The sequence below is a fragment of the Sinohyriopsis cumingii genome, chromosome 12 (assembly GCF_028554795.1).
Source record: "Sinohyriopsis cumingii isolate HCF-2022 chromosome 12, ASM2855479v2, whole genome shotgun sequence".
NCBI lineage: Eukaryota > Metazoa > Mollusca > Bivalvia > Unionida > Unionidae > Sinohyriopsis > Sinohyriopsis cumingii.
Genome location: NC_142972.1, coordinates 44,005,997 through 44,078,085, shown reverse-complemented (window position 1 = coordinate 44,078,085; position 72,089 = coordinate 44,005,997). Strand labels below are relative to the sequence as shown.

General features: G+C 36.4%; 1 protein-coding gene and 1 long non-coding RNA gene across 2 annotated transcripts in view; both read right to left on the bottom strand.

Moving 5' to 3' along the window:
• The window catches only part of LOC149786355 (uncharacterized), a 44,493-nt gene extending 43,249 nt beyond the window's left edge, over positions 1-1,244 (bottom strand). The window contains exon 1 of the long non-coding RNA XR_016425199.1: positions 1,164-1,244. This is a non-coding gene — a long non-coding RNA (uncharacterized LOC149786355). The remainder of the gene's footprint in view (positions 1-1,163) is intronic.
• A 17,221-nt stretch (positions 1,245-18,465) lies between these two features.
• LOC149786354 (chloride intracellular channel Clic-like) lies at positions 18,466-53,749 on the bottom strand. Its single transcript, XM_089976764.1, has 4 exons — positions 53,556-53,749; positions 36,812-37,159; positions 32,568-32,738; positions 18,466-24,434 (listed from the first exon to the last, which is right to left on the bottom strand). The coding sequence occupies exons 1-4, from the start codon at positions 53,640-53,642 to the stop codon at positions 24,159-24,161; spliced, it is 882 nt and encodes a 293-aa protein (XP_089832890.1). The 5' UTR covers positions 53,643-53,749; the 3' UTR covers positions 18,466-24,158.
• Between the last annotated feature and the right edge of the window lie 18,340 nt (positions 53,750-72,089).

Genomic DNA, 72,089 nt, shown 5'->3' with positions numbered 1-72,089 from the left:
TAAGGATAGAAACATCACCATATGCAGCCAATTTTGCAAATATGTGTATAAACACTACAAAATTTGTACCACCGTATACTGTCTGAATTATAGATAGCAGTTATATTGTGGTCTGACAACATTAACCATAACTTACATACATATTATCCAAACTTGATAAATTCCGGTATTTATTTTTCAAACTTGGGGCGAAGTTATACGTAGTCGTGAAAACACCATTGTCAAGAAGGCGGGGATGATTCAGAACTATCGTATATCATTTAGTAACGGTATGGGGAGTGTAAATAATTAGGAACTTTAAATGTAACTTTAGGAAAGATTCTGATTGTTTCGCGTTCATTTTTAGGTGTCGGTGAGTGGGGGTGGGGTGGGGTGGGTGGAAGGCCCAGGTCCTTCTGTACACTATCGATATGTTGTGTTGACGATACCACATACTGTCAAGTATCCCGGACAATTAAAACGCCAACATGATATATGACGTACAGAGTATTATCCTTATCTGATATGTACAGCCAGTAACATTAATATCATCGTCAATCTTACTTTGTCTGACCTTTTCATGGACCGACATTTTAATATTCTCTCTATCCGTGTGTGTGTGTGTGTGTGTGTGTGTGTGTGTTGAAGGTGGAAACTATATATTTTTTAAAAGAAATTCTCCGGCCCACTAATAGCTGGAAAAAATACTCAGACTACGATTTACGAAAAAAAAAAAAGAATTATTACATCATTTATACATTAGCTGAAGCAAATAATATATCGATATAAAAGTGAAGAAAACTATCCCGCCTCCAACCCCTCCCCTCCCCCCAACTCCCAGCCACCCCCCCCCCCATAAAATTAAATACTGGGTCTCTTATGTGGGTCTTAAGACAAACGATTGAACATCTGCAAGGATGGAATTCTACGATTTGGAGGTTCGTAGGAAATCACACATTCATCACAAACACGTTGTATCTTTGCAAACATAGGGACTGCTCTCTCTTTTGCAGTAAAGAAAGAAAGAAAAAAAAAATGAATGAATGAATGACAAGTAAATAAAAAGGTAAATATACAAAGTGATTTTTGTAGACAAGAAATAATTAAACCAAAATATTGTCAGATATGAATTTGTAACGGAAGTCGAAATAAGTATCAGAGTAACTAAGACATTGATTCCATACCTTGTTTTGAACCTGTGAGAATTAAACAAAATCAGGCATGTTTGTGTAGGATGATTTTCCAGGATGGCGGCTGTATGGGAGTTAATGAATACTACAAGTTTAAAACCTAAATATTGGAATGAAGAGCTCGCTACATGGAATTTATACGTTCAGTGCTCTTTGAACTCACCTTACCATGCTGACGTTCGGCTTTCAAGGCCATATTTGTGTTTGTTATTGTTTTGTTTCTGGTCTTTTTGCTTTTTTGTTCTTAATTTATATGTTTGTTCTAGTGAATTTCCTGTAATTTGATATCAAATTCGAATGTGGATCTCACGTCACATGATAAGACACGCATATTCATCTACATTTAGCACAGTCTACATTTCAATTTTTCATTTTATAGGAGCGTGACGTTACATCGTGATATACCATTTCACTGGCTTTTGATAAGACACACGCTAATCCAGTTTCACTAGACAGTATAAAATTGGTTATTAACGACCGGTCACCTATGCTGGGATTTCCAGTCGCCGAAAACATGTAATGTGATTTGTGATTTGGATTTTTTAACGTAGCTTTAACAATTTTTCAGTCATATCGCTACGATGTCTGCAATATGGCAGTTTATAGTGATGTCTAGCACTGGGGCATCATGCCGCAGACATTTAGCATGATGTCCCACCCAGTCACATTATCCTGACACCGGGCCGACCAGTCCTAACACTAACCTCTTAATGCTGAGCGCCAAGCGAGGCAGCTGTTAGTACCGTTTTTGTAAGTCTTTGGTATGACTCGGCCGGGGATCGAACCCACGACCTCCCGCATCCGAGGCGGACGTTCTAACCACTAGGCCACCGGAGCGGTTAACATGTAATGTAAACATTCTTTTGGGCTACATAATATAACATACGCAAGTATTTCACTGTTTGAAAACATATACAATTTTTCATGTGCGAAGTGGATACTAGCAATTCTTTGACCTGCGCTTGCATGAAAACCAGTCAACATAGCTATGGCCTATCTCTAAGTATGTTAATAGATTCTTTATCGTACCATATAGGTTAAACTCCAGACATGTTTATCTGAATACGGTGTTGTTTAGTATGTTTTGGAGCAGAAGACAGTCTCTCTGCGCAGTCGTTGTAGATCGTGTGTCATTTCAGCATTCTTGTCTTGTATCTAGTTTAAAAGAACGAATCTCTTAGGGACCAACCATTTTATTTGTTGAGGTGGTGGTGGGCAGTTATAGACCAAATTTAAGACCCTCATTTAGTTTGAAAATAAAATATTGCTCTGTTTTATTTTTAAAAAAAAGTGTTTATGTCAATCTTTTTTCAGTTGAAAACAGTACATTCTCTTTATGGCTAGTCCCTTATTATAACTGTCTCAACCTAACCTAATTAAGGTGACACGTTTGGTGTTATTATCACGTTATGAATCACGACGATGTCCTGTTTATGATTCTCTTTACGACAGCTATAGAAATTCTCTCAAGCTTGCATGTGCATTAATCCATATCGAACATTGAAAGGATGAATGGGCGCTTGATTTGGTAATTTCTTCAGTATACAAGTCAACTGCAAACTGCACAGACCCAGATCTGCTGTTGCATAATGCGCCGGCAGATCAGGGTCTGTGCAGTTTGTGAGGTGTGATCAGTAGAACAAACATGCACATTATGCGACGGCAGATCAGAATCTTTGTTCTTTGCAGTTTTGCTCTATTTTTACGGTATTACATAATTATTACATAATTACAGCCGGGCTATAAGTTTGATGCATTGTTTGTCCACTTATCTCTGAATCCTTGATGACTGTTAGTATACAACATATTCTAGCGTAAATGTGTGTTATTTGGATTTTTCACGTAGCTTTAACAATTCTTTAGTCATATCGCTACGATGTCTGCAGTGTGGCAGTTTATAGTGATGTCAAGCACTGGGACATCATGTCGCAGACATGTATCATGATGTCCCACCCAGTCACATTATCCTGACACCAGGGCGACCAGTCCATACACTAACCTCTTAATGCTGCGCGCCAAGCGAGGCAGCTGTTAGTACCATTTTTGTAAATCTTTGGTATGACTCGGCCGGGGATCGAACCCACGACCTCTCGCATCCGAGACGGACGCTCTAACCACAGGCCACCGGAGCGGTCTCTAGCGGAAATGGTTATAGCTTAAAAACTTTTACATCTAATTTTCGTGAAATGTTTTAGCATTTAATGAAAATTCCAATAAGTTTCAATACATAAATTGTTAAGCCAATGAATGAACGGGTGGCGCGATCTATGCGCTGACGATGCGTCAATTTCTGACTCGCGTGGCCAGCATTTTAGAACGACTTGAAGAACGTGGAATGGGTTCCAAAGACTGATGATGGAAACAAATTTGTCTGACTCGACCCCTCCTCCCAAAAAAGGAAACCAAAAAAGGCACACACCCCAAGAAAACCAACACAAAAAACAACAACCCAAAACAACCCCCCTCACCCTACCCCCCCCCCCCCCAATAATCAGTAGAACATACAATGTAGACCCTAATCTTCAGGTACATTCTGTTACAGCAGATCAGGATCTTCATTGTTTGCAGTCTCACTCATCTTATAAGAGAGTAAGACTGTATTTTCGGGAGTTTTAACTACTATATCTTAAACAGTTTGGAAGCTGAGATATAATTCGGTATCGCACATTAACATAAATGATGGTTAGTTTCGTGTCGATACGTCATCCGATCAGACTGGATAAATATAGCGAATCGGCAAATAGTACAAAACGTTTACCATTTTTTGCCCATTTGACAGACAAGCGACAGTCTATTCTTGATTGACATCATTGACACAAGTCTTCTACGAGTGAACATGAACTCTAAAGTAGCATCGACGAAAACGTTTATGTCTCACAACGAACTCAGTACACAGTCCTATGGCTTTAATCGAGAATGTGCATACATGCACACTTGCTTGCATGATGTAGTACACCTCCTAAACCTCATTTTTACGACAAATTTTAAGCAAGAATATAACGGATGTGTTCTGTACAGCTGCAGCAATTGTTTGAAATCTTTGATATGTTTCTTTGAGGTCATGGCTTTAGGTGTGAAGGTGCGACAGGGTGGATTGGAATTAAGGTAATTTGGATTAAATTTGCACAATATGTGAAGCGCACGATGACTCCAAAACTATTTTGATTTATGCCCTCATCAATATGATGAAGGATATCCTGATAACAAACATACAGTAAGAATGTTGCATTTGGCGGTTAGAGGATGTTAATGGATTTATTGTGTCAAATATAATAATAGATTTCTTGTGTCAAATATACGTTGCACTATCCCATGAAACAGTTTTAAACGTCCCTAATTTCTCAGTTGAAAGAAAAACCGACCATGAAATTCAAAGCATTGTACCGAAAACTAGCTAATATGCAATAAATTTTACAAAGAAATTCTGTTTGGGGTGTGTGTGCGTGCGCGCGCGTGTGTGTGTGAATGTGTGTGAATTACTTTGCAGCAGTTTTATTGTATTCGATTCACTACCTCAGATTTAGTTATGTGTTGTATTGAGGGTTTGCACTAAGTTGCTACATTTTATCTCTATAATTTTAGAAACAAAGAAACAAAACTTGCATTTTTGCTTGTAAAGCAACGACTAAATTTGTCACAACATTCATTAGTAATCACAATATATAAATATATGTACGAGCTTCATGCCATAAACACACACACACACACACGCACGCACGCACGCACACGCACACACATTCTGCTTCTAATTTCAGCATCTAGGTAGATGCCCTAGTTTTTATTTAGCTAATTAGTACTTCCGTGATCCGTTTATTAAAAGATGAAGTTGAGAGTTTCGCCGTGTCAAACCTCAGATTTACAGCTGTTTTAATTTGCAACAGACACCAGCTTTAGTTTCCTTTAAAGAGATTTAAAAAATATAACACTCATAGCACCAATATGATCCTCTTAAGCTCCTATTAAATCACTTTAAAACTTGAATAACAAACTAGGCACACGAGTTCTTTGTAATCGTCAAATGAAGCTGCAAGTGTGCAGAAAGAGAGAGAATATCAATAAATAAATCAACCAATCAATCAACCAAATCAATCAATCAATCAATCAATCAATCAATCAATCAATCAATCAATCAATCAATCAATCAATCAACCAATCAATTAATCAATAAATATTATTACACCCATACTAAATTACATGGGATATCAGAATTCATGATGCTTTTTCATTCAAAGCATTATTTCATTTGCTTCGATACATCTGTCAAAGTATCGATTGCATCGTTCAAAAATATTGTTCTAAGCAAACATTTCAACAACCCGTTTTCATATTGACGGTCAAAAGAATAATGACAGTATATAAATAGACAACGATTATTATTCCAGTGAACAAATTTAGAAGGATGTTGTTTCGGAATAAATGGAATATAAACAAGAGTTTTTAAGCTGTGTTAACATCTCTGGCTTTCCAACGTTTCTGTAAATTCCTTGGACCACCCCGAAGCTATGCCAGGAACAACGAATCCCTTGAAGGAACTGACGTTCTAAGGCCCCAATGAATTTCACAGGAATTCAAGATAAGACAATTTCTTCTTTTAAACTGGTAAACGTTGAAACCATCTCTCATATTCTTGAGTTCTATTTTCAAATTAGGTGCTTTGGTGACCATATAGGATGAAAGATCGTCACCATTTTCACTTTGGACCAACAAGACAGAATTAAGATTTTTTTTTTAGTTATAAAAGTCCCATGCCAATATGGCCAGACTCAGAAGGAGTAGCGATAAAACGATTTTAAAAATAGCCATCGTACCGGCCATATTTTATAGAAGATTGGCACCAATGGATTTAGGATCAGCTTCATGTCGTAAGAAGAGTATCGACAAGATTTTCAAGATTGAGATCATATTTGGGATCAGACCGGTACAATTTTCATTTAGGACCATTTAGAGTACCAAAGCACACGAGTGATCATTATAGGTCCAAATCCAGAAACCATGAGTGTTGCCACATAAATGAAGTACTTATGAGACGTTTTCATGTCCCCGAGAAGTTCCGAATCGACAGGTAATCGTGAATCAGCCGTAGCGAGATTATTTTACAAGCATCGCCTGCGGATCTGACAGCTAGCGATGCACCCCCAACAATAAATCCGATACGCTCCGTCTGCTAAGGAATTTAACTGCTTCTCGAAACATGGCTAATGTTTCTTGTCTGTACGTACAGGATTGGGTGGGATTTCAGCTTATGTCTGTCTTTCAACAACAGCTTTCCAGGGGTGGTGGTGAAAGTTATGCTTGTATTTCTGCAGCAACCTCTTGGGGTGGGGAAAATAGTATCAGTGGATGTTCGTCCAAGGGTCTGAGTGGACGTGTGCGACGTCATCTTGTGGTTTTTCCTCCTCTTCTCGTCTCATAAAATCATCAAACGTTGCGTTGCTTTGGTCATTGTCTCCCGCGTGGGACCTATCACATATTTTATTATTATCTTGCAACAACTTGCCAGTGTCTTGTATGCGCCCGGTCATCTCCCTGAATACCAACTTGATCCATCCATCATATATATATATGTTGGTTTCTCCAGTATATATATATATATATATATATATATATATATATATATATATATATATATATATATATATATATATATATATATATATATATATATATATATATATATATATATATATGCGGACTCTATACGGCTGTATATGAATAATGACTGTGTTGTGGTAATTCGAAATTGTGAATGGGATAGAATTTCCGTCCAGTCGGTTTTTGTGCAAACGAAATCAATCATACGATCTAACAGTAAGTTTTATACCTACTCGAACACGGTCAGACTTGGCATGAATGTATCCAGCCATGTCAAACGTGGCGGAGTGCTTGTAAAGATTTCAGAGTATTTCTTCCATCAGACTTGGAATTAGCTTCAGAGAATTTCTCCAATTGTTTGTGTTGATTCCCTTATGCAACCTAGTAATGCATTTCTTAATAAAAGGCGAGTGTTGATGCCATTGTTATGTTATAATGCTGAAATCATCTCTCTCATTAATTTTCTCATTAGTGTCTTCGCTTGCTTATTTCTATCTTAATGTTTTCTTTGCTAGGCAGGCTCACGGGCGACGCGGCTAACGTCAGCAACTTGTACCATATCATACAATGACTTTTCTGGTGCTTTGTGTTCAAATATTGACCTTGCTTATATTGTCGTTCTTCCAATTAAATCATTAACTTGATTACTTGATCAAGTGCTCTGGATACGTATTTAAAAAATCACACATCTTTTGAGCCTCTTTGACAAATCTGTGTTACGCATTTAAGCGAAAAAGTGATTTAATCTTTTCTGTGACGTTACAAACACTCCATAGTTCGGATGCGCTAATAAACTCTTGGAATACTATGTGCATCAATGAAGATTTTGCCATTATATTACAACATAAAACGTGGTAAAAGCCTAGTATAAAACTCTAACACAATCTCTGTAAAATACATTTTATAACAAATATAGAAAAAATCGATATAAGAAATTCTCTTGCAGAATATTTTATATACATTATATACATTACACATTATACAAAATATACATTTACATTAAAGTCGTTATCAATAAACCTACTCCTGATGTAGTGTTTTGGTCTCGCACAAAATGCATTTCCACATATGTAGTATAGTCATAATTAATAATATTGACCTCACTGAGGCGCGTAATAAGAACTTCACTTATGAGGCAACACTCGTATGGTTTCAGGATTTGGGATCATAACCATCGCTTGTATCGTTTTGTAATTGAGTACTTTGATAGTAACGGTTTGTCTGGTTAATGATCAAGTTAAAATCTTCTATCCCACATGACTTTCATCTCGTAGGGTCGTCTAGTGACAACTTTGCTTGGCGTGCTCGCGTGTGATATGAAGAGAAAGTCATGGGGTGTTAAAGGCTTTAGCTTAGATCCGTAACAAAAATCCCTTACCTCTATTATCATACTGCTCTCATTATCTTCATCAATATTTGTTGGTACTTCATCATTTTTTTTATCACATAATGGAAAGACTTTATTGCATGATGCTTCATGCAAACGTTGGTCAAATTCTATTGAATAAAAATAAGCACAACAAAATACAGTTTTATTATTTATAAGTCTAGTAAAGCAGCTATATTTAATGGCGACAACATCTGTATAAATTTGAGAATGCCTTCATGGCATAATGCTAACTGTTGAATATGATTACATTTTGTTCTATGGCTATTTAGATTTTCTTATCATTAACTGAGGTTATCTTGGATGTTTGATAAGTGGCCTTTCGAGAAACACCAGAATCGCAGCTGTTTGCTGACATACTACGCAAAATCACCAATGTTTACCATTTTATTTTCTGTTTAGTCTTTAATGCTGCGTTCTTTTTAACGCAATAAACACTCATTACTGTAGACAAATCTCAACGAAAACCCAAAGGAAAAAATATCAACGATTTTCTTAGCGACCGTATCATGATGCGTTACTGTGTGTGATTTGAATGATTTAGATTTTTATGTAGTTTTAACATTTTTCTGCCATATTGCTACGATATCTGCAGTGTGGTAAATTATAGTGATATCTGACACGGGGACATCATGTCGCAGATATGTAGCATGATGTCCCACCCGGTCACATTATCCTGACACCAGGCTGACCAGTACTAAGACTAACTACTTAATGCTGAGCGCCAAGCGAGGCAGATGCTACTACCATTTTTATAAGTATTTGGTATGACTCAGTCTGGGTTCGAACCCGCGACCACCCGCATCCGAGGCGAACACAGTAACCACTTAGGCCACCTGATCATGATGCAATACTAGCTGACTGGCCAAATTTAAGACGCGATACCTAGAACGAATGACAAAAGTTGGACAGATTTAATAAATATATTTTCCTGTATCAGTGGTAATATACGCTGCTTGGGGCAAATATGGGCTTCCAGATCTTAAAAGGGTACGTTGATTAAAGGGCAAAACAATAATTTCACATGGTGAAGGATTCAAAGCCCAAGCAAGAATTTAATATCGATGGTAAATGAATCCAGAGAAATGTAAAATAAATGGTCTGGACTATAAATAGTATTGAAATTCCGAAACTGTATCAAATTTTTACGAGACTGAAAAATATCCCGAAACATTAAAAAGAAATTGTTGGCGTACACTAAAAGTAATACTAAATTTTTAAACTCAAAAGGACTTTAGCATAGACTGAAAAAAGTCCGAAAACATTTTAAAATATGGTTGAAATTAAAAGTAATACTAACATTTCAAAACGAATACGGAATGTGTCAAAGATTAAGACATAAACTTTCCATAATATATAAAAAATATATTGCAAATTGTAAAAATAAAGATAAAAATAATAATTTAAAAGTGGAATATTTAGAAATGAACATGTTTACAAATAATGGAAATAAGCAAAGTATACGGATCATACAATTGGACGTTTTGTTCTGGAAATTGTTAAAAAAGGCAATGAGTGTGAAACATAAGAACTTACAAATATTATGCCATTTTAAGTGACCCAATTCCCAAACTTTGCTCAACAAGAAAATCTCACAACGCAGGAGAGGACGTAAAGAAAAACAACCCTCGTAGAAAAAATTCAAAGATCGACAAAAAGCCTGTGAAACTACGTCCAAAATACATTTTTTTCCTACAAAACGAGCCAGCCATTATTCTTCACAATCAACGTCTTTCCTTGAGCCAGCTCCGCTTATTTAATTTAAGCATCTACACTGCCAGTGAAAATGAAGGATTAGGGTTAGTCCCTATCTCTTTATGTAAAAATACCAAAACCATTAAACATAAACGTATTTAAAAGGTTGAGAATGTTGTGGAGGCAGACTAGACTTGCAATGCTCTAATACAGTTTAATTGGGCCATGGATTCGGACTACGTTTATGAACTATAGAAAATATAAAACCATAATGTTTAGAGAACTACCTTTCTATTTCAACATCGTTTCTAAAGAGCATATTGTTACTTGTATCTTTATAAAGAATGAAGCATAACTACCAAGTTTGGTTGCATTTGTTGCCAGTTTAGTTCTTCTAACAGGTCTGTGTGATAAACCAAATGTTAGGCCATTTAAGGAAGTGAGGCCCAAACAAATCGCGGTTATCATACTCATCAATAAATGAAGGTTCCATATCTGAGATATTTATGACAATATGTTTGCAAATAGGCCATGACTTCATTTAAAAACAAAAATATTTATTGAAGTTTGGTTTATTTTTCAAAAATAAACTTTAGTTTTTAAATGCCTGTTCTTTAAAGTGAAAATCATTGATGCTCTACTGGGCGAAACAATAAATAAAAATAAGACCAGGTTTTCTTTTTAATTGTGGTGTGTTAAAACCATCGATGGTATTTTTCAGTGATAACAAGACAAGTTAGCTGTTGTGGTGGGCATACTGGATTTCAGGATTGACATTATTTTCGTTTATGACCAAGCAGACATCATTAGAAGTGTTAGGACCATCTAGAATTCTAGACCATGCGATAAATGTGTGTGTGTAAAGTTTCAAGGCAACCTTCAAAAATGTTTATGAGTATCGATAACAAACTTTTGCTAATGTCGGGATGGGATAAGACAGACGAAAATCCATCTATCCCATGACCTATTCTGGTCTATGACCAGTAGAGCTAAAAATGGTTGCATTTAAATAAAATGACTGGGCATTTTTGTGCAAGTGAACATTCTAAAACCAACCAAATAACACTTTTGCTGTGTTGTTATACGCAAATGCTGAGAGGTTTAATTTAATAAATATTTTATTTTCTTCTTAGATTTTAATGCTGCTATCTATTTATTACAAGTGTAGTTGTTCACTGGTCAGCAAATTTCAATGAAAAATCGGAGAAAAAAGTATGACTTTATTCGGGTCTACAAAAGAATGCGATAGGACAGAGGTTTCAAATCTGTTTCCACACTTTACATTTTGCCACCCTACAAAAAATAATTATGGCGACCCTTCAGAACGTCCTCGCGACCCTGATTTAAGTCGCTACCTTGGAGCTGGGAACCATTGTAATAACAACTGATTTCCGAATTAGTGTAGTGATACCTTTAAACCCTTTTTGTCCAACTTTGTCAAATTCTATGCAGCAGTTTTCAGCAAGCTGTTTGTCATATTTTGTTCAGGTATCTGAAAGTTACTTAAAGTTTTATCTGTATTAGTAACGGCGGCCACGTTGGATGGCAAAGTAACATAAGTCTTAGAAACATAAAAGCCCTCTATGCCAGGATGCTTCTATTAAATTCTGCTGTATATTGTAACAAATTGTTGAATGGTTCTTGTAGGTTTTAGTAATAATGGCTGTATCTGAAAGCGGACAGACATCAGTTGTAAACATAATTATTTCAAAGGGACTGATGATCTACAGGCCGAAACGAATTTCCAGGAATCCGAGATAAGACGTTTTCTTCATTTATCTTTAATTTTACATTCCTTAAACATAGTTTTTACAACTTCACCTTGCAACATTTTACTATGTCAAGGTCACGGTCATGTATCGAAAGGAATACATTTGTTGGGTCGAACAAACTACAGTCAGGTCTAATTATGGATAATTTGCATTCATGTCGAAAGGTTCTATATCACTCATGAGTGATCCCGACAATACAATTCCTTTTAAAATGTTAAGTGGCAAAGGAGCTTCTCAGAGTATTTTATTATCAGGTAATTTGCCTTTTTCTGAGAAGTCTTCTTTTAAAAAGTGTATTCTTATTCAGAAAGGAGAGTGCAGGTTTGTTAATGTTCCTCTCTATTGTGTAAATTTTTCCTCTGACTTAGTCTCAGTATGCGTGAGTCGGAACAATGCCGTCTTTATCCATCGAGAGTATTCATTTATTACTAGGCAATAACCTAACTGGAGACAAAATTAATCCACTTGTAACTGACTATCATTGTTTGGATCGGAAGGTCGATCCTATTGAAATATAAATCCCTGATGTATACCCAGCTTGTAAGGTTACTAGAGCTATAGCACAGAAAGCTCTCGACAACGCTGTTGATCAGGAAATTATTCCTTTAGCTAGCACATGTATTGGTCGGGCTTTTGATGCCACCTTTGCTCTTCGTTTGGATCAGTCAAAACGTATTAATCAAAATACTCCTCCTTTTACTACTGATTCTCTTTATTCTAAGCAGGGTGACAGACCGCAATCACTTTTCGTCGAACAGGAAAATATCCCGAGATCTATTTCTTTCAGTATGCTATTAGCGAAACTAAAACCACAGAAGTACCTATTTTGTTTGTATAGACAGGAAGATCTTCGTTTATACCAAGAAACTCCTTTAGCTGGTAATTTAGGATCATTAAGACTTATCACAAGATCTTGGATCATTTCTACTGGCCAAACATTATAAGTGATGTTTGTAAATACTGCAAAACTTGTCACACTTCTCAAATGGCAAGAAAACCTAATCAGAAGATACTTAAAGTTCATCTGCAATTTATTCTGCATCTGACGATTCATTTAGCAGAATATTGGTAGACTGTGTCAGTCCGTTATCTAAGACCAAGTCAGGCAACCAATACTTGTTGACCGTAATGTTTGCCTCTATAATATTCCAAGAGGCAATTCCGTTTGAGGAATATTAAACTAAAACAATAGTAAAGGCTCTGAATAAGTTTGTTTATGCAATCTGGCCTTCTCAAATCTGTCCATGATCAGAGGTCACATTTTATGTCTGGAATTTTCCAGCAAGTTATGCATGAATTAGGCATCCAGTAATCCAAGTATTCTGCATATCACCTGAAAACCACGGGGCTTTATTAAGATTTCATCAGACGTTTGAAAAAATATGATTTGGTCATATTGTTTTGATGCTGGAAATGACTGGGTCGAATGTGTTCATTTACTGATTTTGCTGTTAGGGAATCAGTTCAAGAATCTTTAAGATTTAGTCCCTTGAACTAGTTTTTGGACATGAATTAGTTAAAAGAAAGTCTTCTTTAAATGAAGACACAGTTATTAATCATCTCGATTATGTTTCTAATTTGAAATATAAGTTGCTAAAGGCTGTGAAGTTGCAAGAACTGTCTGCACTCTACTCAGTCAAAAATACAATTAAGGTATGACAAAAATGCAAAGGAAAAACGTTTTCAGCTTGGTGATAGAATTCTGGCTCTCATGGTCATATCATAAAATCCTCTTCTAAGTACTATGGGCCTTACACAGTTGAAAAGAAAGCGTGAGTGATTTAAAGTATATTATTGGTACTCCCACGAAGGCGGAAATAAAAACATTTTTGCCATATAAATGTTCTAGAAGTATTTTGATAGAGATAACCAGTTTAATCACACAATCAATTTAGCTGTACCCTGTCCCATACAGTGAGAATTTAAGCAGTGGAATGCATTCAGACTGTATTGACTTTGGTATAACCAATCTTCGAAATTCAGAAATTATGAATAATCTGGACCAGAAACTTTTACATCTGCAGCAACAAGAAAAGAACGAACAAAAACAGATATTACTTGAATATGAACACTTGTTTCCAGATGTTCATACATGTACAAATAAAATCTACCATGACAGTGAAATTGTAGATTCCATGTGAAACAGCACCCATACAGGATGACCCCTCTCAAACAGGAATGTTTGTAAAAGGAAATTCAGTATTTGTTGGTGAATAGTTTCATAGAACCGAGTAAATGTGACTGGTACCAAAACCAGATTTTTTTTTCTGCATGTGCACTGACTAAAGAAAAGTGAATAGTGTGACCAAAACATGTTCATTTCCGTTGCCAAGAATCAATGACAGCATTGACAAAATTGGAAATGCAAAAAATGTCACCAAAATTTGACCTTTTGAAAGGATTTTGGCAAATTCTACTGATGCAATGGGCAAAGACAATTTCGGTATTCACGACTCCTGATCAATATAAAATGATACTGTTTGGGATGAAATGCTCGCGTTGTATTTTTCAATGTTTATTGAACATGATTACATCTGGTCTAGATAAATGTGATGCTTACACCAATGATGTCATCATCTGCAACATTTAAATCACTCTGAGATAATCCAGAAATTTTTTGACAAACTTGCTGCTGCAAATTTGACAATTAGCTTGTGTTACATTTCTAAGACAAATTATGGGCCATGGACAAGTTACACCAATAGATGCTTAGGTCAAGGCTATCTCTGAATTCCCTGTGCCTTTCAGAAAAAGCAACTAATGCTATGTTTGGGTATGGTTGTATACTATCGGAAATTTTGTTAAAAGTTTTCCACAATTGTTGAACCACTAACTTATTGAGTAAGAACACCAAGTCTTGTTGTTCTGAAAAATGTCTGGAGGCTTTTGACAAGTTAAAATCCATACTTAAGAATGCACCACTTCCTTTAGTTCTACATTTTAATCATTTAAAATGTTTGTTGATGCACGCGATGTTGGAGTTAGTGCAGCATCGATTCAAGAAGACAAAAATGGTGCGAATCTTCCAATGTGCTATTTTTATAAGAAATTAAACAAGCACTTGAGAAGTTATTCTACAATCGAGAAGGCATGTTTGGTTTTGATATTGCTTTCGCAACACTTCAAGTCAATATTAGTTTAGTTCCTTTTCCACTTATTGTGTTTAGTGATTACAATCTCATTACTTTCATTGGCAAGATGGAAAACACAAATTAAAGGTTATGGAAGCAGAGTTTGATGTTGCAGGAATACAATAGACATAATACGTCAAAGGAAAATACAATCTTATAGCAGATGCACTTTCACATCTATATAAATATTGTTTCATGTATACTTTGTAGCATTTGTAAACTTTCATCTTCTGTACATTTCTGTCACATGTACATTTGACTACTGGTAATACTTAAAAGAAAGCTTTATTGAATAAACTCTTTCCTTTATGAGGGGAAGTGTTGTGTATTTACATTGTTAGTATTTTTAAAGTTCTTTTTAATTTCATTATATGCTATAGATAATTGTATTTTGGACCTGACCTTGTCCAAAATCAAGTTCACTTTCTACATGACCCGAATCATTTTAAAAATAAAAATTCTGTAAACAATACATAGACAATATTTTCTTTGAGTATGGGTTTAATATTAGGCTTTACTATTATTAACAGAAGTAAACATTTGGGTCTGTGTCTAAGTTATTGGAATCAAACTATAAATATAGTTATTTCACATTATATTTAAAACTAGTAACAGACCTTCTAAGTTCTCATAGTAATCAAGATTTTATTTTGTAAACATTGGGAACCTTCTACAATGAAATTTTCTATTAGGTATTTTTTAAATTATTATTAAAAAGTGCAAATTGTTACTGGTGATCAAGTAGAGGGCTATATAATCGTTTTTCTAGATATTCATTTATGCTCTAAGATCCTCAGGCAGAATCCATTGTATTATTGTTGTGTCCAGTACTTCATTTGGAATTTGATCAATTATTCACTGGAAATACCAAGGGTTCATCAAAATTAACTTTCTTGGAGACAGATACTTGAATTTATAGTGAAGTTTTAATAAGGATTTATTCTTGGATTGTGTTATTGTAATTCAACAAAAGCTGCTGGTACAGCACCACAACACAGGTTACAACAGGCACATCAAGACTTCCAGCATTCGATTTAATTTGGATTTCCAATAAAGTTTATTCAGAACTTTAATTAGGACTTGTGCCTGTAATTCTAGGATTATTTGGAATTTAATTTGCAATACCCCAAGTTCTTACATTTTTCACTTTGTATTCAAGGAAAATAAATTATTTGCCAAATTTTACAAAGCTTGTTGCTCCTCACTCTTTTCAATTACTAATGTAAAGACCATAGAGCCTTAATACGTAAAAAAAAATATACTTCTTTTGAACTGCTGACTGTTTCAACCATTTCCGATATTCTGGAGTCATAAGATTTTCAAGATGGCCAGCATGGTGGTTATATAAGATACGAGATAGGTACAATTTCTGTTCAAGACCTACTAAAAATCAATAGAACAAGACATCCTTATTTGTATGGTGAAAACCACAATGTCAATATGACCATCTTTCCATAGGAATAGCAGCAAGAGTTTCAACATGCCCACACTGCTGTGGCATATCAACCGCAAAAGGGTGGGCCCACAAATTTGTACTATGTCACTCCCACATCAGATACAAGATTTGCCCCATTTTCATACAGTACCAACTACATATCACAAGTCTTGGTCAAACCCCATATCAACATCACCACTCACAAAAATAAAAAAAATTTTCAAGCACATGACTATATTGCCCAAATGGGATGTCAGATTGCCATCATTTTCATTTGGGACACACTCAGCATCATTAGAAGTCTTTTGGTGAAAACACAATCTCAATATCACCATCGGTTCAGGAGTAAAGATACGATTTCTGTTCTGCACTAGCATTAAGATTTTAAAGCTGGCAGCCACTGTGGCCATATTTATGTCTGATCAGCACCAATTAGACATCATAAGTCTTCTTGGTGAAAATCCCACGTCGACAGGACCATCCATCCCAGATATTTAGCTATAACAAGATTTTAAAGATGACCGTTGTTACAGACATATAATCATCTTCTGATGAAAACCCAATGTCAGCATAACTTCACAGTCAGGAAGAGAAGCTTTAAAAAGATTTTCAAGATGAATATACAATCAGATGAACTTTTCTTTCATTCATTCATTCATCTTAAAGGTTTGGTTGCTTTGGGCATGTGACTCGACAAATATTATCCACAATTTACTAAATACAGGTTAAATGAACAATAAATCCAATATAATGTGCAGTTCTAAATACTGTCACCAATTATGTATAGATAATTTATTTATAAGTGCAATTAACGCTCAAGTCAAGTCACATGACCAATGCAACTGAATCTTTCAAGTGAATGAATGAGTGAATGCTGCACCTCATTGGCTGCTGGATCTAATGCAGACCTACTAACAATGAGGAGTCCATCTCAGTAAGGTAGTTGATTTTTCCCCGTAAGTCTAACCAGTTTTCAGTAAGGTGTAACAAAATATCATAAACTGTTACTGTAATGCTGGAAAAAGAAATTAAAAGTTCTGTATTCGAAACAAGCAGCAACGATAAACATTATGTTCAACTGAAAAGTTTGTAAAGTACACACAGACTGTATTTACAAACTAGTACATATTGCACAAACTTTAGTTCGAAACCATATGCAGCTCAATGGCTTGTTTCTATATCTCAACTTGACCTAATTCTTCGAAATTCTTTTTCCATTTCACATGACGATGGCAATCATATCTCCCACCACAAGACACACTCAAATTGGCAAGTGAAGTCCAATAAGCATAATTGTGTCCCTTCCAGCTTCTATTCACAAGAATCTGAATATTCTTTTTTATTCTTCAGTGCTGATTATTAACACTTTTCAAGAGGCTTATTTTCCCTTTTGTCTTAAACATGCATCGCTTGCTGGATGCCAGTTTTAAAACATTCGATAATCAACAGTTTGAAATGCAGACACTTTGCATGAACAAATATGTGCAGTTTAAAGCATCTGAGGTGCTGCTGTAAAGTTGAGTCTGGTTCCCCGACTAACTTCACTAATTCTAATATGAAACCAGGATCCAAATCAAAACAGGGATCAACCAATTATCCGGATTTTCTGCAATGATCAAGATTCTGTAGTTTCTGCTTTTATGCCATAAATCCAGATATTACAGGTAATTTTCGTAAGAATAGGCAAAATCGTATGGGTTGGCAGGTCTGCCAATGAACAGCCAGATATAACAATTACAGGTGACAGTAGGTTGGCTTGCATTATTCCATGTGGATTTATGTGTCATACATAGGATTTGAACAGGAAATATTCTGTACATGTTACAAAAGATTTTGTAACAACTGGAGCCTCAATAAATACTGGGTATCTAAAATATACACTAATGAGTTGCAGACGGATTCTTCCGTCAGTGGAATGATTTTATGAGGTGAAACCAGAGCACAACCATCTACCAGTATCAGTATAGGGTTTGGGGGCCTATTTTATCAGACTATGAACAGCATAGTCCCAGATCTCCCATTATAAAATATGCCAGCTGATCTGGGTCAATGCAGTTTGTTAGGAGTAATCAGAGGAACAAACAACAGATCCTAAACTGCTGACATGTTATCAGGAGGCGGATAAGTGTCTATGTTGTTTGCAGTTGGATAAACTTCTATGTAAATATATAATGTAGTAATTACAGACTTTAGGACTGTTTCTGGTATTCATGAAATTTTTAAAGGAAAATAAAGATAAAATTAATCCAATTAAGAACTGTCGAATACTGAAATAAGAACAAGGTTTCTTTAATATTTTATTTCTTAAGAATAACTGTATGCTTCATATATATCCTCTGTATAAACAACATTTTAGGCAATGAAGATCAATAAGGACATAGGAACAAGTAGAAATGTCCAACAATCAATTATATATATTTTTTTAAAAAAAAACATGATTAGTTGTTCATTTTCACAATGTGTGCCATTTGATTTAAAGATACCATGCTTGAAAAGTCAAGAATTATCAAAAAGTGCATTATTCAAGCATGGCCAAGGTTAGGTGAAACTACAAATACTATGTAAACTATTTTTAAATAATTGGGAAATGTTACAAAAGATGAACAATAATTTCCATTAGACAGTTAATATTGATTTCCAGTACAATACTGACCAATGTGAAGATATCATTTCATCCATAGCAGTTTTTCACAACAGGGTTTCTATAGTCTGTTATAAATTTCTTCCTGACATACCATTACACTACGACTGATACTTGTGGTATATACAACATATTCAAGGTCATGACCCTTAATAAACCAATTAACATCAAATTGTATACTGTTTACAACATTTTTAATGCTGTTAAAAATTGTTACTGAGGTTGCAGAGAATAAAAATATTCAAGAAATTTTACTTGTCGTATTTGATACATTCATGACACTTGCCTATATGACTGTACAGCTCAAGCTAGACTAGAATCAGTGTACGAAATACAATACCTACCTCAAGCAATAGTTGTTTTGTCATATAACATATACCCATACATGATGAACACCCAAATATGAACAATGTTGGGCAAGATCTATTGTCCTACAGTGTGCCAACTGAGCTTGTGCTGTTCAGCTTAAAAAATTAATTAGCATGGAATCATAGACCCTAATCTACCAGCATATTATGTCATGGTGTGTCAGGACCTACCCTGGATGAACATGTGAAAGTCTTGTTCATCTATGGTCTAGTGTGGCTTAGCAAGATCTCTGCTATATAAAAGTCTAGCTTTTCTCATGACAGTATGAGGCCTTCCTGGAAAATGGAAAAGTGATTTCACTGACTGATGAGATAAAGTGATAAATAGTAACACTTTATATTAATCCTATGGCATGAACATTTTCATTGGCTCTTTGTCACACATCACATGCACTGATAGTGGTGTCAAATTATATTCTTGTAGGTCTTCAAAATTAGTTTGGCCAGACTGACTGCTGAAAATAGGTCTAAATTAATTTTAAAAAAAAAATTAAAACATCCTCAATCAATCTTCTGTTGATAAAAGAGATCAAGTATTTTACTAAACCCTAGTATGGTGAAGCTTCTGTGTAGTATTTCAAGAGTCTAGTTGAATGGGGACTACATGAGCAAATATGTTTTGTATCTTTCCTTTCACTGTACATTGCTCATTTCTGCAATGTGATCTAAAGCATTTAACATTTATAGCAAAACTATACCACAGCTAAAATTCTATGTTATTCCTTGCAAAAATGTGCACTTGATATTATAGATTTTGACTGGGTTATATAAAATATTTTTAATTAAGTATGCATTGTCTCTTTTGGGTATAATTTGTTAGTAAAGTGTTCCATAACTGAAAAGCTGCAACTTACAAGTTCTAGTTTTCTTCCAAGTCATGGCTCACTACATCGAATAAACTGTGTTAAGTATATGTTTGATAAAGCCGCACATCTTGCTGTCTAGTGCAGAGGTGAGAATTTTTATGCTCTCAAATATATTTACAAAAATATACAAAAAAAAGATGCAACATTAACAAATAACTTGCTCTCCTGCAAATGTAAACACTGACTAAAATGTAAAGTTACTACTAACTTACAATGTTCATCAACACTAAGGTTTGTAGCTTGCAAAAAAAAAAAAAAACACGTGACTTTTAAATATCCTTTGACAATTCACATTCTTGTTTTAGAAAAAAACCAACAGATAAAATGATATTTTCATAAACTATTTCTAGAATTCAGTTTTCTACATTATTTCTATAATTCACATCTTGTATGAATGCCCAGATGAATTTAAAATGCAATTTGGAACATTTACGTTCAAATTCCCACATCTGAATAAAAAATTCTTATCATTTCACCAAACATTTATACAAAGAGCTCTTTTTTTCCTTAGCTACACCACAGAAAAAAAGATTCAATTTAATAAATGTATTAGTGACATTATTTTACTGATTTTTTTAAAGGATATCTTATAATTTCTCAGATATACATAAATACTGCATATACTTGCTAACAAGTCCAAGTTGGAACTGTACAGACCTAGATCTGCAACTACATCATGCACTGGCAGATCTAGGTCTATGAAGCTTGCAAGGAATAATCAGTACAACAAACAAGAAAGATCCTGATCTGCCAGCGCATTATGTGACTGCAGATCAGGGTCCATAATGTTTGCCCTTGTTTTATAAGCAAGTATATACAACACTTGAATCTTTGGCAGTGTAAAATGCTTTTATGCAAGCTTGTTCAGATACACCAGCAAATAAGATTTTGTCAGCATTGAGTTGTACAATCTTTCATGGCTGTTTCAGAGGTGATGGAGTATCTGATAAGAGTTATAATGAATATATGAAAATTGGTAAATTCTTCATTTACAGCTCTGTATACGGATAAATGTAACTGAAGTAACAAACGCTTTCAGTGGAAGCCAATTTTAGTTTCAACTGGCAGTACAGAAATAATTACATACTGATAAAAGAAGCAAAGTCAATGCATTTCCTTTTCCCCTTCATCGCAATCTCTACTTGGGGAGGGATGGAGGCCAGTTTTAAAGATCAAATAATTCGTTTCTTGACCATATTCTGATACCCTCAGTTGATATAACTACATATCTTTTCTAAAAAAATGCATATTTATCTTAACTTATTGAAAGTCATATGGAATAAGATAAAAATACCAAACCAGCATATAGCTTACCACAAAACAACTTCATAAACGATGCCACTTTTTTTCTCTCAATGTTTTGACTACCAAGTAAGTCAAGTTTGGATTCTAATGGTTTATTTTTAGTAATTACAACTTCTCCTTTATGTAAGAAGTCAAAATATGAAGAAACATCTTGGCTGAACCAAATGAAAGGACTGATAATTATTAAATATATTTTTTAAGCCTTATTATCTTAATTTCAAACATCTGAAATTATGGACAAAGAAACATGTTCTGAAAACTGGTCATCAACTTTCATGGGTCTCTTTGAATATGGACTTAATGGATATTATTCTCTAAAAAAAAGTCTTAAAGCATATTAACAGCTGAAATGTCCCTCTGTCATTAATTTCCAAATACTTAACAATACTCAATTACTACATCAGCTTCCTGTAAATTTTTGTGTTAAATATTATCTGTTATATGCTATTTGTACATTTCACAACAGAGACCAATATCCTCTTGATTTCTTCTACTCCCCTACATCTTTTCATTGTCAAAATGGAAACATACCATCACAAAAAATGTGTATGCAGTACATGTACACACTGCTTTGTAACAAAATTTTTTTTTTAATTATAAAAATTACCAGATAGGTTTTAATGCAATGGTTTTAAAAAAAATTAACAGAAAGAACATTACAATTCATACCAAAAACATCTGCATATGGTATCTTTAAAACAGTGTACACACAAAAAGGCACAGAGGTTTTGGAAACAGATTACAACAGAAAACAAAATGTATTCCAGAACTCTATGAAGGCCTCGGAGACCACATAGAAATGAAGGAATCCATCAGTTGGCATAAAATTGTTACATTCAATGCATATTGACACAAGTTTACTATAATACATGTTATTGACTATAATTATTGAAGCTGTTCAGTTCTATTTCAATTATCTTCTCCTTTTGTTAACATGAGAATTCATTAATTTCTGTTCCTGAAATTAATTTTTGCCAACAAAAACTTTGTTATCTTCCAGTAATTTATGTAAAATGTGCACTAAGTAAATTGTAAGCTTCAGAAAATTGAGATCCCTGTGCTATTACAGATTGTGAGTTTTAGAAATTTGAGGTTCCTGGGCTAACTGTTACAGAGTTTCAGAGCTAATTAGTATGGGTCCACAGGATGCAGAGTCATTAAATAACGCGTATCCAAGCCAAGCATTTCTCGTTTCTGGATGCACTGCAAGCACTTATACAGAACTCATAAACTCTTGACATCACAATGACAGTGAAATACTGAATGTCCCACAAAGTTGACATTTCAATGGGACAGGTTTTCACACAAATACATTGATGATGCACATAGCAAGTTAACTGTAACCAATGCATTTAGACATTTGAAAGCTGAAGAAAAAAAATTTGTTTATATTCTTTCAACTAAATACTGAAACACACATTATCAATAACTAGACATTTTTCTTTTTTTTTTTGGTTAGTCTTTCACCTAAATCAGAGAAGGAAATCAATATTTAATTCTGGGTAATTGATATCACTAATTTTAACATAGCTTTAACAATTTTTCAGTCATATCAATAACTGCAGTCAGAACTAAACTGGTGAAAATACACTAGAATACTAATTGTTGTGTCTAATAACCAAACACGTGGTCCAGTTCATTTATAAGGACTCTCATGCAAGCAGAGCAAATACAGCTGAAAGCATTTTAGTATCTTTGCAAGAAAAGGCACTGTGAAGAACATTGATTTAAAAGAACAAATGAAACATTATTAAATTTGTTACAAAATAACCATTCATTACTCGTCTGGTTTTCTTGTCAACTAAAAAAGTTTTTTTTTGTGTGTGACAAGATAAATAGCTAATTATATACTGTAACATGTACTAATAAAGCTTATACCTATATGCATACATTTTATGTATCAAACTTAGTCTAAATAACAGTGTTTTCAAACTTTCAATCACATGACTGTACATGACACGCAGACTGACCATTCAGACATGGAGACAGTTGGACAGATCTTAATCTACAATGTCATTTGGGAGAAATTTTGAATATTTAGTACATGTAATATAGATGAATACTTAATCTGATTAATGACTATAAATATTAATACTACTAATTTTACTGTACCTTAATATTTACTAATACTGGAATTTTGGCAGCATTAGGTGTGTGTAATGCCAAGGAGAACAAGGTTTTACAGTTATTCTATTTTTACACATCACCCTGTACAGAAACAATAGCTTAGTACCATTGGATTTTTTTTTATAGAAATTGGTGCAAGATGCATGCACCGAATGCACCAAGGCATTGTGCAACCTAAAAAGTATCTTAAATTTCATAGTGAAACAAACAACTACTCAAGTCAAGACCATTTAATAAGGCATGCATACATAAAGAGGACATTAATAAAAGCAGAAAAGTTTCAGTCATCTACAGGTAAAGCCTTGTATCTTTAATTTCTTATTATGTTATAAAAGAAGCATTTTGACTAGCTGACATAAGCATTAATACAAGAAGTTCCAAGATCACAGCAGAATAGGACTGTTTCATTGTAGTAAATAAAAGGTGAAACAACTCCACCTGCAAGTCTTGTTTGATATGAAGATGAATTTACACCAAGGAAATGACACCTAGGATGAAGGCTGACCATCTGTCAGTGGTCCAAATAATGACCAGTCTGTAATACACAGTGAAAAATAACAGCCTCTCATATATACTTGTCCCTTCTTTAATTATGTTGGTCTTACTAAGTCCATTCATATACTAGCACCAAGGTGTTCTATGAAATGTACATCTTTTCACAATGTCATTTTTAGTCTTCATCATCATTAGCCACAGTGCCATTTTTGGCAAAGTCTGGTACCTGGAGAGTTTTCGTAGGTACAGGCCCCTTGGGACTGCCCCAGTTATCACGAATCCCCTTTTTCCTAAACAGTGACCTTTCTGCATCACTGTATTTCTCCCAGTGGTATTTTAAGATGTCTTCATCTGTGGGGGTGGTCTCTGAGAAGGCCATAGTTTTGTAGGCATCTTCCAAATACTTCCATAATTCTGACAACTCAGTTGGGATCTCGTAGTCTCGGAACACCTGAAAGGTATGTACACACTCTGCAATTAGAACTGTCATGTTTACCCATGTAAATTACATGAATTAGTGTTTGTTGTGTAAATGTGCATAAAATCAATATTCTGTTTGAATGAATAAAACATGTGACCTATTGCATCAATAAAAATGCCACGAATGGCTCATAATATGCCAACTTGTTTAATTGTGTCCTCCATGTTGGCACTAGTACCATATAGTTAACTTGTCTGATCATCAACCATGGGGACCTGATGACCTTGACCTTTGGTTAAGGTATGCGGTCATGAACCAATTGTTGCAAAACCATATTTCTTCTTCTTAGACTTCAAATTATTGTGACCTCTGACTTTTAGACCCCAGATTCTATTGGTTCCTTTACTGGAAAACTGCAAGCCATCCAATGTTAGGTCAAGGAACTTGCTCTAGAACCATGTTGTTATGTATAGGCCATTTTTCTTTCAGCCACAATGACCCTGATCATGACCCTTTTGACCCAAACTCAGTAGGGCCCATCCATAACTTAAGTACAAAGCTTCCACAAACTTTAATTATGCACATTCTTCTTCTTTCAAAGCTACCTTGACCTATGACCTTTTGACCAAATAAAACCAAACAACAGACTTCTTAAATTCCAAACATATACCTGCAAGTCATCCACAAATTTTGGTAAACGCACATGTTATGTGTTTATCAGCAATGAAAAGCATGTCAATATGATGATGGTTTTTGGTACCAATTATATGTTATTTTTCACAAGTCCAAAAGTATAGACTGTTCTGAATGAATTCCAGGTCTTGAATGTGCAGTTGTATCAATAACCATGAATGTGCTGATGTGCCAAGTTTTTATGTATCACAATGATATAATCAAGTGTCTTTGAATGAATTCATGATAATCCCAAAATAGTGTTTTAGTCTAAGCAGTCGAAGAGCACTTTGTAATTCCAAAGAATAATTTAAAAGATTCCTTTCAAATTATAACTGAACACAACCAACAGACTAATATTAAGGTACTGTTCATCACCAGTAACATAATCCTTTTCCCTGATGGCCTCCATGACCAGTTTAGCATACCAATTGTTGAAGTTATTTTAATTCTTTATTGTACTCTTTATTTATTGTTGAGGGGATGAAGTTGGTCTGTACATAAAGCAGGCATAAAGAAAGGAGCAATTCCACTGTCTCTTTGTTTATTTAGCATGTTCACAACTTGTTGGCATCAACTGGCTTTTAATATTAAGCAACCTGATGAAAACATTGTCAAATGATCTTGACAGGTGTTTAATTCGTGCTCATTTAGGTGTTAGTATTCTTTTAATTTTGTTGCCTGCATCAGCTTCTGTCAATGCTCTTCACTCAGTGAAAACTAAGGGTGAAATGATACATCTATGCCAGGTATCAATGTAATTCATGATAGTGAGTCTCTAATAAAATTATCCATACACATACCAACTTGATGGTCTTTTTATCTTTCGAAGGTCATCAGTGGTAGGGTGGGACCGTTTTTTATGTGTGTCACAAAGGTGGCCCTAGAATAGCTGCCAGCATCTGGTGGCCTAGGTGAACCTGGCAATTAGCGCCCCCACCCACCATTTATCCTCAAATTTTGCACCCCAATTAACCTGGCACTATAGGCAACCATTTTGTTTGCTTACATGTACGGGACCTCCAGTGTTGACATCTTGACTGTATTTTCGGTATGCAGATCACACTTAGACTTGTCACCTATTCATGTGACATTACCATCATTGACAAGATAAAACAGAAATACATGTACTTCCAAACAGACTCTGTGTAATGTGTCATTGGTTTCAGTTCAATCTTTAAGGCCTTTTCAAGCACCATTTTATCCAGTCTTCATGGTCAGTTGCTGATTACATATGACAGTGAAAGAAGTGTCATTCCAAACTTGTTCACCATTTTCGACACAAATACAGATGACTTCAGCCACTTTTGTGACATGTTTTCTGTTCCTTTGCATCTATTTGAACTCAAGTTTTGGTGCAATGCTTATGGTGTGTCACTTAGTGAATAAACTACAGTTAGTTCTGATTGGTGGTTACTGTCCTACCATGGACCTAAACAAGCAATAACCCTGAATCAGAACTGAATGCAACATATTTTACTGTGTGACACTGGAAGCTTAGCCTTCAAATACAATAAAGTACACAAGATACAAAGCAACATAGAAACTTCATGTAAAAGTTGTTTCCAAATGATCAATAAAATATTTAAATCATACAAGAACAACAAATTTGGAATGTCTTCTTTAAAATGACATGTTATCAGTGGTTGACCATGCTGACAGGATGAAACATTTATCTAGCTCAGAATTGTCAGGAGAGGAGAATTTCAAACCAAACAAATTTAAACCATCTTGTGTTAATTTGTAGTAGGCAAGTGACCATTTGCAGCTGTCCTAGACGAATTCTCAACTTAAAGAATAAAAAGGTAAACAACTAATAATTATCCATGACTGCTTTAGATTAAAGCAACTTGTATAGGGTATTGTTTAGTGTCGACTCTTTATCTCTGGTATTGATATGAAAAATGCAGTGATGCATCAACATATTGCCCCCCCCCCCAAAATACTATGTAAGAATATTCTCAACATATTTATCCAGAGAATAATGAACACAAGTACCTGGCTTAAGGTTCTACAATTTGTTTCTGACCTATGCATCATCTCATGTGATTCCTAAAGGTACCAATTGTTAGGCATTGTTTTAATTTTCCAAATTTAACATCAGACATGACGGTGGGCCTGTATGATGCTAATGTCTTTAACACATTAATCCCTGGAGCTTTTTGCCATTTTTGCCTGAAAATCGAGTAGGAAACACATTTTGAAAGCTATTTCTGAATAGACTCGAAAACACCAAATCCCCGGTAATCTTTCAATAACATACTGCCTAGTTGTGTTAGAAACATCATTTTTCGTTGGCTATTTGACTCGTGCATGAGCAGAAGGGTAAAAGTTGGACTTTTTTTTGCTGCTGTTGTGCTAAACGGGCAGATTTTGCGTAAAAAAAGTCTGGTCCAAAAAATGAGGTTTTTCTATCTGTATTTTGTAGTGCAACTAGATATTCCAGATTATTTGGTACAATTGTAGAGCTACATCTGTCTACCTTTCTATAATACCATCCACTTTAGTGTATCATGCATGACCATGATGCTGCAGAACATGGCAGAGGCTACTACCTCCTGCCCCGTAAAGTTGTCGCTAGGTTTTAATGTGTTAAGAATGGTCAGAAAAATGAAACAAATGTGTGAACTCTTAAAATAAAACTGAAAAATCAGATATATTATTCTTCAATAACACTGATAATGGAAGTGATTATCATCTAGACTTTCTTGTTAGAGAAAGACACCTTTATCATGGTCTAATGGTCTACTATGACAATACAAGATCACATGTAAACAGAATAGTTTATGATTTAAAATTTTCTACATGTGATAACCCTATTAACAATACATTACAATGTATCTGAATACTACCATGAGTAAGATCTGTACAAATATGCAGTGTTGTAAATACAGCAAATTCTGCTGTTTCCCATGACTTTCACCTTTTCATGTTAAGGCAAACCCAAGTACATATAATGATGATTAAGCCAGTAATAACATGTGACAAGTGAAAAACATGCTACATACCCACCTTATGCTTAGCAGTTATCTACAGGGGCACTAACAGGTTATGATTGACTCTGGACATTACTGGTCAACGAGTTTCAAAGACCTGGACCTTTGGTCAAAGTATGTGGTCTCTGACTCACCAAAATGCAGAAAATGATATTTTTATACATGCAAGACTTACCATGAATGTGACCTCAAACCTTGTAACTACAGTATTCTTCACTATTCAAAGTGAAAATCATGCACAAAGTTTCGTTTATTCTAGAGCAGAAGTTTTTCTACAAAGCGTATTTTTAATCTCAGCTACAACTGTCCTGACCTTTGATCTTTCATCTCCAAAAATCAATTTGCCTCTTCCATTCCCTTAGTGCAAGCACTTTACAAACTTTGGTCCATGTGCATGGCCTTTAATTATAAGCTATTATGCACAAATCATTTAGTGACCGTAAGTGAACTCTGACCTTCAGACCTCAAAATTGGTTGGCTTCTTCCTTAGCCCAAATATAAGCCATCCGCACAAAGTTTGATCCAAGTCTGCGATGTATAACTAATGATATTACATGGAAACCATTTTTCTTTTTTTCAGTCATGGTTACATTGACCTTTATATTCTGTAACCAACATGATTTTTTCCTTCCATCAAGAACAACTTACCTGCAATGTTTGGAAAGGTTGATAAAAACAAACTTGAGTTATCATCCAGAAAAGGAGACGTGAATGGACAAACAGACAGGGTCATAATAGGGTGCATAAAAACCCTAACCAAATCCATAACCAATATAGTGGCCAACACTGTTGATGCGTCACCAATTCTAAAAGCAGGGAAACAAAAATGTATCAACTGAGAGTTGATGCTCAGCATGCTGATTAACTGCTCTTTTAATATCTGATCATTTATAACCTATGCAGCAGGATAAGCAGTTCTGCTTTCTTCAGATAAACTCTTCAAAACTTTTTGGGATGCAACTAGGGGATATGAAAAAGCTCCTTTCTTTCACCATTTGAGGAATGCATCTACATATGTAAATTACTTCAGATGGAAATTATCTAACTGGAAATGTACCCAACTATACCAGACATTGAAAAGCTCATTGGTAATTGTTCTTTTCTGTGATAGAAATGTGTATGTGGCCAAATAGTGCAGTGAATCAGGATCTAATTTGGTCTGCTTTATTAGGCAAAAAAATGTTTCCAGTCAGCTGACCATCGCCAATCTGAGCACCCACCCCCCAGTGAAAAATATTCATAACATGACAGTGCTCAGAAAGTCTTACATCCCACTGTCCAGGGCCCTCTAATTTCAGATCAGGCCTATCCTACAAGTGCTTAATGTTTTTTTTTTGTTTTTTTTTTTTTGGGGGGGGGGGAATCTTTTAGAAATTTTGATCACAATGATGAAATATCTAAAAAAAAATTCAAGTTGCTGAAATACTAGTTAACTATTAATATTTATCCCCGTATACCCTTATGAAGATTGTATAAAAGTACTGTACTTCCATTGAAAGCTGTAAAAATTATGTACAAAGTGAAGCACGTGCTCCTATGATTGGGGAACTGATTGCCTGGGTTATGTGTAATTAGTACCCACCTGGCTTTAACAAGCATGCACTAAGACATAAATACAGTTTTTAAGGCCATGTATTGGACATACTGTACCATATTAAAATTGAAATTTACAGCTTTTGAAAATTATAACGTTTTTCCTGAAAAACATTTTGAAGAAGAAAAAAACAACAAACATAAAACCAACATATTTTATACAGTTCTATCCATGCATTGCAGAAATCAGTCAGATGGGGACCAGAGATGTTCCAACAATTGTTGTTGAGACAAGTGCAATGATGCATGGCTGAATAATCAGATCAAGGATAACAGCTGTCAAATGATTATCTTACTCTTGTAAGCTGGAATTTAGGCCAAATTGTTTTTGAGGTATTATAAGTAATGGAGATCAAATGAGGTCCATAGAGGACTGGAGTTGTTGATTAAAAATTGTCCAACCTTTGGCAGAATTGAAATAAAACTTGTGTATTTTGATTTGTTGTCTTATCTGCTATTGCATTATTTGAAAATGTTTCACTTTCTCACACTTAGAGTAGCGTAATGCAACACTGGTTCAACAAATTCAGCTGTACCTCTGAACAACATTAAAAATGTAAGGATAAACTGTATAAAGCAAGACAAGCTTCAGATGCTAATGAACAATAATCCAATGAGTAAGGATACTGAAAGAGCGACTGGACAAATGTTGATGTTGGGATCTGGAAGAAAACATTGCCTATAGTGAAATATTTTGAGATTTAAACACACAAATCGATTTACGATGATTCTGTTTCCTTCTTTTCACATTTAAAAAAGTACAGCAACTGCAACACCGTGTGACAAGAAAGAGTAAAATGTATCGCCCTTCTGGCAGCACAGAATTAGCCTCAGGGCTTGCGATTTTTTTTATAAAGTTGCCAGGCCTGTACTTCTTGTCTGAAAAAACTTCTCTGAGCACTGCATGACCAGTTTCACTGCTAAGCCCATCACCCCTTGATTCCTTTATTTAAGTAAAATATTCAACACACTGACACAGCTTATATATTACCTATGCGATAGTTTAAATATGGGATGCAATATTTAAGTGACATATTCAATACACTGACAGTGTACATATTTTGTGCATCCTAATTAGCTCCACCCAGTCCTATGATTTGCTGTCTGGAAAAGGGTATATTCACTGACAGCATGAGCAAAGAATGACACATGATAATACCAGCAGTACACATTTACACTTCAAAAATGGTTTTATCAAGAAAAAAAAAAAAGAAAAAGAAAACCCATCCCAGCAAGAAATGCTAAACAAAAGAGATACACACTATTCTTGCAAGGATATTCCTATTTGGAGCATCATGAATGATATTTTGGCCAAGCATTAGCTTTCTGACATTGCTTTTATTCCTTTGCATCTTACAGTACAAACGTTTACTTCATGCCATACTGATTCAAGTTGAACCTCTGCATTAGGAACCATCATTATGTCTTTATTATGAGATGACATCTGAGTGCTAGGAACCATCATTATGTCTTTATTATGAGGTGACATCCGAGAGCTAATCTCTCCAGAATCATCTGCTCCATTTAGTTCCTTCAGAAACTTTGGTCATTTAATGAATGAATGTAAAACAAATGTACCTGCATGGAACAAGTTTATCTTCATTTACATGTCCCTTTAAACTGTAAGGTTTTCATGCCAGAATGATGTCAAAATTTTTATGATTCTATACTGCACTCAGAAAAGACATCATTTAAAGATTGTTCTATTTTTAGTAACAGCTGTGATATTAGAAAGGCGAATGACATCATTTGTACAAACTTGAATTACCATTTAACCATGCTTTCTTTCATAACTTGATCCTATTTGGATTTTGAAAAGTGTTTAACTCATTCGGCCCCAGTGGTTTTTGTCTTTTTTGCCTGAAATGTGAGTAGGAAAGGTATTCTGGGCGCTATTTCTGAATACATCGGAGTTCAACAGATTTTCCAGGAGACTAATGCCTAGTTGTATTAAAATCATCGTTTTCCATTGGTTATTTTGCTTGCGCATGAGCAGGAGGGTAAAAGTACTTTTTTTGTTTTTGTTTTTTGCTTAATGGACCTATCATTTTCATACGGAGACCACTCTTTGTTCCAAATGCCCACCTTATCCTAGTTTGTGCAAAGGTTCACCTATCTGTGTTCAGTTCAGACTGGTCTACCTTAGATCTGAGGCCAAAAGGTCTCAAATCTGGACACAAAATCGCATTCCTACCACAAAAAATTTTGGGTGAAAAAATGAGATTTTTCCCTCTATATTTTGTAGTGCAACTAGAACTTCCAGATTTTTTGGTATCATTGTTGAGCTATATCTGTCTGCTTTTTTGTAATGCCACCCAGGTTGGTGTATTTTAAATGACCTTGATGCAGCAGAGCTCGGAAATAGGGTACAGCCTCATCATGCCTACAGGTGGGATTGGTGCCGAATGAGTTAAAAGTGTTTCCACTTCTTTATTAACAGAAACCAAATTAAATGGGTGATCGGCATCATTTGTACAAATTTAAAATACAGTATATCCCTCATTTAGTATCAAGCTGTGAGAATAAAAACAAAAGCCCCTAAAACATTTCATTCTTTTCCATGAATATGATGTCCACTTTGGCTTGATACAACTATTATAAGCTGCAGAGAAAACTCAAAATGCAAACAGATTCACTGAAAAAACGTTTTTCTGCATATCAGTTTCAAGAAGCTACATTTCCAATAAAGACCTACCAGCCTAGCAAGGATAACAAGCGGGGAATGGTTTTGAGTTTCAATTTTAAAAATACTTTCTTTTTTCCAATTCCAACTAGACTTGCATGAAATCTGACTTGCCCATTAATGTTTTCTTTCACTGTCCAAGGCTTGTTAATCTAGGGACTTTATCTTACTTCGCAGTTTGGTGTACAGAATGTTTGTGAATCAATGAAGAAAACGTACCTTTCCAGCCACTCTGATGTGTTGCAACCTTGGCAAGAAGAAGCAGTCAGCATAGGACAGCTTGTTTCCATCAAGGAATTTTGTCCCACTTGTGGCAAGGTGATCATTTGCTAGTTTCAAAATGGCATTTACACCATCTGGTCCTTGTCCTTTCAGAAATGCATTCATTTTCTGCAAAAGTCAACAAATGGAGCTTTTCTGTAATTCAAGTTGCACAAAGACACAATATAGAATTACTATTCTTTCACTCAGGGCAATGGCTGTATGAGTCATGCCTTAGGCACCTCAAACACAGATTAAACTTCAGCATATTATCATGACTTTTAAGTACTTCCTCACTGTTACAAAATACATTCCCTTTTCAATAAATAAGAATAAAACACAATGTCATTAAAAATGATTTTATTCATTAGAAAACGTCAAAAAAAAATCATTTAGAATTTTATGCTACACCATGCAACTTTGAGCATATCTTGGCCACCAAATTGCAGATCTTGTGTTCAATTAAAAAATATTAAGGTAGAAAAGTCTTAACCAGTCAAAATCAGTAAGTATCGTCAACCATCCAAAGAACTATTTTAAAAACAACAAGCTAATTACATGAAAATGAAGTTGTGTGCTCACCTGTTAGCTTTTCAACAATGCATACAGACTGTAGAATCCGAACATAGTACATATCATGCTTAAAATGCATATGAATGCAATGCCAAGCTTTTGCATGAAAATGACTTCCAGCAAGTAAAAATATTCTAGGGTACAATACTGGACCAACTTTCAAGAGAGATCTATCAAAATAAACATTTTGGGGCACCATGCAGTCCTAATAAATATAGCTCAATCATCCTCGTAAGCAAATACAAGAGTGTGTGTTAAAATGTTTAATGAAAATGCACAATAAATTTACACAAAAAGACAAGGATTTGCAGTCTTTCTAGATATCATTTGTCATAGATGGTTATCATTATATATTCTAAACAAGAAAACTTTCACCTCATGTAGCAGTATGTATCCGCTCTTATTTAAGCACAGTGCACAATATTAGTGTCGTCTCTGTCTCTGGGTCCAGGTATTGGCTGCTCCATGCATACATGGAACCGTTTACTCACTACTCCTGCACTCAATCATCCAATCAATGGATTTTCCCAAAATATTCTTTTTTGCAAGAATTAAAACACTAGCTTCCATCATGTGTGTGTGAGGTTGTTTTTATTGATTTCATCCAGCACACACTACTCTTACCCTTGCTAACATTCATTCAGACAATGCTAGTTTCAAAAACGATGATACAAAACCATAGTTTAATTTATTATTCCTTCATGAAAATAAACTAATTTATCTTGATTGTCTGACAATCATCCAAGTCCTTTGTCACTGATGCAATTCTTTGTCAAGACACTACACTTACATGCCTCCCTGTTATCTTCTGAAGCAGCTGGCTCAAAAGTACAAGTACAAGGCATACAAGGCCCAGTCATCGTAACCAATATATGACTGAAAATGTTATAGCATTGTTACGATAGATAGCTCAGTCTGAACCAAAACAGCAATTTAGCCACCAGACCAGTTGATAATACGGCCACCTGACTGTCAAGGCTACAACACTTTTATGTGTGATTGGCTTAGTTTAGTTTACAGACACGAAAAAAGACAATTTTTAAAATAATTTCCACAAGACACTGTGGGGTAATTAATCCCCATCACACTCGCCTTGCAATGAAACTCTGTAGTGCAGGAGTAAATACAAATCACAACGCAACTTGGCACGCACATCACATGCATGCTAGTCAACACTGCTAATTGACATTTGAAAAACCAACGCTGGACCATCCATGTAAAGACTGAGACATGAGTGGTTTATAATTGAATATATTTTGAAAAATTAATCATCTTTATGTTTTAAAAATCTGAAACGAGTCTTGTATGCAGGGTTCAGAACATTTTGTACAAATATTGCGTGAGGAAATTTAAGGAAAAGGTCTTGAATGAAAGGACCAAACATCGATCAAATATGACCACAAAATAAAACATAAGTCTATGGTAATAATGGGAACAACTGTGCCATTCAATCAACAATCATAGCAAGACTGTACGACTTCATATTTTATGGAGAAACACCATCAAATCCACATTTTCTGGTTTGAGCTGAGGCCACTTTTTATTTACAAGATTGCCTGGCAAGACTAGCCAAGAAAAAATCATAAAATCAAAACAAAAAACACTGTCTTTCAAGATTGTGTACACAACTTTTACTAACCACTGAACATGTATTCTTTTCTGCACAACTTGCAAATCACTTTTGTCAGGTTTAGACTGTCTTTATTTGCTGGACCGTTTTCTGGAACCCAAAGTAGGTCAACACTTTCAACTGTTTCTTCTTTCCATGAAAGTCAGAAAGTTACTTTCACTTTTACCTGCCATTTTTTAAGTGGGTCACTTATATCAATGCTAAATTTAAAAATGGATAAAAAGCCAAAAAGTTCACTTTCACTTTTACCTGCCATTTTTTAAGTGGGTCACTTATATCAACGCTGAATTTAAAAAATGGACAAAAAGCCAAAAAGTTCACTTTCACCTGCCATTTTTTAAGTGGGCCACTTATATCAATGTTAAATTTAAAAAATGGATAAGAAGCATGAATCAAACAAAAATTTCCAAGCGGAATAATACTGAAGATTTTTTGCATGTCTTCCAGAATGGTAACATGGTTAGCCAATCAGAAGCAAGATCACTTCATTAATATAGATAAATCTACCCAAAACAGTACAAATACAAAAACTGGTAAAAATGCATGTCTTATGACGATGACCATATTTATACCAAGTATCATGATAACCTAACGTAAACTGTCATAGTTGCATTTGCAAATTTTCTGCTGCATAGTGTGTCTTGTTGCAAGTCAAACTGGATCAGAAATGCAATCTCCAGAGAGGCAACAAGCTCAGTCAATCAGATTCATGATCACCTCATTAGCAAGTATGCACCTAACTAATGGTCCAATTCATCCAAAACCATAATGATCTACATATAAATGGAGTTTTTGACCAAAAATCAGATTAGAAATATTACATCCATGGTGGTAACAAGGATAACCAATAAGACAAAATATCAATTTATTAGTATTCATGATCTAGCTCATTAACGAACCTTTCCAAAAGATCGATGAAAGTGACCAATATTCAAAATTTGATTGAAGGTGGATCAGAAATGTAGGTTTTATAGTGGTAACAAGAAATTGCTGACACATGCACAATGGATGCAGTCATACCACAAGTTCGCTTGCCCTTACAACCTGATGAAATATAAGAGATTGCCAGAGTTAATTTTAGACTTAATCTAGTACACCACAAGCATATTTACTGAAAAGACTACTCAATGAAAAGATTGTACTTCTTGCCAATGAAGCATGAGCTAATAAATTTCACTGGCTTGCTCATTTTTATTAGATTGGGCACCAATTTTGAGTACATGACTGATGACACAGCAAAATTCATCTTAATCTTTATTGCAGTAAAACTGACCAACCAAAGTTAGTAATCATACTGTACTAATGTTTTACAATAATGTTACATGCAGTCCTCATGAAACAGCAGTTAATAATGAACTCAACTGACGAAATTTTATTTAAAATCTCATTTCTCATCTTTTTATCCTATTTAGACAGAAATCACTTTGCCCAAAACCTTTAGTCCACATGCCACTGTCACGTACAAAAATAAAAAGCTTAGAAACATCTCTCTGAACTTGTATGCAGTATACAGAATCCTCCAGCAATTCTACAAACTATTTAGATCATCAATCATTTATTTGGGGCCCCGAGTGGCCGAGTGGTCTAAAGCGCTATCCGTTACGGATCATTGCCATCTCACCTCTGTCTGTGTGGGTTAGAGTCTCGGATTCGGCTAATGTGGGTATGTGAGAAAGCTTGCCAGTTGCTTCTCGTGGTGGTTCTTTCCGGGTTCTGCCTCCATCATTACTACTAGTCGCCATGTATAGCCTATCGTGTGCTGAAAAATGGCGTTAAACCCTACAACAACAACAACCATTTATTTAATAATTTTGCATATAATATACTGCCATCATTTCTATGGACATTTCTTTTAAGTCACATCTGAAAACTGTGCAATGACTTTCAAAGGGCCGTGATCACTCAAGATCTTCATATTCATGTGACTGCTGCAATTTTCAAGTGATACCCATGCCTCGTTAACTTGTAAGCAAACTGACACAAAAAAATAAGTACATACTGTTGAAATTTTATCAATTTTGGGATATATGCTATTAGCTGCACTGGTAGGCCTTTTCAGCTCTGGACAATCAGAGTTGATGGACTCGAAAAATTTTTCCACATCATCTGATGAGTCAGGAGTGTAGTCTGCAATTGCCTGTCCCAAGTAGTTGTTTCCAGAGATACCCTCAATAAATGGGTAAATCCTTGCCCGATTCTTCTCCAAGAATTCTGCAGGGGGATTGAGTGTGTTGACTGTCCACACTTTGAAGTCTGCATTCTTTTCTTCTGCTAGAATATACGATATCATAAATCCTTGCTGGCAAATTGGACAGGCACCTAATGATTGTCCATCTATCAGTGATGCCTGAAGAAGAAAAAAACCAACAGAATGAACATTATTTAATATTGAAAAGAAATTCAATCATAAGCTGTTTTAAATCTCTGCCTAACTAGTGCACATCTCATACAAGTTTTTGAACCCCGCATATCATGGTGGGGGATGGAGGGAGCTGAAAGGATTCATAAAAAGCCTTCCACCATCTCTCTACATGCCCAAACTGAGTTGCTGTGGCAGTTTATGTACAACGGCTGTGCACATCTCTATTCTTCTTCTAAGGCCAAGAAGAAAATGAGTACCTTAAAACATTGGTTATAAAATTAGGTCATTAGGTAGCTTTTTATTTAAAAACATACATGTATTATAATGATTACCGGGTATATATGATGTACTAAATGCTTGAAGCACTCGCTTCAAACTGGGCAAAACAAGTTCAATTAGATGACCAAATCAATTTCAGGAATTAAAAAATAATTCTACCCTGTGGGAAAAGAGGTCAGGGTCTGCAATGACAAACAGGGAACACACACACACATACTTCATTACATACCAGCACCCACCTCCCTTACATAATGAATATGATTCGCTAACCCTGTTAAAGGAGGACAAATCCCTTTCCCCATAGACCATGCCATAACTAAATGGTGCCAAAACAACATTAAAAGGATTTTGACCCAATTAAAGATATGTCATGATGCTGACACAGGTATTCAGATTTATCACTGCCTAACTGAATCCCACAAACTGTCCCTGATATTGATATGTTTTCCAAATTTTCATCCCTCAAATTCTTGTTAAATAGAAACCTGTTACATCCCATCCATTCAGCCTTATACATTTTATCTTTTTCTCCCAATACTTTGCCTTGGTCATATGCTTGCCAAAAAAAAGGAGAACTTGATTGCTTTATGGTTAAAGGACAAGTCGCTTCTTTTTTATACATCTCATAAAAATGAAATCCAAATCTTTATTGTACAAGTTATCATAATCAATACTAGTAACATTTTTTAAATGCTTCAGCACCAGCTTAGTATTCCCTGATTGCCAAACTTTTTCCAGTCATCTGACACATCGTTCACACCAAGCCAAAAGGTGTGTTTGTGATCTAGATTGTTAACATAGCTTAGAAACAAATTCAGTCCTATTGCTAAGATGTCTGCAGTGTGGCATCATGCTGTAGACATTTAGCATTGTGTCCCACCCAGTCACATTATCCTAACACCAGGCCAACCAATCCTAACACAAACATCTTAATGCTGAGCGCGAAGCGAGACAACTGCAAGTACTGTTGTTGTTTTTTTACAAGTCTTTGGTATGACTTGTCAAGGGTTGGAATCCATGACCTCTAGCATCCTAGGAGACACTAACCACAAGGCCACCAGAGTGGTCAAGCCTAATAGAACTATCTGCTGTGCAAATTTTTCATGATTCTGTTTTTAAAATTTGTCCACCAATGTTAAGATTTTTAAAAAAATGCTAAAATGATGCAAACCAAATTGTACATTATCAATACATGACATGCTGAGATTGGTTTGGCAATCTTAAGAATTGCAAAATTCAAAATTAACCAATTTTAAATCTACATGTAAAACAAAAGTGAAATCTAGACTACTTTTCAAAAAATGAAGTGAATTTTAATGGGGTTAATGAAACATACTTTGAAAAGCATCATGTATTGTTTACTATGATGACCTTGAAAAAAGTAAAAATATATAGTTAAATAAAATAGTAAGTTGTTTGTTAAATTGAACTGAGCGATTTTTTTTCCTTGTTGCATTAAACTCTGGAAGTGCATGTGTAATTTTCAGAAGTGGCGCAAGTTTCCACTAAAATATTTTACCCCCAAAATTTTAAGTGCCTAGCCATCATGTACAGGGCCTTCCAGCAGCTCTATAGTTGGAGGGTGAATTGCCCAAGCAGGTGGATGGGTTTTGAAGGAACTCCCCCAATTTGGGACACATTCTATTTTTTTTTAAAGCAGCCGTGTGTAAAGTAAAAGTATAAGGTAAATCACCCGGCTCCCAGCTGATAAGGAAAGCCATGATAAAGCTTGAAGAAATTCTCACCTGAAGAACCCAAACTTTTACACCAGTGTCATGCATAGAATAACCTCCAAATCTACAATTTTAACTCTGTAACCCAACCTGCAGGCTCTAAGTACCACACAGCTCATTATATGCTGATTTTGTGCCCTTTTCCCAATGAAGCAACTTGACCTTAGAACTACAAACCTGCCAGCTGCATGACAAGGTGTGGAGCTAGATAAAATTTCATTAAAAAATATTAAGTGTTTAAAGATAAGAAAACAGGTCATCTACATCCCTTGGTTTTTGTCCTTATCCTTTGGGGCAGAAGGTATGACTATGAATACACAAAACGCTATTAAGCCCTATATATTAGCAGGCTCAAGTTGTGAGAAAATCCCATCATTGGTTTAAATGTATTACTTGCACATGGAAAGAGATCACTAATTTATATATTCCTTGGACAAGACCTTAACCTTGAGGCTGAAGTCACAGTTAGGATATCTCTTATTTTGATATGTAACTGGGTCAGGTTGTAGTAAAATATATTCAGTAGTTTACAAGTTATCCTCCAGAAAATATGCAATTATTAAAAAAAAAAAAAAAGACTTTTCCCTTGCCTCATTGTGAACTTTACCAGGTGGTGGTGGGAGGAGGAGGGGGCCTGCATATGGCATGGGCAGAATTTCACATTTTCACAGCTGTCTTGATGTTATGGGCTAGACAATCAAATGTTAACAGATTGATATAGTGACAAAATAATTTAAGAAGGGTGAAACAAATGTATCAACAGTCATATCATAGTTTAACAGGACACCGGCAGTGTTCTTACCTTGACCTTGAGAAATGACAACACATGGTGTGCAACACACTCTCTGTATCATATACACATAGCGTTCCTAATATTTTAAACCTTTTCAGAACTACTGCCTAGATAATAAAAAAAAACCTAATACATTAATTTTTAAATAGAACAAAGAACATGGTACATTAAACACTCGGATTGCCATGAATACAGCATGAGCATCTTCAGTTTCATTTCCTGAAATACAAGTTTTAGTTCACGAACTGGCTAGAGATGTTTTCATATTTACAAATTACCACAACTCTGTGGAAAGACTATGAAAGTCATAGCAAGTCAAGACGTCAAATTGCATGATATTTCATAATACTACTTTTAATGGCTTAAAGTAACAGCCATGACAACACAAGTAGCCGTAACAAATTAACCCCTAGCAACGACTTAATGGGGCAGGAGGTAGTAGCCTACTGCCAAGCTCTGTGGCATCATGGTCATGCATGATACACTAAAGTGGGCGGTATTATAGAAAGGTATACAGATGTAGCTCTACAATGATACCAAATAATCTGGAATATCTAGTTGCACTACAAAATACAGATTAAAAAAACTCATTTCTTGGACCAGACTTTCTTCTACCCAAAATTCGTTCGTAGTTGGAATCTGATTTTGTGTCTGGATTTTAGACTTTTTGGTCTCAGATCTAAGGCAAACCGGTATGAACTGCAAAAAGACAGATGAGCCTTTGCAAAAAGTAGGATAAGATGGGCATTTGGATTAAAGTGTGGTCTCCATACAAAAATAATGGCTCAGTTTAGCAAAAAAAAAAAAATAATAAAAAAACTTTTACCCTTCTGCTCATGCTTAAGTCAAATAGCCAATGAAAAATGATGTTTCTAACACAACTAGGTAGTATGTTATTGAAAGATGGCCAGGGGTTTGGTGTTTTTGAGTCTATTCAGAAATAGCTTTCAGAATGTGTTTCTTACTCGATTTTCAGGTGAAAAAGACAAAAAGCTCCAGGGGTTACCAGGGATTAATGTGTTAAGATGGCTGTGTTCTTAACTTTGCTGACAGGATCTTCATTGTGGTGCAAGACAAAATATTGAATTTTCATTCCTAAAACAGCTCTGATAATGCTGATCAATGATCAAAATATTGATGAAAATACCAAGAAAAATAAATATCACATTATGAAATTTTATGTTAAGCATCAATATAACTACCTTTATAGAGTTGCAGTTCTAAACAGAGAGTGAGTAAGGTTCACGATTTGTTTTTCTGATAGTACCATGCTAATGACAGCTGACAAGCTGCTGATACATGATACAACTGACACTTTAGCTATGATTTTACAGGGATAATATTTCATTCATTTTCTTTAACACATTAACCCATGGTGATGAGTTTACGTGGCAGGAGGTAGTAGCCTACTGCCGAGCCCTATAGCGTCAAGGTCATGTATGATGCACTAAATTGGGTGGTATTATAGAAAGGTAGACGGATGTAGCTCTACAATGATACCAAATAATCTGGAATTTCTAGTTGCACTACAAAATACAGATTAAAAAACCTCATTTTTTGGACCCGATTTTTTCTACCCAAAGTTCGTCCATGGTCGGAATTCGATTTTGTGTCCGGATTTTAGACTTTTTAGTCTCAGATCTAAGGCAGACCGGTATGAACTGCAAACTGACAGATGAACCTTTGCAAAAAGTAGGATAAGATGGGCATCTGGAATAAAGAGTGGTCTCATACGAAAATAATGGGTCCACTAAGCAAAAAAAAAAAAAAACAACCCCCCCCGCCATTTTTACCCTTCTTCTCATGCGCGAGCCACATAGCAAATGAAAAACTGTTTCTAACACAACCAAACTACGCAGTATGTTATTGGAAGATCACAATGAAGTTGGTGTTTTAGGATGTATTCAGAAATAGCTTTCAAAATGTGTTTCCTACTTGAATTTCGGATGAAAACGATAAAAACCTCCAAGGGTTAATGTGTTAACAGCAACTTCTGCATGATAGTTTGGACGTGTAAAAATTTATATAATGACACAGGACATGTCCTTACAGATAGATTAATTGAGGTAACAGGTGACAACATCAAGTCATCATGTAAATGTACTGTGTTACATCTAATAACGGCTTCAAAAGATTGCAAGTTGCAACAAATATAGTAATATCCTTCTAATCCATCAAATTCGAACCATGAAAGTGGCAAATCTGACACCCTTAGTGTCTTACACGTGTATAAAAGCTTATGAATGTCCATACCATTACTTCAATCAAACTCAGTGCTACAAACAGCACAATTGAGTAATTGTGACCTTGACCCTCGGAAAAGGATGAAAACACCACTGTTAAAATTTAAAAAAAAATATCATTCACCCAAAAGGCAGTTTCACTAAGTATTCCAATCAGAATAATACTAGAAGATTTTGAACAAAATTACAAGTATCCATACACACTGATTCCACATTTTCTAAAGAAGCATGTAGTCAATGTCCAATTTTTACTGTTTTAAAACTGGATGATTGCTTGGGTAAATCAAATTCAGTGTGATCCAAAGTGAGATACAGGAAAAGTCCTAGAATTTGGTAAATTACATGGCATAGCATATCACCACACTTCTGATCTATATGGTTAGGGATATGGCATGATCCAGGCAAATTTTTGAATACTGTAAATAATAATAATAATAATAATGAGGACTTTGTATAGCGCCAAATCTTGAGAAGCTCTAAGCGCTTTACAACTTTAGACAACACCTTTAAGATAAGAAACATAATAATATTATTACAAAAACAGACATGAAATTAGAAAAACATTAAAAAATAAAAAACATGCTGAGAATATTTCAGGTAGGAAACATTATTAGGTGTTTAAGTTTGTTCTTGCTGTAGAAATAAGTGAGTTTTGAGAGCCCTCTTGAATGTGATCACTGTGTCTTTGTGTCGAAGTTCAGTGGGCAATTCATTCCACGTTGCTGGGCCCTGGTATGCAAAAGAACGCTGTCCATATGACTGTTTTCATACTTGGAATAATGAGTATACGACTGTCAGAAGAGGAGTGTAAGTATCTTGCTGGTGTGTACACATGAGTGAGGTCAGATAGGTATGTTGGACTAGAGTCCGACAGTGAAATGTAGCACAGAGAACAAATTTTGTGTTTTATTCTGGATCGAATGGATAGCCAGTGTAGGGTAGAGAGCAGCGGGGAGGTGTGCTCTGATCGTGGTACTCTAAGTATGATCCGAGCAGCTGTGTTTTGAACTTTCTGAAGTTTCTAGAGTAGATGGTGAGATGAACCAGACAGAACTGAGTTACAATAGTCCAGTCTTGAAAGTGACTAATGAACACACAAGTGTTTTAGTGGCATCAACTGAAAAATATTTGCGAATTGAGCTGATGCGTCTCAGCTCAAGATATGCAGCCTTGCATATGTTCATGACATGTTGGTGCAATGTGAGAGTACTGTCCAGAGTAACACCTAGGTTTCGTACTGATTGTGTGAATTTAATGTTGGCATTGCTGATATTTATTGTTTTAGGTAAAGGATGTGAATGAGAAAGTCTTTGTGTTTTGATCAGAATGGCCTCAGTTTTATCATCATTCACCTGCAGCTTGTTATAAGTCATCCATGATTTCACATCAGAATTGCACCTCTCTACACCTTGGATGGTAGCATCAACTTCAGTTGGGTGGCTAGTTTTGTATATTTGCGTGTCATCAGCGTACAATTAATGAGACACTGGATGATGATCTATGACACTTGAGAGCAACTGAGTGTACAGAATGAAGTCAACAGGTTCAAGAACAGAACCCTGTGGAACACCACAACATAGATCATCTGGGTTGGAGTGTATTCCATTTGCAGATACAATTTGTATCCTGTTGACCAAGTAGGACTTTAACCACAGTAAGGCTGTATCATGAATGCCAAATACATGCTGGATTCAGTAAGTAATAAATCATGGTCTATTGTGTCAAATGCTGCAGACAAATCAAGGAGGGTGAGGACTGTAATCTTTCCGCTATCCAATACAGAGAGAATGTCATTAACTACTTTTAAAAGAGTAGTTTCAGTACTGTGGCAAGGGCGATATGCAGATTGTACATTGCTAAAAAGACTGTTTGAATTTAGACGAGATACAAGCTGGGATAGAACAACCTTTTCTAAGATTTTTTATATGAATGGGAGATTAGAAACTGGGCGGTAGTTCTTTAAATCGTTATGGTCTAGTGTTGGTTTCTTCAGCAGAGGCTTAACAATGGCAGTTTAAAAAAATGATGGGAATTCCCCAGATGAGAGAGAGGTATTAATAACATCAGTTAGTGAAGGCAATACTGGATCTAAGCACTCAAGCAGCAGTGATGTTGGAATTGGATAAGTTCACATGACTTTGGTGCACTCTTCGTCAGGATTGTACGTACGAAATCCATAGAAACAGGTTCAAATGCTGCTAATGGTTGCCGCTCAAATTCTGTATCCCAACTGTATGGTGACGACGAGTCAGTTGAAATTGTGGTGTCAAGCTTATCTCTAATGGTTTGTACTTTGTCACTTAAAAAATTTGCAAACTTGTCCAGAAGGTTGACTGGAGAGAAGGTAGTTGGAAGTGGTCTTGATTTGTTCCTTGACATTAGCTTGTTAGTAATCTCGAAGAGCTCTTTGCAGCTGGAACTTTCCATGATCTTAGTAGTGTAGTGGGCTGAATTCGCTGCATGGACTATATTTGTGACGTTCTTCTTAGCGACTTCATAGATTTGCTTATGAATAGTGAGTCTGGTGGAAAGCCAGAGCCTCTCAGCTTTACGGCGGTCTCTTTTAGCAGTGTGAAGCTGGTCCCTAACACTGCTATACCATGGAGAACACTTTAATTGATACTATGCACTTGGTAGCTGGGGCATGTTTGTCATGTAATGAACGCAGACAGTTATCGAGTTGTTCTGCGGTAGCAGGTAAGCAAGTTGTTAGGTTAGCTTGGATGTCTTGCATTAATTTGGTTCTATTTATCATACGGAGGTTTCTCTTAGTAGCAGATAAAGGTGGAGGGTTAGGGACTGATACGTCAAGATGGCATAAAATGCAGAGGTGATCTGATGCAAGGTCATGGGATACCAGGGAGGACCGTAGAATGTTATCATCAGGTCTATGAAGAATCCAGTCTAAAATGTGACCATGTTTATGGTTGGTTAACTGACTGTTTGAAGTTGAAAACATTAATGGAATCTAGGAGTTTTGATGTAATTGAGTTTCCGTGACAGTCAAAGTGAAAGTTGAAATCTCCAAGAACAATAGGTTGCCACCTATCGAATTTCCATAGTCTAGGAGATTCGGAAACTGCTCCAAAAAGAGAGAGTCAGCCAGCTTGTTTTTTCTACTAGGAGGAGGGCGATATAGGCAGAAAAAATGTTACTACCTTTGCTCCAGTGTGAGCGTGGTTTGGACTAGTTCAAACTATGTGTGGTCGAAATTGAATGTTGTAGTGTAGTTCAGACGTTTTATCATGGAGTTCTTTGTGATGACAGCAATTCCACCTCCGCGAGAATTACGGGGGAACGACTTGATGGAGTAACCAGTGTGTGTTAGATCTGCACACTTGGGCTCATCGCCTGATGTTTTTAGCCACGTTTCTGTCAACAATAATATGTCAACGTTTTCGTCATTGATAAAATGAACTATTTCTGTGCGTTTTTCTGGTGGTCCTATTGACTGGGCATTGAATAATGCAACGCGCAGAGGTATTTCTTGGATAGTTGATTTAAAGGTTGACGAATTAATTGGGATTTGAATTAGGTGATCTAAATTAACGGTCGAATTATTTTTAAATGGTTGTGTCGAAATAAGGGAGATAACTGGAATTCTTCTTCCTGTTCTACGCCGGCCAGCTTTGAAACAATGTTTCTTTTTTCGCTTCTGTTTACATTTAGGTAATGATGAATGTAGTCCCAGTTCATTTAGTCTAGAGCACAATGTAGTGTGGAGAGCCAAGGAGTGAACATTTAAAGCAATTAATGAGGGTCCATCGTAGCATAAACGGGTTGACAGGTGAGTATCACGGTTTGTTCAAAAACAGTGGAGCAAGACAGCTGAGAAAAAGTCTAATCATTCTTGTTTCCAAAACAAGGAGATGAAGAAACACATACAAATTTAACAGCCAATATGTAATGAACACAATAACGATGATGAAAACAGGCAACAAGCACAGATATCGTGAAAACGGCACTAAAAAACGGAACTGCTGCTTCAAGCCGGTTAAGCGATAGTGGCCATCTTGTCCAAATGCATTATTTCTCTTGGCTTATCCACTCAGTGTATACTAATACATGATTATATGGTAGTAGACCAACAAGTAGGTCTCCACTTTTTGTTTTCTTCTTTTGACAGCGGAGACCAACGTTGTTTGGCTGTAATAAATACCCACGATGTTAAATCCTTCAGAACACTCACTTTTTAGCAATAATCCCTGTCAAAACAGAACACCTATGTATACATCTATTAATAACAACAACAAATTGTGTTTATGTATGTATTTATGTATGTATGCATGTATTATTATTATTATTTAGCATATCTTTACAACCATTAAAGTTTTGTTTTTAATAATGCATCATTCTCCAGATCTCACATTTCCGATATGTGTATCATTCTGCCGTGGTGGCCAGACATAACCACAGTTCCGTCCCAAGCATTAGTCAGTTCAGAGTGATATACTCAGTAGAAGTTTTCCAGCAGTTGTTCTTGCCTTGAGTTGATGCTGCTTTCCACGCATGCGCCAGCAATTTTAAAATAAGGTCATTAATAGATGTATACAAAGCTGTTCTGTTTTCACAGGGAGTATTACTAAAAAGTGAGTGCTTGAAAGGATTAAATGCCATGGGCCAAAAGAACAGGTTACCATCCACATACCAAGGTCAGCAAAATAAATGTATTAATTAATATCGAGCGTCCTACAAGTCAGAACTGATGGGGAGGTTAACATAGCGTAAAACTTCAGTATGGAATTATGGTTAGACAGCATTGTTCTCCACTGGCAGAAAGAAGAAGAAGAAGAAAAAAAACGGAGACCCACTTGTTGGTCTATATGGTAGGAATCTTGACAGTTTCCAAGTTACAAGCCTAGGCCATGTTCCCAAGCACAGCGACAAAACACATAGACTGTACTGGATATTATATGTAATTTTGTCTCTTTATACCTTTGAAACCTGTATATGGTTGCAGGCAAGGGATCTAAACAGTTTCCAAGTGATGATACAAGAACATGTCTCCTTCTACAGGGTATATACTGGAAATTGCTATGACCCAGGGGCAAATCCACAACCTAACGGGCATGATCCATGGTCTGTACTGGATAAACCAGTATGCCTGATTCTGATTTTACATGTCTTTCAAACCTAAATATGATTTTTGGGTGGAGGTTTTGACAGTTGTGACGAGGGAAACTTAGCCATTGTGACCATTCCTGGGTAATGGTCAGAGCATGTAACCCAAAGTCCAATGCACACGTTATTGCACTTGCCTTGAAGATAACACAAACTGACTTTCAGATATCTACAAGATTTCATATCTTTAGGGTTTTTTAAAAACAAAATAACTAACCACATAAACTGGGTACCACCAAAAGAGTCATAATTACAATGTAAAAAATACTATTTATATTTAAAGACCTTCCCAATCACAAAGTTTCAAGTCTGTGTCTTTAATGATGTAGGAGATGCACTGCATTACTAATAGACATGCACACACTGGCGGAAAGACACAATACCCTCCATTTTCAAAGATGCATATGGGACAAAGAAAACTGCAAACAGGGTTCCTGCCATAAATTCAGAAAAAAGATTCCAGAGCTTTTCCATGCCAAAAATAAAATTTCCAGACCTAAAAATGTAACAAGTTTATTGACCAAATGAGGCTGAAAACAATAACTGAAATGTGACAATATGAAAAGGTTTACCGGTAATGTATAACTACACGATCTTTTTCCTTGGCAAAATCTTGCGATCTGTTGCTTATTGTCCACAATAATACAGAAAAAATTTGAGTTCCAATATGCGCCCCAGGTCAGAAATTTAAAAAACTCTTTCCTGCGTAGCTGATATGACACGGTCGCGAGTTTGGAAGACCCTATCCAGGCTTTAAAGTCAGATCAACTGAAACAAATTTAACCTTAAAGTGCTATATTGTTTTGCAGTACAAGATCCCCCCCATGCTGTATTCTTTAAGAAAAGAAATGAAAACTGCACCGAGTTTTTAAATCGCATGTATTTTAATAAATATGCACAAAAGATACACAAACCCTATATGAAAATTGATGGTGGATGTCTGAACTCTAAGACTAGCATGAAGGAATATGTGCAACTTTATCATATTTAAAAGTACAGGTGCAAATATGGGTAAAATGACAAGTTATTTTTATATTTTATCTGTATTTGTTTCTTTTTTATTTAACGGAAAAGTTTAAACATATCTAACAAACTCTACATTCTTTAGTAGTTCATCTAAATACAAGCACATGTTGTGTCTGGTAGTAACCCTTGGAAAATGGTACAGTTGGAGATGATGTATCTAAATTGTGAAAATCGCAGGTAGAGAAAAGGTACGTTTTATAAATATCAAAATCTTCACTATGTAATTTACATGCATGCAGAATAACCTGAAACAATCTGGTACACAAAGTGCCACTTTGCATGTCTCACATCAATGATGTTTGCTTTCTTCGGAATCTCTCATTACTTTTTCTTGTTACAAGCAACACAATCATTTGCAGGGTGTGCTCGTTTTAGCTCCAGGTGTTAGGTGAATAAATACAGGAAAATGCCTCCCAATGAGACATTCAGGTTGCTCACCAGCTAATTATGTCCCCTCCTAGTAGGTTCAGACACATCTGCTTCCTGAACCAATTACTTCATTGTTGAAACATGGAAATCATGGTGACTTAGTTTCCTCTACATGGGTGAGAATTTCAGGTACAACAGATTTGCATTCAACAGATAAAAAAAATAGTTTTCTCCATCATTTCTTGGACTTCCTTATTTACATGATTGTATTGGTTCAATTGGTTTCTTAAACTGACTCCATGTTTTTCACATAATCACAATACAGGTGGGTTTTGTGACAGGTCTTATTGATAACTGCTACCTTTGCTTCATGAAAACTTAAGATCACATTTTTATCTTCTTTGTTTTATTTCACCAGTAGCAAATTGTCCTTTGTGTAAAAAAAAAAGCCAAAAATACACTCACCCTGGTTTGTTTTTCTTTCACCTTCAGTGCCTATGCAACACCTACTCTATTTGTTCACCTGGTTCTACATGTACAGGCGTTTTGCAACTCGAGTTCCTTTTAAAGTTCGGGTGATGAATAATAGTTAACCATGTATACTCTGTCTTCTTTATTCAAAAGACCACGCTTGCAAGGGGCCCCGAGTGACCTAAGGCACTCGTCCTTATGGATTACTGTCATCTCACCTTTGTCTGCATGGGTTTGAGTCTCAGATTCAGCCAATGTGGGTATGTGAGAAAGCTTTGTCAGTAGCTTCTCGTGGGTCGGTGGTTCTTTCCGGGGTTTTCCTGTGTTCTTCCTCTACCATTTATACTGGCTGTCATGTATAGCCTACATTGTGCTGAAAAATGGCGTTAAACCCTAAAACAACCACAAATGCAGAGTAAACGAGATAACAACTTTTGCAGCTTCATTCAGCTCATCATCATTTAGTTGTAGTCCTTTACAATAATTGTCAAGGTCAGCTCTAGTTTACCAGTGTAAATATGAGAGCCAAAACAACATCAAATTAAAATTGGATTGTCATTATCCTATGTGAGGTTGAGATCTGATTTTCATCAAATATCAAATAGTAACATGACATACCAGGCTAAAAACATGATTCTGTACTCCTAAACCCCTTGACATGGTCTTGTTTTGAGAAAATACAATTTTCAGTAATTGTCAAAAATAGAGGAAAAACACACCCACCCACTTTCAGTATATGCCTGTTTCTTACATGTAGCATATATAAACAGTAAACAGTCATGATTGGAGCTGATGTAAAACTATCCTTTGGGCAGTTTAAATAGAGGTAGCTAAACCGCAAAGAGGTCAGGTATAACCCACCATTTCACTTACTACTTAACAGGCTGACAATACCTAGTGATACCTTTAAAAAGACTGCAGTGGGTGAGCCCCCAGTCCTAATTTGCATAGGCATGATCAGGCTGTGGAAAACCCAATATAGGTAAATCAGAGTGCTAGATGCGTGTAGGAAATGTAAGTTTTTACATGTCACTGCTTTGAATGAAAATGTTTAAGCATATGTATTGTAGGTTTCTGACATGTTTGTGAACAGCAACAACGATTTTTTGAAGTTAGATTTTACTCTTTCTCTCTCTCTCTCTCTCGCTCTATATAACATAAAGCATAATCATTTCAACTGTCAGCATCATGTTCAAGTGTGATTAATTTCTAAAGCCAATTTGGGAAGCAATTAGCTACCAAAAGCATAAGTAAAATGCGACATAAATTAATTTTACAACTGATCCATTGAGTTTTACTTGGTGAAGCATGCCAGCATTTAAAAAAAAGGTGAGCATTAAAAAAAAAGTGGAAGAGAGGCAATTAATTCTTTGCACATACTACAAGCAATATATTGATATATGTCAACTTGGTTCTGACCAGGATTCACTCTAAGCATCAGGCAGAAGTTTTAGCACCAGAAACAGCCAGTCTCTAGTGAATGCAGTGATGAACACTAATGACACTTGCATTATCCCCAAAAAAGCAATTTTCAATTTTCCCCCAGAATTCCATACTCATACTCACACTGAACCCTGTGCAAATAACAACCAATGCACACTGCAGTTGATTATTAAATATTATTAACTTAAATTTCATAATTTGAAAAATAAAGCTGGTACAGTTTTGGTTTTTGCGTGTTGTTGTCTGTATGTGCTTATGATAGCTAAGCTCCTCAGATAATAAAAGTCTACAAAGTTGGCGATAAAAAAAATTGATTTCTTCACTTCTGATGATTTAGGGGAAAACTAGATCCAGAGCTAGGACATAATCTTTAAGATCAACAATGATGAGGACTGCCGCCAACATAATCCAGGCAACGATCTTACAAGAAATGCTTGTTACACACATAAAAAGCACGAGACAAAAGTAAAAGAAATCAATTGAATATTTTAGTATTTTAACAAAAATGCAGAAAATCTGTTCAACGGTACCAATTTTTGCCCATTTGCATGCTAAAAATCAGGCTGATTAAAATCCCCCCACCCCCCGAGGTCAAAACCACAAATTTTTTGGCAAATCTTCTGATCAATTCCAAATTGACCACTCATCTCTATCATGTGTATGACAATATCAACTTAGTGGCATTTCAAACCAAACAGAAGTTCTCTATGTAAACAAGTATTCAGGCAGCTCACTCCTTTTCTGGTTTCTAAATCAGCTTATTTCTGTATTAAAAAAAGGGTTGTCTGCATCCAGTATTTTCAATGTCAAGTTCAAATATTTCTAAAATTGAACAAATAAAATGGAGACTCTTTTGTATATATGTTTCAAAAGATTTAATTCCAAAATTTACAGAATTATGGAGATTATCAAAGATGGTGAACCACATCAAATATAGTGTTGCAAAACATTGACCAACCAAGTTACTCAAGAAGTTCTATTCGAGTCTAAATGCCAACAGGTTGACAGTGTTTGGGACCAACTGTTGACAGTTATAAATGAATTAGACTTTAAGGTTGTGAGATATTCTCGAAAAGTTCGCCTCTCATTCCCCAATCAGTTGACTGGGGAACACGCTACACAACCTCATTTATTTTGGCAGTAAGACACTGACCCAAATATAAACAACCTGGTGAACCTCTGCTATCTTTGGACATTAGGTTTCAACAATTATGGCAGCTGGTGACTAACAATGAAAATGGCGAGTTGACTACCAGATTAAATTTTATGAACACCAAACCATTTGTACACCCTACCAATTTTAAAAATGAAAAGCATCAAAGATATAAAAATGCACAAAACTTAGTCATTTCATTTATGGACTGATAATTTCTAATCTGATTGTCACCATGCAGTCCCTAACAGTGTAACACTGTTGAATCATTGGCATTTCAATGCAAATGGAAGCTCATGAAGCAAACAGGCTGCTTGCTGTCCATTTCTGGTTTCTAGAATTATGAATAGTCACTTAAATTAAAAAAGTCTGTTGTCTGCATCTGATATTTGCAATGTAAAGTTTTAATATTTCTAAAACAAACTAAGCAAATAAATATGAGTAACTCTTGTATACATCACAGGGGCTTGTATTGTTGCTTACATTTTACATGTGGAATATAATAACTACAAGGGAGGATACTTCTCTCCTTTCTCACGCAACCTATTTAAGAATAAACTCTGATATTTCAAGCTAAGCTTTGCAAAGCTTAATAAATTTGGTACCCATATTTAGCTCATGCATTCGAATGTGTATCCCTATTCAAAATCTGACGTAATATCATACCTTTAGTGAATGCCAGACTGTTTTCCCATGCTACCGCTCCACAAGGCCCTGATTACATCCTCTTAATATGCAAGTAAAAACCCGCTTAATGGAATACTCTCTTATCATTGGTTAAAAGAAAATGACGTCCTGCATTTATAACTTATTTTCAGTTGGCCAATGAGAAGGCAGTATTCCATTCAGCACATTGTTCTTGAATATTATGTGGGCACGATCATGGCCATGTCAAGCAGTAGCATGGGAAAATGGTCTGGCATTCCTTAAAGGTATGAAAGTAAGCCAAACTTTGGATACTCATACAAAGTTGAATGCCTGAGCTAAACATCTGTATAAAATTTATTACGCTACGTGAAATAAAGCTTGAAATAGCTGTATTTATTCTTAAATAGGTCTAGCATGAAAGGAGAGAAGTGACCACCCTCGTAGTTATTGGATAGTACATGTACGACAGGTAAATTGTGAGCAACGATACGAGCTCCTGTGGTTTACATGTGTTCAAAGAGATGCAAATAAGATTTAAAAAAGGAATTATTGAGACTTTCAAAGACAGTGAATATCAGATCGATTGCTTGAAAAGAGTGACTGGTCCAAGCAAGCAGGGCGACTGTGTTACTAAAGAGACTCCTGTTCGATTCGAAACGTCAACAAGTTGACAGGACCCCCTGGTGACAATCTGGTTACAGAACTTGTCAAGCACTGAATGAAATGATCAAGTTTTGTGTATTTTTTTATATTCTTCAAGCCTTCTGTTTTTAACATGGGGGGAACAAATATAATGGTATGATAATACTATAAATGCGTCTAGTCTGTCCCAATTTCGAGAAATAAAAAAAAATCATCTCCCAATCGATTAAAATAAATAATAAAGCAGAGCAGGTGTAAACCACTCTTTATACATATCCAGGTATTTTCATGAACATCCATATTCATATCACATCAAGGATAAAATCGACGTTTCAAACTCGTGGCACAACGTGATTTTGAACCTACGTTCTTGTACGCTCGCTTGCATGATTGTGGTGTGGTGCACTCGCGGTAATGGAAAAATTTTACGAAGGTTATGCTAACATTTTACAGCCCTTACCCGGATGTACAGATGGTATTTTGGCATGTCACTTGCTTCTTCCGTGTGCTGTTCAGCAGTATTCGTATCTCCATTTTCGTCACTCATTTTGTAACTGTTCTAGACTTTTAGATGAGTAACTTCTGAAAACGATCTCACTCTCACTACTGTATAGCCTCGCCCCAATGAAATGGCAGCCGCGCATGCGTAAAGCTTGTCATGTGACCACTGATTGCTTTCAAGGTACGAAGTAACAGGTGCGTCTGTTAACAAGCCTCCAGTCTTACCAACCGTGACGTTTACACTAATTTTTAAATGGACATATTTCTATATACGAAAAACAAACGGAGATGCTACAGTTAATTAAGATGATGCTTAATTTTCTTTCAGCACTGGAAACTAACTCACGCAACAATATTGATTCTCCTTTAAGATCACTGCCAGTTGATCTATCGCTACCTGCATAGTTTTCATGTCCCAGACTTGCGTGAAAGCGTAATAAAACCTGAGATATAAGATGTACCAGACACAGACTTTCGAAGAAAGTAACATTGTGCATAGAAGCATTTAACAAATCACTTTTCACAGATAAACTGTAAAAGTCTATCAAGCATTCTATTCAGTAGAATTAGTTTAAAAGTATCTGATTATTTTATACATCCTTATTAACAGAATATAAGAAAGAAAGTTATTAGAGACGTAAAATAACAAATAAATAATAATACTAACAAAACCGTCCATGTCCCTGGCATTATAAGAAATTTTAAAAACATTTCGCACCGCCAAATCAAGACCGAAACATTTTCTGTAATGCTTCCATTAGATGTTAACAAACAAGGCTTGTGAGGTGGCAGGGTCCAGTTTTGTAAATTGGCACCTGACAAATTTCTTACCATAAAGCTATGGTGTGACTTTTTCAGCTATTATTATTTACTATTTAAAGATATGGATATATTTGTGAACTAGGTGTTTCGGACTTGTGTTGCTCTTGAAACTGATGTCAGGCATGTACACCTTCCATAGTTACTCTGCAGTATGTTGATAGTGAAATACCAATAGTTGGCTAGGAAGATCAGCTACCCACCTATAGCAGAACACATTGGTTTGGGGCAAGTAGAATATCTCAAAAACTGCTTGGATGACAGCTATTTTCAATTACATCAGCCTGTTTAGTACACACTGTTTTGCAGAAATGTCATCTAGGAAAAGGGTTTGTGTTTGCACTGTGAGCATCACATGGTGTCAAAAATGACCTTCGGACATGAAAAATGCAGGTACAAATTTGGGATTGGGGTGCATAAACTTCTTCTGCTATGAACTGCCATTGACTTCTCGGGGCAAGTGGATAATATTCTTATGCTTTGTTTTAATATACGTCAGTAGTAATAGGGGGCACTTTACGGTCAATGGAAATTACCATTACAAGACCCCTGGGTACGTTTACGGACGTGATTTATACGGACAAGGAAAATTCCAGTCAAAAAGGTCTTGGGGTGTTATACGGACAATAGGAATGGAACAGGTAAGACAGACAACAGACATTATACAAACAACTATACAACTAACTAAAAAAATTAGGCAAGAAAGCAAATCTTTTCGAGGCATATGAGTGGCCCTGAAAAGGGCCTTTGGTGTTTTGTTAAGATCATTCCGTTAACACAGAGGACATCGCATAGGTCTCCTTCTCTTCCTCAAACTTCTTCTGACTGCTGATGCGCAGATAAGGACTCTCTTCAAACAGAATTGGCTCTCCACATACATTCTTCTTTTCCAAACGTTCGTATCGGTGATCCTGATAATTGTCCATGTTGATTTCACATACATGGGTAAGGCCGTACGGAACAGCATCGACGGAAAGCGATGCAATAGTAGCGGCTACCAAAGACAATACAGGTCTACTTTCAGAAGAGGTCGATTTTTATTGGGATTTAGCGGATTTTCTTTCTTCTTCGCAAGAATTTGTTCTGGTACTAGTACCTTTGCCACCTTTAAACAGAGACAGAAAGAAGAATTGGAGAAATTTTTACAACAGCAGAGAGAAGCAGGACAAGTTTTTCTCCTTCAACAGCAACAGCGAGAAGAAGAAGATGTAAGAAGGAAACGACAGGAAGAAGCAGCAGAGAACAACAATGTATAGGAGAGAAGGAGAATAGTGAAAGCCAAACGGTGGCGGTACTTTTAGACATTTTAGCAGAGTTAAGGAGTCTGAAACAAATCTGTCAGACTTCTTTATTACGACCAAAGAGAAAAAGATCTTCCCGAGCTAAACAACCCAGGCCTGTTACTACGCCTGCGATACCACCCCTAGTAATTTCTACCAAATCATCATCGACTAGAGCCAGTCCAGAAGTAGGCCTTAGCCGTGGCAAAGGCTTAAGGCAGTTAAAGATGATTACGTCCCGTTCCTGAGTTTGTTTTTTTAAACAAACAAATACCTAACGGTCGTTTTCAGAACCACCCACTTCTCTCGAAACGAGATAGTATTTCAATTGCCAAAATCAATTAAAACTAAGAAAACAACAACTTTTTTTACCCATGATATACGTGTGTCAGTGAGTGAGTGCGTGGGTGTAGGTCCTTATTCTAAAATAGCAAAACCAAGAGATACTTACGTTTTATACCTGGTCTATTCTGGTACAAATTTACAATCCAGTTCACAACACAACACAACACTTTAAAAAGTTCATAGACTTCTTCTGTGTCTTTGTTTACTCTCTCAGTTTTTTTTAATATAAATTTCTTCACTTTCACAGGTTTTTTCCTCCTCTTCGTCCTCACCTTCTCCTCGTCTTCTTGTCTTATCTTTTTTTCTCTTTCTGCACATGTCTGGGTTCTTCCTTTGGGGACGGTACCTCTTATTTCTGTTCTGAACCACTCTCTTCTTCTTGCTTTTTGTTAGGGCATTCTGAAGATCAATGTCCATTCTCTTGACAATGATAACAGGTATCTTGACTTTTGTCTCTTGTAGCACCTGTATTGCTCTTTTGACGATCTGGACACCCTGAAGACCAATGTCCTTTCTTCTTACAGATATAGCAAGTATCTTGACTTTTATCTCGAAAGGAGGGGGAGTAGTCCGTCGGCTTGTCGGAAGAAAACTTTCTTATGACACCTCACAAAGCTCTGATCAGAAGTTCGATCTGTTTGGGCTCTTCCATCGTTCTACTCGGTTTGAGAGTGAAATGTATATTGGAAGGGAAGACACACACTCTTTATATATCCACTGGCCTGACAAGGATATAAAGTGACCCATGGCGTTTACAATTTAGTCATTTGACTTTTCGCAGCTAAGATGAAACGATCGCATCATATCGTGGAGAAAGGAGAAGAGCGTAAGAAGCAGAAACGTGGTTTATCGTCTCGTACAGTAGCTGAAGTCTTGGCACAAATTCATGCCAGTGATTTTGAAGATGACATGAGTGAGCCGGAGTTTTCTACTTGGGCGAAGTGGATCAAGTCAAGTGCTTCAGTTGTGTTGTGTTGTGTCAATACACCAGTGGGAACAACAAGGTTCGGCATGCCTGGAACATGCTCGATGGTCTCCGTATGGTCACTACCTGCCTTTAGAGGGACGACCTCAGTAATCCCTCGATGGATAATTTACAAGAGAACGTTCGTGGTTTGTCTGTGGAGTTGAGAGAACGCATTTACAGAGAGCTGGTCAAAATACATGTGAAACGCAAAGTACAATTGCATCAGTTACGTCACCGGTGTTTAAACCACGGGTACATGAATGGTATAAGTGGACTGATTCATTTCAAAGTGTTCAATTGGTCGGACAATGATGATTCACGTGAGATTCATAAAGTTTTGGACGCAACTCATTCTACTTACAAGGTAATCATAATACAGTAATCATAATACACAAAATTCCAACGGACGAGTTAGATGATTACCAAAATATTTTACTACCCATTGGCACAAAGGATTGGATTGTTGTGTCTCGTTCGTTTTGCTACAAGGTAATCTTACTGCAACGAATTGCAGAGGAAGAGTTAGAGAGTTACCAAAATCTTTTACACAACGTAAACTTAGTTGAAGAGGAAACTTCTGAACGGTGTCTTATGATGTGCAAGTTAGTGACTAAACCATTTAGATTCGCCACTGGAGTAAAATCATTTCTGTGTAGAAAGTAAACTTATTGTCTCCGGCAAAAAGAGGTATAAAAATTGGCTCATTTTGTTCAAAGCTTTGTGTTTTCATCTCCATACTTCTCGACCTCTACGGGAAAAAAATGATTCGTCAACTTTTTGGTACCGAAGATGTGTATGACGATGTGTGTGTAGCTTGTGACTTACACCCTCACTGGACAGCTGTACGTGACTTGAAAAATTGGGGTTTTGCGGTCTGGACCAAAGAAGTGGCCCATTATGCTCAAGAGTTGTGACCCTCCATTCAAACGTACAAGGCAAAAAGTAACTTGTAAACCTGTGTTAGTGACAGTGCTAGATGAATCCGTCACCTAGGACAAACACTCCCTTCAAGACAGGACTGTCATGGACATTCCCGAAAGACCAATTTGGGAGTACACCTGTGTGACATTACCCCATGTAGAGACTGTAAGAACATTACACACTGTCCCTAGGACATTTTGGTTACCAAAAACATGTTGTACAGTGACTTGTTCATATTTCGCTTTGATCGTTTTTATGTGTATTTTATCGTTGTACTTTACCATTTGGCTTTTATGTAGTTCTGTCTTTCGTGTTGTTCCATGTTAAGCATGTGTTGAAATAAACGTGTCCTGAAAAAGTATTAAAAAAACTCATGTCTTGTCTGTCTTCGTGTCAAAAGTGACATTCCGTACACTATGGCTACCTCTGCTATCTCTGCCCCCTCTTCCTCCACTTTCAATGTCATCGTCGAACACTTAGATCGTGCCAGTTGGGAGGCTTTGTATCTTCGCCATCCCTTTAATATGTTAATTGCCGGACCTTGCAGGTTCAGGCAAAACCGAATATGTCAAATGTTTGATCGAACATAAACATCATTTGATCAATCATCCACCTCAACGAATCGTGTGGTCTTACAAAGAGTGGGTTTCGGCGTACAGCCGCTTGCGAAAAAGTCAAGGCGATTCCATCGTGCTTGTGGAAGGCATTCCTAGCGAAGACGACAGAATAGTGTCTGACCGCAGTCAAACCCATCTGGTCATTTTCGATGACATGTTAGGAGAAAACAAAGAAGAAATTAAACTGTGGTATACGCGCAAAGGGCATCATCGTAATGCCAGTGTCATTTGCATTAGTCAAAATTTGTTTCAGCCAAGTAAAGCACATCACACCATCAGTCTCATTGCTCGTTACGTGGTCTTGTTTAAAAGCCCTAGAGATAAATCGCAAGTGCAAGTCTTAGCCAAACAGTTAGGAACGCTTTGGCTGACTCATGCGTACGAAGTTGCCACTCAAACTCCGCACGCCTATTTACTCGTGGATTTAAAACTCACCACCCACAATTATTTGCGATTTCGTACCCATCTGTTTCACCTCTGATGTCAAGAAGGCGAGCCTGTGCTGTACACATCCTCGTCGTCGACTTAACACAAAAAAAGTCTATAAAAACCTCTGACACTTTGAGTCTGTCTCACACAGCGTCAACAAGACGTCCCTTAAATCTCGTCAAATTGATTCTTGCCTTGTATGGCATCAGTCGGAAAAAATCAACAAATACGTGCTCGTGTCTTAGAAGCCAGTCTCAGAGAAGTCTTACGATGGTTTACGGTGACAGCACGTCCATTACTGCAAGGCATCATTCACATTCTTCATCAAACCAAACGCTTTCTTGAGAGAAACAAAGTAGCCTTCACGCAACTGGCCGATCCCCGCATCGACACTCAAACCAAAAAGCAAATCAGTTTGAAATCTGGAGGAAGCGGTTCTCTAGGAGGTGAAAGGAAGACCAAAGTCATTTCATTACCACCTGCACCACTACCTTCGACGTCTACTCCCGTGGCACATCGGACACGTAAATCCGTTTCTAAACCACCCTATCGCCCCGTCTAATGTAGCATCAGCGAAGTGTGGGTGACTTATTAAAAAATGGAGAAGTTGTTAATCAGCATTTACTACGATCCTTCCCATCCTGCAGATTACGGAAGAGTTCAGAAATTGTATCGTGCTACCAAATCCGGTCTGAAAAGTCTCCGTTTATCTCAAGTGCAAAAATAGTTACAAGAACAAGCAACGTACACTTTACATAAACCCATTCGACGAAAATTTTCCAGAAGTCGCACCCGAGTGGAGGATATCGATCATCAATGGCAAACCGATTTAGCCGATGCCTCTCATTTGGCCACCTACAATCGTGGCTAGAAATATTTGTTTTGTGTCCTCGTCGTCTTTTCCAAATTTGCCTGGGTCGTGCTATTGACTTCCAAATCGAGCAGTGAATTAGTGCGAGCCCTCCAACTGGTGTTGAAACAAAGTGGTTGTCACCCTCTTTGATGGCAAACCGATAAAGGCGCCGAAGTTCTGAACCAAGGTTTCCAAAAAGTGTTAAAGAAACTTGACATTCATTTTTTTTTCACCACCGAGATTGCCGAAACCAAATTCAGCATCATGGGACGTTTTCAACGTACCTTGAAAGAACGCATGTGGAAATATTTTACACATCAGCACACTCTCAAGTACATTGACATCTTACCTCACCTGATTCAAGCGTACAATCAATCTTACCATCGAAGCATTTGACGTGCCCCCCCCCCCCATGAAGTGACTCCCGATAACGAAGTGACCGTTTCTGAGTGCCTGTTTGGTACGTCCCAACAGTGGCTGTCTCCAAGAAAAGTCGAGTTTTAGCAGTAGGAGATTCGGTGCGTATTGGCGAAACCAAACGCACCTTCGAGAAAGGTTATTTATCCAACTGAACCGACTGGTTTCGTGTCATTGGACGAGTACGTGGCCGTCATCGTACCGACTATAAATTGGAAGACATAAACGGGGAAGTGTTAAAAGGAACGTTTTACTTGTCCGAGTTACAATGCGTAACCAAGACAGAAGACGAAGTGTACGGAACTGGAAACTGGATCTGTTTGCCATGCCGCCAACTATGATGACAATGCAAGAATTCCAATGGGTCGACTTTGATCCCATCTCCTCTGTCAAAGACTCAGGGTCAGCTCCCATCGAGTTTGAAAGGACGAAGATAAAACAGCCCCGTCAACAATTTTATGCATTCCTTGTTCAGTGGAGTAGATTTGTATTTGGTTAACAAACTGGTTAGTAGCAGCATGGACACTCACCTTTACTGAGCGTACCTGGGAAATCTCTTGACGTACGGAAAAGAAGCTAAGAACACCCATCTGGATGCTTGCGTGGTATGGAAACCTGACACAGCATGCAAGTTTGACGATACCGATTTGATTACAGATAAAGACCCCAACCACAATGTGGGATTCAACGCTCGACGAAACAAAATCAAAGGCCCCAACAAAAAATTAGAACTGATGGATCGTTTGCATTTAGACATATGGTTGCAAGAGAAGTATTTGCTGAACGGTGTGTATGTCTGTCTGAGACTGAATCGTAGCAGTGCCGCTTTCCATTTGATAAGTGATGCTGTCTATTACAAAACCATCATCCAAGAAGCCAGGCTCTACACCAGGCCACACTTTGAGCAGAAAGATCGCCAAGTATCCGATACGAAGCGTGGAAGTGAAAACTTCACCATTCCCGCTAAACATCAATCCATGATCAAAGATCATCTATTCCAAGGACAGTTACCTAAACGCTTAATCATTGGTATCGTCAAAAATACAGCCTTTAATGGAGTCTTCGAGGAAAATCCTTTTGAGTTTCAGCACTACAATGTGTCCAAGTTCGAAGTCAATCGAGATGGCAAAACCTTGTGTACCAGACCTTTCGAACCTGACTTTAGTGACGAGAAGAAGAATTACTTGAGATTGTAGTTGTCCCTGTACAAAGCTACAGGACAGTTAGGAATCAACACTAGTCATAACATTACGTACGAGGATTATGCAGAAGGTTACACTTTGTGGGCTTTTGATTTAACTCATGACCAAGGGAGCATTTCCACCCAATACAGTAAGGCCAGATTCGAGTGGAACTTCAGTTTGCTAAACCTCTGAGACGGTGAACGTACTACTGTATGCCGAATTCGACAATACATAGAAATCAACAGTTTGAGAGAAGCCATTCTAGACTATTAGAAGCAATGGAAGAATGTAATCCTACTTTGAATGGTGAAGAATATATGGAAATGGAATGGACAGATTCCTTGGAAGCAGAACCCCAAGACAGAGACGAAAAGGACATAGTCATGAAGTCCAGATGGACAGAAAAAGAACAACATTTATTCTCCTGTTTTACCAAACACCTGGCAGAACAAATTACTGAATTAATAAAGAAAGATTGCTATGGATGTCAAAACGATCATCCCAGTCAAATTCAACACGATAAATGTCTGATGCTGAGTCAAGAATAAAAATTGGACGAGTATCTGGATCAAGCTTGGAGTCTCATCTCGGAAGAAGCCGTGTTGCATCATTGGTATAAAGACTTGCATGATCATTCCTCTCATCCACTGATGAATAGAGATCCATGACATCGAAACTCACTTGGTTCAGAGTGCAGAGACGAAGCGAACAAACGGGTACTTGTCAGACGTTTTCATGCAAAAAGTCAGGATTGAATTGAGAACTTATCATTACCTGTGAGGTAAGAACAACAAAAAAGAAACTAACAACAACACAAAAATGGATACCTGGGAACTGTAGTACCTTTTGAACCACAGTTCGCACGCTGCTTCTTGGAATCCTGTCGTGTGTGGTAAAGATGAACTGCCTCATCACAAACAAGCTTATGTCATCAACACGGATAACAGTCATCTCTCAGGAACCCACTGGGTAGCCGTCTAATTTCCTAAAGAAGGTTGTGTGGAATATTTGATTCGTATGGAATGTCCCCTTTGGAAGACGACATCATCGACTTTATGAGAAGAAATGTTCAGACAACACGATTCAGTAATGTGAAATTACAAGCTAAATATTCCATGGTGTGAGGACCATATTTTATGTATTTTCTTCATCAACGCAGTCTTGGATATTGTTTAGAACATTTAGTGACTTATTTTTAACGTCACTCATCTAGAAACGATGACAGTAGATCGATGTTTTTGTAAACATTATGGTTCTATTCTGTCTTTAGCTAGGAAATGAGGTGTAAATCAATGACTTCCAACAGTGGAAGTCGAGCTTCACTTTACAACGTTGTCATCATTGTCCAAAATAGTTTGTTATTAGAAAAAGTTTGTTAGTTTATTAGATTGTTTATTTAAAAATTTGTTCATTGTTATTTATTGGATGTTAGTTATTTGCATAAAACTGTTGTGCTTTTAAAAAATGCGTCTGTCGTTTGTTTGTCATATTTATCATGCTATATGGTCTTTTTTTCCTTCTTTTTTATAGTGGCGTGCGCATAATTGTGCATGTGCCACTTTTTTCTGACTGCACCGCAGCCTGCTAGTTGTTCCTGGGGCTCTTTGACTTCTCTCTATCCCTCAGATCAAACTATTCTAGCATTCTGACTCTAAACAGTGTAGGGATGTTTTCTATCGCGTCCGCGCTTGAACCATATAAAGCAGGATAATCTCCAGTCTGACCGTCCATTGTTGACTCATCCTCCTATGAAGATGTGCTCAAGACTAGCCAAGCTGAACGAAGCTTACATGAATTTACATCGTGCCAGGCAAAGCTTGATACCGAAGCTTGCAGAGATTGAGAATGTCGGAATGTTGAAAGTGACTGAAGACCTGGTAGAAGAGCTCTTCAGAGAGGAGATCAAGAAGGAGAAAGAAGAATGGTCGGAGAAGTACAGACTTCAGAAACAGCAGAGAGAGAGAGAGAGAGAGAGAGAGAGCAGCTGCACCATCAGCAGCAGCAGGAACCAGACAGAGGTTTTGTCGACTGCCGTGTAGACACCAAAGAGTTGTCCTTCTCTTTCCGAAGACGTTGACCGTATCCTGTGGGAAAGCCTGCATCCAGACGGGGACGCAATCTTATGCAATAAAATATTGCCATCATTCCTCGTCCACAAAGCAGCCCTTTTCAGGGTTCAAAATACTCTAGAAAAGAGATGCTAATTCAATTGCGAATGGTATGTTAATAAGTTAAAAATTTGGAAGTGTGCCTATAAGCACTTCATTTCTTTATCTTTGTTCGAAGTGTGTCTATAAGCACTTCATTTCCGTAGCTTGTCAAACTAGTCAGTGGGCTTGTGATTGTAATTAGTGTTTGTTGAGGTAAATAATATGGGCAATGTAAGTTTTGGTGACAGGGGATGTTTTCCTTCAAGTCCGTGCTTGACAAATATAAAGGGAACGCTCGTCAATCTGGCTATTGGCCCGAGTCTTCGGCAAAGATATCTGCCTTATCTATATAGATTTAGCCTGAAAATAAAACAACCCTACATTATTATCTTCAATCTCCATGATAGAAACAAAAAAAAAATTATTAAAAAAAAACAACAACAAAACAACAAACTCTCATCTACCTGCTACTAACACTTTCAAACCTACCCTGTTTCATCTCTTATTACCAAAAGCATTAAACAGCACAGAGTCTCTCTCGATTCAGCAAATATTCAGAACCTTTCGGAATTAAGCTCAATCATTCCAATTCAAAATTTGTACAAGAGGACAACTTTAGATCAACACCCTGGACTAGTCAACGGGCACCTTCCTGTGGATCTGCGCCTACTACCCTTCCGGCCACCTCCTCTCATGCCAAGAACAGACATCAATTAACAGCGTGTATTTCGCGCATTAATTTTTACCAATAAAATCATGAGTGAGTGTCGGTTCCAATCCCACTCATCCCCACAGTTGGTAGTAGCTTACTTAAACATGAGTGCAAGTTGGGTCAGTTCCCATCCATGACAGCCCACCATTCAGATAGCATGGGTCATTATGTTTCGTTATCTGACGGGTTAATTATCAGCACTCCTTGAGTGCATACACGTCTGGAGGATGTGGCTCCAATTCCATTTCCCAGGAACAATTAACATTCTGCTGTGCAGGAATAAACCAGAGGCACATGTACTCCGTGCACACGCCTCTATAATCCAAGAAATCAATCAATCATTATGGCTTCCCATTGTTGATTGATGAACTAAAAGAAGATGAGCAGACTCACCAAGCTTCTTGAACTCTAAATGCATCTAGAATATGCCAGGCGCCTCCTGGACGAGTTGGCCATGGAGGCGATTGCAGAGGAAACTAGGATAGAAGAGGAGGAAAAGGAAAAGAAGAAGAAAGAATAAGAGGAAAAGAAAAGAACAATTTTACTTATTGGTAAGACAGAGCTGTGAAGTTTTGCCTATGGCGAGGACGCCCCCACAGTCACTTCCAACACAACAGACACAAGCAGCACAGAGGCATGTCGTCCCACAAATACAGGTCTGGGACCAACGGTTTCAGAGGAAATGCGAGAGCCTCGGCACCCACAGGAGGAAAGAAGGCAACATCAACGTGTGCAGAACAAGAGAAGTAGGGAAGCCTGCGTTATCCCTCAAAGTGAAGACTGGGAGAGTGAAGCCAGTCAAATTCCCTCAGCGCTCCCATCCACAAGAATAAATTGGGAGAACGATTGGAGCTGGAGATGTGTCTGTGGTGCCAGACCCGGAAGATGTAACCATTAGCCAGGTGCATATGGAGTTTTAAAAAACAGCCCTTCTCAGGGCTACTCCAATACTCTAGAAAAGAGACTATTCAAATTACCAATTTGAGAGAGTGAGGAGTAGTGTGATTATAAGCACTCACTCATTTAATGATGTGATTGTAAGTGAGTGCGTGTGTGTGTGTGTGTGTGTGTGTGTGTGTGTGTTTGTGTATGAGCTCACGTACGTTAGTGTGGATAGTATAGTGTGTGTTTGCATAAGTGAGCATAAGCTTGTGTGGATAGTAGATTTTTGGGGTTTGTAAGCGTTCGCGTACGTTTGAGTGGATAGTAGAGTATGTGGTTTTTTCCCTTTCCTTCTGTGTGGATGGTATAACTGTTGTTTTTTCCCTCCTTCCAGTGTTTGGATAATACTACTGTGGTTATTGATAGTATAATTGGGTTTTGATTTTTCTCTCCTTCCCTTGAGTGGACAGTATAATATGGTTATATGAATAGTATAGTAAGGGTTTGTTTTTCTCCTTCTCGTGTGTGGATAGTATATTTTGTTTTTGTTTTTTCTACTTACCGTGTGTGGATAGCATATTATGGTTATGTGGATAGTATAGTAAGGGTTTATTTGTCTCCTTCTCGTGTGTGGATAGTATTTTTTGGTTTCGTTTTTTCTCCTTCTCGTGTGTGGATAGTAATAGTATAGTTTTGTGGATAGTATAGTAAGGATTTGTTTTTCCTTCTCCCGTCTGTGGATAGTAGATAACATGTGAAGTGAGTGTAGGGGATGTTTTCCTTCACATCCGTGCTTGACAGATATAAAGATATATGTCTTAATGAAATAGACATAGCATGTAAATGAACATCACATAACTAGTATTCAGGCTAACAATCTCAAATTTTAGGGCGAAAATAAGATCAGATGTCTTTGACCCGTCATAGCGACCCGAGTAATTCGGCAAAGGTATATGTCTTAATGAAATAGACTTAGCCTGAAAATGAAAATAACACCAAACAAGTCTAAACGAATAAAATACAAATAAGGCAACTAGGAAACAGGATAGGAAGGGAATAGACCAGCTGAAGAAAGCAGAAGAAATTATGAGAAAGGTGATGGAAGTGGAGGTGAACAAAGTTAAAGATACCTGTTTAAAGGAAAGAAAGGACAAAGAAAACACAAAGGACAAAGAAAATAGAAAGGAAAAAGAGGCCTTTGACAGACTGAATGAAAAATGGATGAAAGTGAAGGAGAAATTTAGATCCATGGGACATCCTAACTTGATGTCAGAGACGGAAAAGAAGAAAGGAATAATTGAGAAAGTGAGGAAATGGTGGAAGACCTGGAGAAAATAGAAGAAGAACCCAAAGTCCCTTTTCAGGGCCACTCATATGCCTCGAAAAGATTTGCTTTCTTGCTTAAAATTGTTTAGTTAGTTGCATAGTTGTTTGCATAATGTCTGTTGTCTGTCTTACCTTTTCCATTCTTATTGTCCGTATAACAACCCAACTTTTTGTCCCTATGCAGCCCAAGACCTTTTTGACTGGAATTTTCCTTGTCCGTACAAATCTTGTCCGTAAACGAACCCAGGGAGTCTTGTAATGGTAATTCCCATTGTCCGTATAAATTTTGTATGTAAACGTACCCAGAGGGTCTTGTAATGTTAATTCCCATTGTCCGTAAAGTGCCCCCTATTACTACTTAGGTATCCCAAAATATGGAAAATTTTGATACCACTTGCGGCATTAAATTTATACATAAAAACTGGCCCTTGCCCCCTAAGCAATCTTTGTGAGATAAAAAATGTACAAAATTGTACTCTCATTAAAAACATATATAAAAAATCGAGCACAACGAGATTGGTCAAAAAATAATATCTTGTTACAAATCACAAGGGGAGGTATTGTACTCTGTACTCATTACCCGGTATACCAAGAATTCTAGCTCATTATTGTTTTTGTTTGGTTTTTTTTGGTGGTTTTTGTTATTATTTTGTGTTTGTTTTGTTTGTTTTTCTTTGCTTTAATGGTGTTATTTAGTGATATGAGATCAATTGGATTCGTTTTAAAATAATTAGACCAGCAAGACTTTGACTATTTTAACAATTATCAATAGACTACACCAATCTTACTATGAAGACAATTAGTAAACGGCACAACGGCGGGACTCGGATGCAATGTTAGCATATGCAAAGCAAAACACTCGTCTGGTTGATTTTTTTTAATACACATTCTTAGATAGTGGCACAACGCAATATTGTATTGAAATTAATAGTTTTCAGAGAGGCAATGTAAACATTTCCTTAGCTTAACACACAAGTAAAGATGTTGGTATCATGAGATAATTGTATATTTGTTTACACGTTTAAATGGAATAAAAGTGTGCTCTAAACATAAAAATACATACTTTATTTCAGAAGATGCTGATTATATTACATTAAATAGCATATTACATTTATCTATGATCAAGATAAGCATTATGAACCCTGACAGCACCGTTAAAACAGTACGGTATGAAAAAGGAATTAACTAGGTATTAGTTTTGGGTAATTACGCAAATTTGTATTAGTCAGCATTCAGAGAACAGCTTACAGATGTAAAATTTATAAGGTCAGTTTACAACGATTGAACAAAATCAGATATTGACTTTATGGATAATAAAGCTCGATTAAAACAGCACATGATGACTCAGTATATGAAGGATCGGAAGCAGATTCAACCGTGAGATTGGCGTTCAGGGTCTTATGAAAGTCCACTCTGCTGACATCTTGGACTTGGAGAACGAGGATCTTAAGGGGAATCTAACGTTTAAAGGATTGTCACCTGTTTAGGCTCTTACAGAACGTAACAAGGAAAACGTCAAGACAACAAGCTTTATAGAATTTAACAAATAATTTATTTTCCTAGAAAACAAGGTAAAAAATGAGAGAAAAAGCTTACGGTTCTACGAATCAAATAAAAAAATAATCCAAGAATAATCCATGAATTAAAAAAAAGTCCTAGTAATAAAAAGTCCTAATGAAACCGAATTAGAATCCCCATGAAATCCTAAACAGAAGGTGATAACGTATGCTGTGGTCAGCGTTGTACTGATGTCAAAAGTTCTTTGTTGAATCACAGAAAATAATATTCGTATTTGAATTCTGTGTAAATTTCGATAAATGTCTTTGTCCAAGAATTAATTAAGAGCAAAAGTATTTCCAGGGACAAAAATCTATCGGAATCCAAATAATTTGAATAAAAATAAAATAATTAGCCCCAAAACTGGCCACAACATAAAACACATTAACTTCTCAAGTGTTGAGGCACTAATGACTATTCTCTCTCAAAATATCAATAATAAATCGAGCTACAACGCAAAACAGATGCCCGCATGTGGGTCAATCCTCTGGAAAAAAAAAACAGAGTTTGAAACAATTGCTACATGTTATTTATCACGTACTCTAAGTATGGCCTCGATTTCACTTTATGAATCTTACTCTGAGAAAGAATATTAAAGAAAAGTTGTTTACTACAACTCTTACTGGTTCTGAATCAAGGTCATGAACTAGGTCAGCATTAGATTCAAAGTTTCTAGTATATTTTATTTAGTACTGAATTAAATTTCTGGACAAATCTGTCAAATCCAGTAAATAAAATTACATTGCAATAACAAATAATGGAATAAAAAATTAAAAACTTACAAACAAACAATTATATTAAACCAAATATAAATTAAATCAAATATACATAACAGGAACAACAGATACACGTTAGCAGCCAATATGGAATTTATTAGAATTTATCAAAGTGGGAGTGTAGTATAGTGGGATAATATTAAATATTAAAAGCGTCAATACTTTTAAGATTGCAGGCCCGTATGGTGAAAAGGAAAACGTGATGTTAATTCTTAAATTGAAATTTCATCTTGTTGGCGCGAATAATCTGTCATATATAGAATGACAGAAGAGAAAAGAGTAGGATTGCTTACACTAATGAACAAACTGAACCTTCCACATAGAGGAAAGGGATGGAGATAAAAGAAACACACACTTAAGGAGAGACATTGGCTGACATTTAATTTCCCATGGGTGTTAAAACATATCCGACATTGGTCTTAATACACTATGGTACCAAATCGAGTTTGGAATTTGTAAAACGTTGTGTCACTAAATCGATGGTTTGGTTTGGTTTTTGCAGTCCTAGATTTAGTACGTTGACTGTCATTTCTTATCCAATGTGAGATCATTCCGTTACAAAGGATTTATTTTGTTTGCCTTGATCCTCTTAGATTTAATACGCTGAGTGAAACAATATCTATCCGCTGCTGAAACAAGAGTTAGCTTGCATCACAGTGAATTAAGTCAAAGTTTGCGTGGAGCTGCGGGTTTAATGAAGGGTTATGCCATTTTTGGATGTGTTTTTTTATATAGAGACTCGTTGATGTATCTATAAAAATGTGATGGGAAATAGAATATCGTTATTTGTGGGGCTTTCGAAATGGAACAAACATTTCACATGTTAGACACCTTGTTTTAGTAATTTAAAAGTACATTTCTTTTGTTGTTACTGTTTCTTTATGTTGTTCTTAACACGCTGGACTTAAAGACGTTAAAAGAACAAGATCTCGACGCTAAACAGCTGAAAACTCTTTCCATAATGTCATGTTGCTCCCGATTTGTGAAAACCCACATCTGCTGCAAAAAATTACTGATTGCGATATGATATATCCTTTGATATCAGTAGTAGCGTCGAAATGATTTTGGGGATAATACACGTGACTACACTTACCGTCTGGAAATTCACGTCATTAAAGATCTCCAACATTACATGGGCGTGAACGTTCATTGAATAGAAAAGAGTTAGAATATCGTTGATTCCACACATTATAATTCGAAACCCCAGTTTATTCCAAAAAGTATCTGCCTCTTTTCGTTGTTTGGGTTTGTACTATTTTCTGATTCTCCCCCATACTCACATCCATTTTGGTGTATCGATTTTCTCTGTACGAGTGCTAACCACCACGAAGGCGCGGTTTAAGCACGTTTGGTCTTGCTAGTCAGCCTTTACGATACATTATTAGGGGTGAGTAGTTGATATAAGACTTTGCAAATTGGTCCTCTTCCAGCCGGCAATGTTGATTTTGTTGTTAGAATGTTGCACATATTGAAATCTGCGAATGATTTCTGAATGTGTTAATTTCAGCAGGTTTTCTTAATTCATAATATTCAAAATTCTAAATTGATGGTATACATCAGGGATCTCTAACTCAAAGCACCATGAGAGCCGCATGACGGCATTTTCGATGACCAAAGGGCTGTTATCTCTCATGACACCTTGAGAGGCAAATCATTTTGCGGACCACATGATAAGTTTTGGAGGGCTGCGTGTTTGAGATGTCTGCTATACATGATATTCCATACTCTCATCAGTAATACAGTCTCACACTATTTTGATCTTCAGCGGTTGTTTTATGGAAGTCACCTTATTTGATGGCTGAATATGGAAATAATTATCGGAGCAACCGAAAGACTTTCACTATTGGACGGTCTTGAATCTCTCGGTGATGACAGCAGTAATGCAACGGATCAAGCATTCTCTTTTTCAACGTCTCTTCTTGTGCTATGACCCGAAGGAACATAGTCTTCGATTTGTTTCGGAATTCTTTTTTGCGTTATGTGTTCATTTCATGGTTGTGAACTGAAAATGAGATGTAGTTTTGACTGTTTAGGTTTCATTTCGCTCAAATTTCCTCTACAAATAAAAATTTATGTTACGGACGACTAACTCCCTGCGAACGATATCTATTTATCTAATAAAATTGACAAATAAATGTTTAATCGTTGATTTATTTCTTTATATTTTACCTTCAGCAATATTTCCCATGAAGTAAATATACCGCACAAAAAACCAACCCCGCTCTAACCCCGACATAATGTTTACCCAATAGGTCCAACAACAAAAATAACTTCAGTATGCAAAGATCTTTAAATTGCAAATAATCACGTGCATTCTATTTGGAAGAAAACAATGCTTTTATTTATTGGTTTGAAACCCCCTCCCACAAATATGTACCAACTTATTAAACAGAAAGTAAACCAACTAGCAATAGTATAATCATTTGTGACATAAATGCAACGCTATCAGTCACATGAGTAATTTGTCATGAGCAATAACTAATGGTTTAGGATTTACCGGAAGCAATTATCAGTTCTAATTGTTTGATCGTAATGAAACAGCTAAAGAAAACATTTTACACGAAGGTTATAGAGAAAAAAAGAGAATGAGATCACATGGTTGAATCAGAACAAAGAATAGATTGTTTAAACGAAGGATTGAGATAAGAATGAGTGGTGACACAGGCTTATAAACAAAAACTGGAAAATGCTGTTACCGTATAAGCTTAACCTCACCATGCAGATCAAGTAAAGCTTAGAAAAACCAAGGCGAGATAAAATTCATTGTAGAGACTCATTGCACTTTTGACATGCTTACTGTACATGTTACTCACATGCATATGGAGATGATCGTGGCAATGACCATGCGTGTTTTGCAGCACAATACACATAAAAAGATGTCAACGTACATACGAAAGTCCTTACCAGCAGGAAATTAGTAAGCAAGGAGTTAAACAGCTCAATCCAGCACATTGTTGTATCACAACGAACATCTTAAACCTAAACAATTTACAAACAGTTTTCTAAAGCTGACACCAAGAATATGCATTGCACCCGGTAGTTGCTTTATTGTATCGACTCATACAAAGATACAAGATAATGTTATTAATACAGTAATAAATAATGACGGTATAATGTTTGTATCAACATGTCTTTCAGACGTTATTACCTTTGCGTGTTGAATGGCTACAACATTGTCTTGACAAATAAAGATTTGTAGTTCGCTGTATTGTTTATGAAAAATATGTATGATCAAGGCATAATGAATGACACAACTGG

What these genes read in the sequence shown, in the direction of transcription:
- LOC149786354 (XM_089976764.1), bottom strand. Translation starts at nt 53,642, where the DNA reads ATGAGTGACGAAAATGGAGATACGAATACTGCTGAACAGCACACGGAA. An exon ending in AATACCATCTGTACATCCGG is followed by an intron (nt 37,160 to 53,555) that starts GTAAGGGCTGTA and finishes TTTCTTCTTCAG; the next exon opens with GCATCACTGATAGATGGACA. An exon ending in ACATCAGAGTGGCTGGAAAG is followed by an intron (nt 24,435 to 32,567) that starts GTACGTTTTCTT and finishes CATACCTTTCAG; the next exon opens with GTGTTCCGAGACTACGAGAT.